The sequence below is a fragment of the Acomys minous genome, assembly GCF_964271855.1.
Source record: "Acomys minous genome assembly, contig: scaffold_27, whole genome shotgun sequence".
NCBI classification, from domain to species: Eukaryota; Metazoa; Chordata; class Mammalia; order Rodentia; family Muridae; genus Acomys; species Acomys minous.
This window is the reverse complement of record NW_028182178.1, coordinates 461,379-533,057: the sequence shown is the minus strand read 5'-3', so window position 1 is coordinate 533,057 and position 71,679 is coordinate 461,379.

Sequence of the window (71,679 nt, the reverse complement as noted above, 5' to 3'; positions counted from 1 at the left end):
CAAATGTCTCCTCAGTGTGTTCCCATTTCCTTAGAAACAGTGTATTTGCTGGGAGAAAAGTGCATTACTGTGCGCTTTCACCGTTCAGCAAATACATGTGTAGAAGCACAGCGCTAGCAGAAACGAACGTTTCTCGACGTTTTCTAACTCAGGGAACAAGTTGCACACTTCTGAGATGCATTTGGGCAACTTTGTCAGAAATGAGTTTTTTGCCTATAGAGACATGCCTATTTGCGCAGTAGTACAGATTCTGAGTATGTAACTGGGCTTGATGAAATCAGCATTTCTCTTGCTTCCCTGTGCGTAGGGAAGCTCAGTTTTAGTCACTGTAGCTCCCACAAGTGTCTCCTCAGTGTGTTCCCGTTCTCTTAGAAACAGTGTATTTGCTGGGAGAAAAGTGCATTACTGTGCGCTTTCACCGTTCAGCAAATACATGTGTAGAAGCACAGCGCTAGCAGATACGACCGTTTCTCGACGTTTTCTAACTCAGGGAACAAGTTGCACACTTCTGAGATGCATTTGGGCAACTTTGTCAGAAATGAGTTTTTTGCCTAAAGAGACATGCCTATTTGCGCAGTAGTACAGATTCTGAGTATGTAACTGGGCTTGATGAAATCAGCATTTCTCTTGCTTCCCTGTGCGTAGGGAAGCTCAGTTTTAGTCTCTGTAGCTCCCACACGTGTCTCCTCAGTGTGTTCCCATTTCCTTAGAAACAGTGTATTTGCTGGGAGAAAAGTGCATTACTGTGCGCTTTCACCGTTCAGCAAATACATGTGTAGAAGCACAGCGCTAGAAGAAATGAACGTTTCTCGACGTTTTCTAACTCAGGGAACAAGTTGCACACTTCTGAGATGCATTTGGGCAACTTTGTCAGAAATGAGATTTTTGCCTAAAGAGACATGCCTATTTGCGCAGTAGTACAGATTCTGAGTATGTAACTGGGCTTGATGAAATCAGCATTTCTCTTGCTTCCCTGTGCGTAGGGAAGCTCAGTTTTAGTCACTGTAGCTCCCACAAGTGTCTCCTCAGTGTGTTCCCGTTTCCTTAGAAACAGTGTATTTGCTTGGAGAAAAGTGCATTACTGTGCGCTTTCACCGTTCAGCAAATACATGTGTAGAAGCACAGCGCTAGAAGAAATGAACGTTTCTCGACGTTTTCTAACTCAGGGAACAAGTTGCACACTTCTGAGATGCATTTGGGCAACTTTGTCAGAAATGAGTTTTTTGCCTAAAGAGACATGCCTATTTGCGCAGTAGTACAGATTCTGAGTATGTAACTGGGCTTGATGAAATCAGCATTTCTCTTGCTTCCCGGTGCGTAGGGAAGCTCAGTTTTAGTCACAGTAGCTCCCACAAGTGTCTCCTCAGTGTGTTCCCATTTCCTTAGAAAAAGTGTATTTGCTGGGAGAAAAGTGCATTACTGTGCGCTTTCACCGTTCAGCAAATACATGTGTAGAAGCACAGCGCTAGCTGAAACGAACGTTTCTCAACGTTTTCTAATTCAGGGAACAAGTTGCACACTTCTGAGATGCATTTGGGCAACGTTGTCAGAAAGGAGTTTTTTCCCTCCAGACACATGCCTATTTGCGCAGTAGTACAGATTCTGAGTATGTAACTGGGCTTGATGAAATCAGCATTTCTCTTGCTTCCCTGTGCTTAGGGAAGATCAGTTTTAGTCACTGTAGCTCCCACAAGTGTCTCCTCAGTGTGTTCCCATTTCCTTAGAATCATTGTATTTGCTGGTAGAAAAGTGCATTACTGTGCGCTTTCACCGTTCAGCAAATACATGTGTAGAAGCACAGCGCTAGCAGAAATGAACGTTTCTCGACGTTTTCTAACTCAGGGAACAAGTTGCACACTTCTGAGATGCATTTGGGCAACTTTGTCAGAAATGAGATTTTTGCCTAAAGAGACATGCCTATTTGCGCAGTAGTACAGATTCTGAGTATGTAACTGGGCTTGATGAAATCAGGATTTCTCTTGCTTCCCTGTGCGTAGGGAAGCTCAGTTTTAGTCACTGTAGCTCCCACAAGTGTCTCCTCAGTGTGTTCCCGTTTCCTTAGAAACAGTGTATTTGCTTGGAGAAAAGTGCATTACTGTGCGCTTTCACCGTTCAGCAAATACATGTGTAGAAGCACAGCGCTAGAAGAAATGAACGTTTCTCGACGTTTTCTAACTCAGGGAACAAGTTGCACACTTCTGAGATGCATTTGGGCAACTTTGTCAGAAATGAGTTTTTTGCCTAAAGAGACATGCCTATTTGCGCAGTAGTACAGATTCTGAGTATGTAACTGGGCTTGATGAAATCAGCATTTCTCTTGCTTCCCGGTGCGTAGGGAAGCTCAGTTTTAGTCACAGTAGCTCCCACAAGTGTCTCCTCAGTGTGTTCCCATTTCCTTAGAAACAGTGTATTTGCTGGGAGAAAAGTGCATTACTGTGCGCTTTCACCGTTCAGCAAATACATGTGTAGAAGCACAGCGCTAGCTGAAACGAACGTTTCTCAACGTTTTCTAATTCAGGGAACAAGTTGCACACTTCTGAGATGCATTTGGGCAACTTTGTCAGAAAGGAGTTTTTTCCCTCCAGACACATGCCTATTTGCGCAGTAGTACAGATTCTGAGTATGTAATTGGGCTTGATGAAATCAGCATTTCTCTTGCTTCCCTGTGCTTAGGGAAGATCAGTTTTAGTCACTGTAGCTCCCACAAGTGTCTCCTCAGTGTGTTCCCATTTCCTTAGAATCATTGTATTTGCTGGTAGAAAAGTGCATTACTGTGCGCTTTCACCGTTCAGCAAATACATGTGTAGAAGCACAGCGCTAGCAGAAACGAACGTTTCTCGACGTTTTCTAACTCAGGGAACAAGTTGCACACTTCTGAGATGCATTTGGGCAACTTTGTCAGAAATGAGTTTTTTGCCTAAAGAGACATGCCTATTTGCGCAGTAGTACAGATTCTGAGTATGTAACTGGGCTTGATGAAATCAGCATTTCTCTTGCTTCCCTGTGCGTAGGGAAGCTCAGTTTTAGTCTCTGTAGCTCCCACAAGTGTCTCCTCAGTGTGTTCCCGTTTTCTTAGAAACAGTGTATTTGCTGGGAGAAAAGTGCATTACTGTGCGCTTTCACCGTTCAGCAAATACATGTGTAGAAGCACAGCGCTAGAAGAAATGAACGTTTCTCGACGTTTTCTAACTCAGGGAACAAGTTGCACACTTCTGAGATGCATTTGGGCAACTTTGTCAGAAATGAGATTTTTGCCTAAAGAGACATGCCTATTTGCGCAGTAGTACAGATTCTGAGTATGTAACTGGGCTTGATGAAATCAGGATTTCTCTTGCTTCCCTGTGCGTAGGGAAGCTCAGTTTTAGTCACTGTAGCTCCCACAAGTGTCTCCTCAGTGTGTTCCCGTTTCCTTAGAAACAGTGTATTTGCTTGGAGAAAAGTGCATTACTGTGCGCTTTCACCGTTCAGCAAATACATGTGTAGAAGCACAGCGCTAGAAGAAATGAACGTTTCTCGACGTTTTCTAACTCAGGGAACAAGTTGCACACTTCTGAGATGCATTTGGGCAACTTTGGCAGAAATGAGTTTTTTGCCTAAAGAGACATGCCTATTTGCGCAGTAGTACAGATTCTGAGTATGTAACTGGGCTTGATGAAATCAGCATTTCTCTTGCTTCCCGGTGCGTAGGGAAGCTCAGTTTTAGTCACAGTAGCTCCCACAAGTGTCTCCTCAGTGTGTTCCCATTTCCTTAGAAACAGTGTATTTGCTGGGAGAAAAGTGCATTACTGTGCGCTTTCACCGTTCAGCAAATACATGTGTAGAAGCACAGCGCTAGCTGAAACGAACGTTTCTCAACCTTTTCTAATTCAGGGAACAAGTTGCACACTTCTGAGATGCATTTGGGCAACGTTGTCAGAAAGGAGTTTTTTCCCTCCAGACACATGCCTATTTGCGCAGTAGTACAGATTCTGAGTATGTAACTGGGCTTGATGAAATCAGCATTTCTCTTGCTTCCCTGTGCTTAGGGAAGCTCAGTTTTAGTCTCTGTAGCTCCCACAAGTGTCTCCTCAGTGTGTTCCCATTTCCTTAGAAACAGTGTATTTGCTGGGAGAAAAGTGCATTACTGTGCGCTTTCACCGTTCAGCAAATACATGTGTAGAAGCACAGTGCTAGAAGAAATGAACGTTTCTCGACGTTTTCTAACTCAGGGAACAAGTTGCACACTTCTGAGATGCATTTGGGCAACTTTGTCAGAAATGAGTTTTTTGCCTAAAGAGACATGCCTATTTGCGCAGTAGTACAGATTCTGAGTATGTAACTGGGCTTGATGAAATCAGCATTTCTCTTGCTTCCCTGTGCGTAGGGAAGCTCAGTTTTAGTCACAGTAGCTCCCACAAGTGTCTCCTCAGTGTGTTCCCATTTCCTTAGAAACAGTGTATTTGCTGGGAGAAAAGTGCATTACTGTGCGCTTTCACCGTTCAGCAAATACATGTGTAGAAGCACAGCGCTAGCTGAAACGAACGTTTCTCAACGTTTTCTAACTCAGGGAACAAGTTGCACACTTCTGAGATGCATTTGGGCAACTTTGTCAGAAAGGAGTTTTTTGCCTAAAGAGACATGCCTATTTGCGCAGTAGTACAGATTCTGAGTATGTAACTGGGCTTGATGAAATCAGCATTTCTCTTGCTTCCCTGTGCGTAGGGAAGCTCAGTTTTAGTCACTGTAGCTCCCACAAGTGTCTCCTCAGTGTGTTCCCGTTTTCTTAGAAACAGTGTATTTGCTGGGAGAAAAGTGCATTACTGTGCGCTTTCACCGTTCAGCAAATACATGTGTAGAAGCACAGCGCTAGCAGATAGGACCGTTTCTCGATGTTTTCTAACTCAGGGAACAAGTTGCACACTTCTGAGATGCATTTGGGCAACTTTGTCAGAAATGAGTTTTTTGCCTAAAGAGACATGCCTATTTGCGCAGTAGTACAGATTCTGAGTATGTAACTGGGCTTGATGAAATCAGCATTTCTCTTGCTTCCCTGTGCGTAGGGAAGCTCAGTTTTAGTCACTGTAGCTCCCACAAGTGTCTCCTCAGTGTGTTCCCGTTTCCTTAGAAACAGTGTATTTGCTGGGAGAAAAGTGCATTACTGTGCGCTTTCACCGTTCAGCAAATACATGTGTAGAAGCACAGCGCTAGAAGAAATGAACGTTTCTCGACGTTTTCTAACTCAGGGAACAAGTTGCACACTTCTGAGATGCATTTGGGCAACTTTGTCAGAAATGAGTTTTTTGCCTACAGAGACATGCCTATTTGCGCAGTAGTACAGATTCTGAGTATGTAACTGGGCTTGATGAAATCAGCATTTCTCTTGCTTCCCTGTGCGTAGGGAAGCTCAGTTTAAGTCACAGTAGCTCCCACAAGTGTCTCCTCAGTGTGTTCCCATTTCCTTAGAAACAGTGTATTTGCTGGGAGAAAAGTGCATTACTGTGCGCTTTCACCGTTCAGCAAATACATGTGTAGAAGCACAGCGCTAGCTGAAACGAACGTTTCTCAACGTTTTCTAACTCAGGGAACAAGTTGCACACTTCTGAGATGCATTTGGGCAACGTTGTCAGAAAGGAGTTTTTTCCCTCCAGACACATGCCTATTTGCGCAGTAGTACGGATTCTGAGTATGTAACTGGGCTTGATGAAATCAGCATTTCTCCTGCTTCCCTGTCTGTAGGGAAGCTCAGTTTTAGTCACTGTAGCTCCCACAAGTGTCTCCTCAGTGTGTTCCCATTTCCTTAGAAACAGTGTATTTGCTGGGAGAAAAGTGCATTACTGTGCGCTTTCACCGTTCAGCAAATACATGTGTAGAAGCACAGCGCTAGCAGAAACGAACATTTCTCGACGTTTTCTAACTCAGGGAACAAGTTGCACACTTCTGAGATGCATTTGGGCAACTTTGTCAGAAATGAGTTTTTTGCTTAAAGAGACATGCCTATTTGCGCAGTAGTACAGATTCTGAGTATGTAACTGGGCTTGATGAAATCAGCATTTCTCTTGCTTCCCTGTGCGTAGGGAAACTCAGTTTTAGTCACTGTAGCTCCCACAAGTGTCTCCTCAGTGTGTTCCCATTTCCTTAGAAACAGTGTATTTGCTGGGAGAAAAGTGCATTACTGTGCGCTTTCACCGTTCAGCAAATACATGTGTAGAAGCACAGCGCTAGCTGAAACGAACGTTTCTCAACGTTTTCTAACTCAGGGAACAAGTTGCACACTTCTGAGATGCATTTGGGCAACGTTGTCAGAAAGGAGTTTTTTCCCTCCAGACACATGCCTATTTGCGCAGTAGTACAGATTCTGAGTATGTAACTGGGCTTGATGAAATCAGCATTTCTCTTGCTTCCCTGTGCGTAGGGAAGCTCAGTTTTAGTCACTGTAGCTCCCACAAGTGTCTCCTCAGTGTGTTCTCGTTTTCTTAGAAACAGTGTATTTGCTGGGAGAAAAGTGCATTACTGTGCGCTTTCACCGTTCAGCAAATACATGTGTAGAAGCACAGCGCTAGCAGATACGACCGTTTCTCGATGTTTTCTAACTCAGAGAACAAGTTGCACACTTCTGAGATGCATTTGGGCAACTTTGTCAGAAATGAGATTTTTGCCTAAAGAGACATGCCTATTTGCGCAGTAGTACAGATTCTGAGTATGTAACTGGGCTTGATGAAATCAGCATTTCTCTTGCTTCCCTGTGCGTAGGGAAGATCAGTTTTAGTCACTGTAGCTCCCACAAGTGTCTCCTCAGTGTGTTCCCGTTTCCTTAGAAACAGTGTATTTGCTTGGAGAAAAGTGCATTACTGTGCGCTTTCACCGTTCAGCAAATACATGTGTAGAAGCACAGCGCTAGAAGAAATGAACGTTTCTCGACGTTTTCTAACTCAGGGAACAAGTTGCACACTTCTGAGATGCATTTGGGCAACTTTGTCAGAAATGAGTTTTTTGCCTAAAGAGACATGCCTATTTGCGCAGTAGTACAGATTCTGAGTATGTAACTGGGCTTGATGAAATCAGCATTTCTCTTGCTTCCCTGTGCGTAGGGAAGCTCAGTTTAAGTCACAGTAGCTCCCACAAGTGTCTCCTCAGTGTGTTCCCATTTCCTTAGAAACAGTGTATTTGCTGGGAGAAAAGTGCATTACTGTGCGCTTTCACCGTTCAGCAAATACATGTGTAGAAGCACAGCGCTAGCTGAAACGAACGTTTCTCAACGTTTTCTAACTCAGGGAACAAGTTGCACACTTCTGAGATGCATTTGGGCAACGTTGTCAGAAAGGAGTTTTTTCCCTCCAGACACATGCCTATTTGCGCAGTAGTACAGATTCTGAGTATGTAACTGGGCTTGATGAAATCAGCATTTCTCTTGCTTCCCTGTGCGTAGGGAAGCTCAGTTTTAGTCACTGTAGCTCCCACAAGTGTCTCCTCAGTGTGTTCTCGTTTTCTTAGAAACAGTGTATTTGCTGGGAGAAAAGTGCATTACTGTGCGCTTTCACCGTTCAGCAAATACATGTGTAGAAGCACAGCGCTAGCAGATACGACCGTTTCTCGATGTTTTCTAACTCAGGGAACAAGTTGCACACTTCTGAGATGCATTTGGGCAACTTTGTCAGAAATGAGATTTTTGCCTAAAGAGACATGCCTATTTGCGCAGTAGTACAGATTCTGAGTATGTAACTGGGCTTGATGAAATCAGCATTTCTCTTGCTTCCCTGTGCGTAGGGAAGATCAGTTTTAGTCACTGTAGCTCCCACAAGTGTCTCCTCAGTGTGTTCCCGTTTCCTTAGAAACAGTGTATTTGCTTGGAGAAAAGTGCATTACTGTGCGCTTTCACCGTTCAGCAAATACATGTGTAGAAGCACAGCGCTAGAAGAAATGAACGTTTCTCGATGTTTTCTAACTCAGGGAACAAGTTGCACACTTCTGAGATGCATTTGGGCAACTTTGTCAGAAATGAGTTTTTTGCCTAAAGAGACATGCCTATTTGCGCAGTAGTACAGATTCTGAGTATGTAACTGGGCTTGATGAAATCAGCATTTCTCTTGCTTCCCTGTGCGTAGGGAAGCTCAGTTTTAGTCTCAGTAGCTCCCACAAGTGTCTCCTCAGTGTGTTCCCATTTCCTTAGAAACAGTGTATTTGCTGGGAGAAAAGTGCATTACTGTGCGCTTTCACCGTTCAGCAAATACATGTGTAGAAGCACAGCGCTAGCTGAAACGAACGTTTCTCAACGTTTTCTAACTCAGGGAACAAGTTGCACACTTCTGAGATGCATTTGGGCAACGTTGTCAGAAAGGAGTTTTTTCCCTCCAGACACATGCCTATTTGCGCAGTAGTACAGATTCTGAGTATGTAACTGGGCTTGATGAAATCAGCATTTCTCTTGCTTCCCTGTGCGTAGGGAAGATCAGTTTTAGTCACTGTAGCTCCCACAAGTGTCTCCTCAGTGTGTTCCCATTTCCTTAGAATCATTGTATTTGCTGGTAGAAAAGTGCATTACTGTGCGCTTTCACCGTTCAGCAAATACATGTGTAGAAGCACAGCGCTAGCAGAAACGAACGTTTCTCGACGTTTTCTAACTCAGGGAACAAGTTGCACACTTCTGAGATGCATTTGGGCAACTTTGTCAGAAATGAGTTTTTTGCCTAAAGAGACATGCCTATTTGCGCAGTAGTACAGATTCTGAGTATGTAACTGGGCTTGATGAAATCAGCATTTCTCTTGCTTCCCTGTGCGTAGGGAAGCTCAGTTTTAGTCTCTGTAGCTCCCACAAGTGTCTCCTCAGTGTGTTCCCATTTCCTTAGAAACAGTGTATTTGCTGGGAGAAAAGTGCATTACTGTGCGCTTTCACCGTTCAGCAAATACATGTGTAGAAGCACAGCGCTAGCAGAAACGAACGTTTCTCGACGTTTTCTAACTCAGGGAAGAAGTTGCACACTTCTGAGATGCATTTGGGCAACTTTGTCAGAAATGAGTTTTTTGCCTACAGAGACATGCCTATTTGCGCAGTAGTACAGATTCTGAGTATGTAACTGGGCTTGATGAAATCAGCATTTCTCTTGCTTCCCTGTGCATAGGGAAGCTCAGTTTTAGTCACAGTAGCTCCCACAAGTGTCTCCTCAGTGTGTTCCCATTTCCTTAGAAACATTGTATTTGCTGGGAGAAAAGTGTATTACTGTGCGCTTTCACCGTTCAGCAAATACATGTGTAGAAGCACAGCGCTAGCAGAAACGAACATTTCTCAACGTTTTCTAACTCAGGGAACAAGTTGCACACTTCTGAGATGCATTTGGGCAACGTTGTCAGAAATGAGTTTTTTCCCTCCAGACACATGCCTATTTGCGCAGTAGTACGGATTCTGAGTATGTAACTGGGCTTGATGAAATCAGCATTTCTCCTGCTTCCCTGTCCGTAGGGAAGCTAAGTTTTAGTCACTGTAGCTCCCACAAGTGTCTCCTCAGTGTGTTCCCATATCCTTAGAAACAGTGTATTTGCTGGGAGAAAAGTGCATGACTGTGCGCTTTCACCGATCAGCAAATACATGTGTAGAAGCACAGCGCTAGCAGATACGACCGTTTCTCGATGTTTTCTAACTCAGGGAACAAGTTGCACACTTCTGAGATGCATTTGGGCAACTTTGTCAGAAATGAGTTTTTTGCCTAAAGAGACATGCCTATTTGCGCAGTAGTACAGATTCTGAGTATGTAACTGGGCTTGATGAAATCAGCATTTCTCTTGCTTCCCTGTGCGTAGGCAAGCTCAGTTTTAGTCACTGTATTTCCCACAAGTGTCTCCTCAGTGTGTTCCCGTTTCCTTAGAAACAGTCTATTTGCTGGGAGAAAAGTGCATTACTGTGCGCTTTCACCGTTCAGCAAATACATGTGTAGAAGCACAGCGCTAGCAGAAACGAACGTTTCTCGACGTTTTCTAACTCAGGGAACAAGTTGCACACTTCTGAGATGCATTTGGGCAACTTTGTCAGAAATCAGTTTTTTGCCTAAAGAGACATGCCTTTTTGCACAGTAGTACAGATTCTGAGTATGTAACTGGGCTTGATGAAATCAGCATTTCTCTTGCTTCCCTGTGTGTAGGGAAGCTCAGTTTTAGTCACAGTAGCTCCCACAAGTGTCTCCTCAGTGTGTTCCCATTTCCTTAGAAACAGTGTATTTGCTGGGAGAAAAGTGCATTACTCTGCGCTTTCACCGTTCAGCAAATACATGTGTAGAAGCACAGCGCTAGCAGAAACGAACGTTTCTCGACGTTTTCTAACTCAGGGAACAAGTTGCACACTTCTGAGATGCATTTGGGCAACTTTGTCAGAAATGAGTTTTTTGCCTAAAGAGACATGCCTATTTGCGCAGTAGTACAGATTCTGAGTATGTAACTGGGCTTGGTGAAATCAGCATTTCTCTTGCTTCCCTGTGCGTAGGGAAGCTCAGTTTTAGTCTCTGTAGCTCCCACAAGTGTCTCCTCAGTGTGTTCCTGTTTCCTTAGAAACAGTGTATTTGCTGGGAGAAAAGTGCATTACTGTGCGCTTTCACCGTTCAGCAAATACATGTGTAGAAGCACAGCGCTAGCAGAAACGAACGTTTCTCGACGTTTTCTAACTCAGGGAACAAGTTGCACACTTCTGAGATGCATTTGGGCAACTTTGTCAGAAATGAGTTTTTTCCCAAGAGAGACATGCCTATTGGCGCGGTTGTACAGATTCTGAGTATGTAACTGGGCTTGATGAAATCAGCATTTCTCTTGCTTACTTGTGCGTAGGGAAGCTCAGTTTTAGTCACTGTAGCTCCCACAAGTGTCTCCTCAGTGTATTCCCATTTCCTTAGAAACAGTGTATTTGCTGGGAGAAAAGTGCATTACTGTGCACTTTCACCGTTCAGCAAATACATGTGTAGAAGCACAGCGCTAGCAGAAACGAACATTTCTCGACGTTTTCTAACTCAGGGAACAAGTTGCACACTTCTGAGATGCTTTTGGGCAACTTTGTCAGAAATGAGTTTTTTGCCTAAAGAGACATGCCTATTTGCGCAGTAGTACAGATTCTGAGTATGTAACTGGGCTTGATGAAATCAGCATTTCTCTTGCTTCCCTGTGCGTAGGGAAGCTCAGTTTTAGTCACTGTAGCTCCCACAAGTGTCTCCTCAGTGTGTTCCCGTTTCCTTAGAAACAGTGTATTTGCTGGGAGAAAAGTGCATTACTGTGCGCTTTCACCGTTCAGCAAATACATGTGTAGAAGCACAGCGCTAGCAGAAATGAACGTTTCTCGACGTTTTCTAACTCAGGGAAGAAGTTGCACACTTCTGAGATGCATTTGGGCAACTTTGTCAGAAATGAGTTTTTTGCCTACAGAGACATGCCTATTTGCGCAGTAGTACAGATTCTGAGTATGTAACTGGGCTTGATGAAATCAGCATTTCTCTTGCTTCCCTGTGCGTAGGGAAGCTCAGTTTTAGTCACAGTAGCTCCCACAAGTGTCTTTTCAGTGTGTTCCCATTTCCTTAGAAACAGTGTATTTGCTGGGAGAAAAGTGCATTACTGTGCGCTTTCACCGTTCAGCAAATACATGTGTAGAAGCACAGCGCTAGCAGAAACGAACATTTCTCAACGTTTTCTAACTCAGGGAACAAGTTGCACACTTCTGAGATGCATTTGGGCAACGTTGTCAGAAATGAGTTTTTTCCCTCCAGACACATGCCTATTTGCGCAGTAGTACGGATTCTGAGTATGTAACTGGGCTTGATGAAGTCAGCATTTCTCTTGCTTCCCTGTGCGTAGGGAAGCTCAGTTTTAGTCTCTGTAGCTCCCACAAGTGTCTCCTCAGTGTGTTCCCATTTCCTTAGAAACAGTGTATTTGCTGGGAGAAAAGTGCATTACTGTGCGCTTTCACCGTTCAGCAAATACATGTGTAGAAGCACAGCGCTAGCAGAAATGAACGTTTCTCGACGTTTTCTAACTCAGGGAACACGTTGCACACTTCTGAGATGCATTTGGGCAACTTTGTCAGAAATGAGTTTTTTGCCTAAAGAGACATGCCTATTTGCGCAGTAGTACAGATTCTGAGTATGTAACTGGGCTTGATGAAATCAGCATTTCTCTTGCTTCCATGTGCGTAGGGAAGCTCAGTTTTAGTCACTGTAGCTCCCACAAGTGTCTCCTCAGTGTGTTCCTGTTTCCTTAGAAACAGTGTATTTGCTGGGAGAAAAGTGCATTACTGTGCGCTTTCACCGTTCAGCAAATACATGTGTAGAAGCACAGCGCTAGCAGAAACGAACGTTTCTCGACGTTTTCTAACTCAGGGAACCAGTTGCACACTTCTGAGATGCATTTGGGCAACTTTGTCAGAAATGAGTTTTTTGCCTAAGGAGACATGCCTATTTGCGCAGTAGTACAGATTCTGAGTATGTAACTGGGCTTGATGAAATCAGCATTTCTCTTGCTTCCCTGTGCGTAGGGAAGCTCAGTTTTAGTCACAGTAGCTCCCACAAGTGTCTCCTCAGTGTGTTCCCATTTCCTTAGAAACAGTGTATTTGCTGGGAGAAAAGTGCATTACTGTGCGCTTTCACAGTTCAGCAAATACATGTGTAGAAGCACAACGCTAGCCGAAACTAACGTTTCTCGACGTTTTCTAACTCAGGGAACAAGTTGCACACTTCTGATATGCATTTGGGCAACTTTGTCAGAAATGAGTTTTTTGCCTAAAGAGACATGCCTATTTGCGCAGTAGTACAGATTCTGAGTATGTAACTGGGCTTGATGAAATCAGCATTTCTCTTGCTTCCCTGTGCGTAGGGAAGCTCAGTTTTAGTCCCAGTAGCTCCCACAAGTGTCTCCTCAGTGTGTTCCCATTTCCTTAGAAACAGTGTATTTGCTGGCAGAAAAGTGCATTACTGTGCGCTTTCACCGATCAGCAAATACATGTGTAGAAGCACAGCGCTAGCAGATACGACCATTTCTCGATGTTTTCTAACTCAGGGAACAAGTTGCACACTTCTGAGATGCATTTGGGCAACTTTGTCAGAAATGAGTTTTTTGCCTAAAGAGACATGCCTATTTGCGCAGTAGTACAGATTCTGAGTATGTAACTGGGCTTGATGAAATCAGCATTTCTCTTGCTTCCCTGTGCGTAGGGAAGCTCAGTTTTAGTCACTGTATTTCCCACAAGTGTCTCCTCAGTGTGTTCCCATTTCCTTAGAAACAGTCTATTTGCTGGGAGAAAAGTGCATTACTGTGCGCTTTCACCGTTCAGCAAATACATGTGTAGAAGCACAGCGCTAGCAGAAACGAACGTTTCTCGACGTTTTCTAACTCAGGGAACAAGTTGCACACTTCTGAGATGCATTTGGGCAACGTTGTCAGAAATGAGTTTTTTCCCTCCAGACACATGCTTATTTGCGCAGTAGTACAGATTCTGAGTATGTAACTGGGCTTGATGAAATCAGCATTTCTCTTGCTTCCCTGTGCGTAGGGAAGCTCAGTTTTAGTCTCTGTAGCTCCCACAAGTGTCTCCTCAGTGTGTTCCCATTTCCTTAGAAACAGTGTATTTGCTGGGAGAAAAGTGCATTACTGTGCGCTTTCACCGTTCAGCAAATACATGTGTAGAAGCACAGCGCTAGCAGAAACGAACGTTTCTCGACATTTTCTAACTCAGGGAACACGTTGCACACTTCTGAGATGCATTTGGGCAACTTTGTCAGAAATGAGTTTTTTGCTTAAAGAGACATGCCTATTTGCGCAGAAGTACAGATTCTGAGTATGTAACTTGGCGTGATGAAATCAGCATTTCTCTTGCTTCCCTGTGCGTAGGGAAGCTCAGTTTTAGTCACAGTAGCTCCCACAAGTGTCTCCTCAGTGTGTTCCCATTTCCTTAGAAACAGTGTATTTGCTGGGAGAAAAGTGCATTACTGTGCGCTTTCACCGTTCAGCAAATACATGTGTAGAAGCACAGCGCTAGCAGAAACGACCGTTTCTCGACGTTTTCTAACTCAGGGAACACGTTGCACACTTCTGAGATGCATTTGGGCAACTTTGTCAGAAATGAGTTTTTTCCCAAGAGAGACATGCCTATTGGCGCGGTAGTACAGATTCTGAGTATGTAACTGGGCTTGATGAAATCATCATTTCTCTTGCTTCCTTGTGCTTAGGGAAGCTCAGTTTTAGTCACTGTAGCTCCCACAAGTGTCTCCTCAGTGTGTTCCCATTTCCTTAGAAACAGTGTATTTGCTGGGAGAAAAGTGCATTACTGTGCGCTTTCACCGTTCAGCAAATACATGTGTAGAAGCACAGCGCTAGCAGAAACGAACATTTCTCGACGTTTTCTAACTCAGGGAACAAGTTGCACACTTCTGAGATGCATTTGGGCAACTTTGTCAGAAATGAGTTTTTTGCCTAAAGAGACATGCCTATTTGCGCAGTAGTACAGATTCTGAGTATGTAACTGGGCTTGATGAAATCAGCATTTCTCTTGCTTCCCTGTGCGTAGGGAAGCTCAGTTTTAGTCACAGTAGCTCCCACAAGTGTCTCCTCAGTGTGTTCCCATTTCCTTAGAAACAGTGTATTTGCTGGGATAAAAGTGCATTACTGTGTGCTTTCACGGTTCAGCAAATACATGTGTAGAAGCACAGCGCTAGCAGAAACGAACGTTTCTCGACGTTTTCTAACTCAGGGAACAAGTTGCACACTTCTGAGATGCATTTGGGCAACTTTGGCAGAAATGAGTTTTTTGCCTAAAGAGACATGCCTATTTGCGCAGTAGTACAGATTCTGAGTATGTAACTGGGCTTGATGAAATCAGCATTTCTCTTGCTTCCCGGTGCGTAGGGAAGCTCAGTTTTAGTCACAGTAGCTCCCACAAGTGTCTCCTCAGTGTGTTCCCATTTCCTTAGAAACAGTGTATTTGCTGGGAGAAAAGTGCATTACTGTGCGCTTTCACCGTTCAGCAAATACATGTGTAGAAGCACAGCGCTAGCTGAAACGAACGTTTCTCAACCTTTTCTAATTCAGGGAACAAGTTGCACACTTCTGAGATGCATTTGGGCAACGTTGTCAGAAAGGAGTTTTTTCCCTCCAGACACATGCCTATTTGCGCAGTAGTACAGATTCTGAGTATGTAACTGGGCTTGATGAAATCAGCATTTCTCTTGCTTCCCTGTGCTTAGGGAAGCTCAGTTTTAGTCTCTGTAGCTCCCACAAGTGTCTCCTCAGTGTGTTCCCATTTCCTTAGAAACAGTGTATTTGCTGGGAGAAAAGTGCATTACTGTGCGCTTTCACCGTTCAGCAAATACATGTGTAGAAGCACAGTGCTAGAAGAAATGAACGTTTCTCGACGTTTTCTAACTCAGGGAACAAGTTGCACACTTCTGAGATGCATTTGGGCAACTTTGTCAGAAATGAGTTTTTTGCCTAAAGAGACATGCCTATTTGCGCAGTAGTACAGATTCTGAGTATGTAACTGGGCTTGATGAAATCAGCATTTCTCTTGCTTCCCTGTGCGTAGGGAAGCTCAGTTTTAGTCACAGTAGCTCCCACAAGTGTCTCCTCAGTGTGTTCCCATTTCCTTAGAAACAGTGTATTTGCTGGGAGAAAAGTGCATTACTGTGCGCTTTCACCGTTCAGCAAATACATGTGTAGAAGCACAGCGCTAGCTGAAACGAACGTTTCTCAACGTTTTCTAACTCAGGGAACAAGTTGCACACTTCTGAGATGCATTTGGGCAACTTTGTCAGAAAGGAGTTTTTTGCCTAAAGAGACATGCCTATTTGCGCAGTAGTACAGATTCTGAGTATGTAACTGGGCTTGATGAAATCAGCATTTCTCTTGCTTCCCTGTGCGTAGGGAAGCTCAGTTTTAGTCACTGTAGCTCCCACAAGTGTCTCCTCAGTGTGTTCCCGTTTTCTTAGAAACAGTGTATTTGCTGGGAGAAAAGTGCATTACTGTGCGCTTTCACCGTTCAGCAAATACATGTGTAGAAGCACAGCGCTAGCAGATAGGACCGTTTCTCGATGTTTTCTAACTCAGGGAACAAGTTGCACACTTCTGAGATGCATTTGGGCAACTTTGTCAGAAATGAGTTTTTTGCCTAAAGAGACATGCCTATTTGCGCAGTAGTACAGATTCTGAGTATGTAACTGGGCTTGATGAAATCAGCATTTCTCTTGCTTCCCTGTGCGTAGGGAAGCTCAGTTTTAGTCACTGTAGCTCCCACAAGTGTCTCCTCAGTGTGTTCCCGTTTCCTTAGAAACAGTGTATTTGCTGGGAGAAAAGTGCATTACTGTGCGCTTTCACCGTTCAGCAAATACATGTGTAGAAGCACAGCGCTAGAAGAAATGAACGTTTCTCGACGTTTTCTAACTCAGGGAACAAGTTGCACACTTCTGAGATGCATTTGGGCAACTTTGTCAGAAATGAGTTTTTTGCCTACAGAGACATGCCTATTTGCGCAGTAGTACAGATTCTGAGTATGTAACTGGGCTTGATGAAATCAGCATTTCTCTTGCTTCCCTGTGCGTAGGGAAGCTCAGTTTAAGTCACAGTAGCTCCCACAAGTGTCTCCTCAGTGTGTTCCCATTTCCTTAGAAACAGTGTATTTGCTGGGAGAAAAGTGCATTACTGTGCGCTTTCACCGTTCAGCAAATACATGTGTAGAAGCACAGCGCTAGCTGAAACGAACGTTTCTCAACGTTTTCTAACTCAGGGAACAAGTTGCACACTTCTGAGATGCATTTGGGCAACGTTGTCAGAAAGGAGTTTTTTCCCTCCAGACACATGCCTATTTGCGCAGTAGTACGGATTCTGAGTATGTAACTGGGCTTGATGAAATCAGCATTTCTCCTGCTTCCCTGTCTGTAGGGAAGCTCAGTTTTAGTCACTGTAGCTCCCACAAGTGTCTCCTCAGTGTGTTCCCATTTCCTTAGAAACAGTGTATTTGCTGGGAGAAAAGTGCATTACTGTGCGCTTTCACCGTTCAGCAAATACATGTGTAGAAGCACAGCGCTAGCAGAAACGAACATTTCTCGACGTTTTCTAACTCAGGGAACAAGTTGCACACTTCTGAGATGCATTTGGGCAACTTTGTCAGAAATGAGTTTTTTGCTTAAAGAGACATGCCTATTTGCGCAGTAGTACAGATTCTGAGTATGTAACTGGGCTTGATGAAATCAGCATTTCTCTTGCTTCCCTGTGCGTAGGGAAACTCAGTTTTAGTCACTGTAGCTCCCACAAGTGTCTCCTCAGTGTGTTCCCATTTCCTTAGAAACAGTGTATTTGCTGGGAGAAAAGTGCATTACTGTGCGCTTTCACCGTTCAGCAAATACATGTGTAGAAGCACAGCGCTAGCTGAAACGAACGTTTCTCAACGTTTTCTAACTCAGGGAACAAGTTGCACACTTCTGAGATGCATTTGGGCAACGTTGTCAGAAAGGAGTTTTTTCCCTCCAGACACATGCCTATTTGCGCAGTAGTACAGATTCTGAGTATGTAACTGGGCTTGATGAAATCAGCATTTCTCTTGCTTCCCTGTGCGTAGGGAAGCTCAGTTTTAGTCACTGTAGCTCCCACAAGTGTCTCCTCAGTGTGTTCTCGTTTTCTTAGAAACAGTGTATTTGCTGGGAGAAAAGTGCATTACTGTGCGCTTTCACCGTTCAGCAAATACATGTGTAGAAGCACAGCGCTAGCAGATACGACCGTTTCTCGATGTTTTCTAACTCAGGGAACAAGTTGCACACTTCTGAGATGCATTTGGGCAACTTTGTCAGAAATGAGATTTTTGCCTAAAGAGACATGCCTATTTGCGCAGTAGTACAGATTCTGAGTATGTAACTGGGCTTGATGAAATCAGCATTTCTCTTGCTTCCCTGTGCGTAGGGAAGATCAGTTTTAGTCACTGTAGCTCCCACAAGTGTCTCCTCAGTGTGTTCCCGTTTCCTTAGAAACAGTGTATTTGCTTGGAGAAAAGTGCATTACTGTGCGCTTTCACCGTTCAGCAAATACATGTGTAGAAGCACAGCGCTAGAAGAAATGAACGTTTCTCGACGTTTTCTAACTCAGGGAACAAGTTGCACACTTCTGAGATGCATTTGGGCAACTTTGTCAGAAATGAGTTTTTTGCCTAAAGAGACATGCCTATTTGCGCAGTAGTACAGATTCTGAGTATGTAACTGGGCTTGATGAAATCAGCATTTCTCTTGCTTCCCTGTGCGTAGGGAAGCTCAGTTTAAGTCACAGTAGCTCCCACAAGTGTCTCCTCAGTGTGTTCCCATTTCCTTAGAAACAGTGTATTTGCTGGGAGAAAAGTGCATTACTGTGCGCTTTCACCGTTCAGCAAATACATGTGTAGAAGCACAGCGCTAGCTGAAACGAACGTTTCTCAACGTTTTCTAACTCAGGGAACAAGTTGCACACTTCTGAGATGCATTTGGGCAACGTTGTCAGAAAGGAGTTTTTTCCCTCCAGACACATGCCTATTTGCGCAGTAGTACAGATTCTGAGTATGTAACTGGGCTTGATGAAATCAGCATTTCTCTTGCTTCCCTGTGCGTAGGGAAGCTCAGTTTTAGTCACTGTAGCTCCCACAAGTGTCTCCTCAGTGTGTTCTCGTTTTCTTAGAAACAGTGTATTTGCTGGGAGAAAAGTGCATTACTGTGCGCTTTCACCGTTCAGCAAATACATGTGTAGAAGCACAGCGCTAGCAGATACGACCGTTTCTCGATGTTTTCTAACTCAGGGAACAAGTTGCACACTTCTGAGATGCATTTGGGCAACTTTGTCAGAAATGAGATTTTTGCCTAAAGAGACATGCCTATTTGCGCAGTAGTACAGATTCTGAGTATGTAACTGGGCTTGATGAAATCAGCATTTCTCTTGCTTCCCTGTGCGTAGGGAAGATCAGTTTTAGTCACTGTAGCTCCCACAAGTGTCTCCTCAGTGTGTTCCCGTTTCCTTAGAAACAGTGTATTTGCTTGGAGAAAAGTGCATTACTGTGCGCTTTCACCGTTCAGCAAATACATGTGTAGAAGCACAGCGCTAGAAGAAATGAACGTTTCTCGATGTTTTCTAACTCAGGGAACAAGTTGCACACTTCTGAGATGCATTTGGGCAACTTTGTCAGAAATGAGTTTTTTGCCTAAAGAGACATGCCTATTTGCGCAGTAGTACAGATTCTGAGTATGTAACTGGGCTTGATGAAATCAGCATTTCTCTTGCTTCCCTGTGCGTAGGGAAGCTCAGTTTTAGTCTCAGTAGCTCCCACAAGTGTCTCCTCAGTGTGTTCCCATTTCCTTAGAAACAGTGTATTTGCTGGGAGAAAAGTGCATTACTGTGCGCTTTCACCGTTCAGCAAATACATGTGTAGAAGCACAGCGCTAGCTGAAACGAACGTTTCTCAACGTTTTCTAACTCAGGGAACAAGTTGCACACTTCTGAGATGCATTTGGGCAACGTTGTCAGAAAGGAGTTTTTTCCCTCCAGACACATGCCTATTTGCGCAGTAGTACAGATTCTGAGTATGTAACTGGGCTTGATGAAATCAGCATTTCTCTTGCTTCCCTGTGCGTAGGGAAGATCAGTTTTAGTCACTGTAGCTCCCACAAGTGTCTCCTCAGTGTGTTCCCATTTCCTTAGAATCATTGTATTTGCTGGTAGAAAAGTGCATTACTGTGCGCTTTCACCGTTCAGCAAATACATGTGTAGAAGCACAGCGCTAGCAGAAACGAACGTTTCTCGACGTTTTCTAACTCAGGGAACAAGTTGCACACTTCTGAGATGCATTTGGGCAACTTTGTCAGAAATGAGTTTTTTGCCTAAAGAGACATGCCTATTTGCGCAGTAGTACAGATTCTGAGTATGTAACTGGGCTTGATGAAATCAGCATTTCTCTTGCTTCCCTGTGCGTAGGGAAGCTCAGTTTTAGTCTCTGTAGCTCCCACAAGTGTCTCCTCAGTGTGTTCCCATTTCCTTAGAAACAGTGTATTTGCTGGGAGAAAAGTGCATTACTGTGCGCTTTCACCGTTCAGCAAATACATGTGTAGAAGCACAGCGCTAGCAGAAACGAACGTTTCTCGACGTTTTCTAACTCAGGGAAGAAGTTGCACACTTCTGAGATGCATTTGGGCAACTTTGTCAGAAATGAGTTTTTTGCCTACAGAGACATGCCTATTTGCGCAGTAGTACAGATTCTGAGTATGTAACTGGGCTTGATGAAATCAGCATTTCTCTTGCTTCCCTGTGCATAGGGAAGCTCAGTTTTAGTCACAGTAGCTCCCACAAGTGTCTCCTCAGTGTGTTCCCATTTCCTTAGAAACATTGTATTTGCTGGGAGAAAAGTGTATTACTGTGCGCTTTCACCGTTCAGCAAATACATGTGTAGAAGCACAGCGCTAGCAGAAACGAACATTTCTCAACGTTTTCTAACTCAGGGAACAAGTTGCACACTTCTGAGATGCATTTGGGCAACGTTGTCAGAAATGAGTTTTTTCCCTCCAGACACATGCCTATTTGCGCAGTAGTACGGATTCTGAGTATGTAACTGGGCTTGATGAAATCAGCATTTCTCCTGCTTCCCTGTCCGTAGGGAAGCTAAGTTTTAGTCACTGTAGCTCCCACAAGTGTCTCCTCAGTGTGTTCCCATATCCTTAGAAACAGTGTATTTGCTGGGAGAAAAGTGCATGACTGTGCGCTTTCACCGATCAGCAAATACATGTGTAGAAGCACAGCGCTAGCAGATACGACCGTTTCTCGATGTTTTCTAACTCAGGGAACAAGTTGCACACTTCTGAGATGCATTTGGGCAACTTTGTCAGAAATGAGTTTTTTGCCTAAAGAGACATGCCTATTTGCGCAGTAGTACAGATTCTGAGTATGTAACTGGGCTTGATGAAATCAGCATTTCTCTTGCTTCCCTGTGCGTAGGCAAGCTCAGTTTTAGTCACTGTATTTCCCACAAGTGTCTCCTCAGTGTGTTCCCGTTTCCTTAGAAACAGTCTATTTGCTGGGAGAAAAGTGCATTACTGTGCGCTTTCACCGTTCAGCAAATACATGTGTAGAAGCACAGCGCTAGCAGAAACGAACGTTTCTCGACGTTTTCTAACTCAGGGAACAAGTTGCACACTTCTGAGATGCATTTGGGCAACTTTGTCAGAAATCAGTTTTTTGCCTAAAGAGACATGCCTTTTTGCACAGTAGTACAGATTCTGAGTATGTAACTGGGCTTGATGAAATCAGCATTTCTCTTGCTTCCCTGTGTGTAGGGAAGCTCAGTTTTAGTCACAGTAGCTCCCACAAGTGTCTCCTCAGTGTGTTCCCATTTCCTTAGAAACAGTGTATTTGCTGGGAGAAAAGTGCATTACTCTGCGCTTTCACCGTTCAGCAAATACATGTGTAGAAGCACAGCGCTAGCAGAAACGAACGTTTCTCGACGTTTTCTAACTCAGGGAACAAGTTGCACACTTCTGAGATGCATTTGGGCAACTTTGTCAGAAATGAGTTTTTTGCCTAAAGAGACATGCCTATTTGCGCAGTAGTACAGATTCTGAGTATGTAACTGGGCTTGGTGAAATCAGCATTTCTCTTGCTTCCCTGTGCGTAGGGAAGCTCAGTTTTAGTCTCTGTAGCTCCCACAAGTGTCTCCTCAGTGTGTTCCTGTTTCCTTAGAAACAGTGTATTTGCTGGGAGAAAAGTGCATTACTGTGCGCTTTCACCGTTCAGCAAATACATGTGTAGAAGCACAGCGCTAGCAGAAACGAACGTTTCTCGACGTTTTCTAACTCAGGGAACAAGTTGCACACTTCTGAGATGCATTTGGGCAACTTTGTCAGAAATGAGTTTTTTCCCAAGAGAGACATGCCTATTGGCGCGGTTGTACAGATTCTGAGTATGTAACTGGGCTTGATGAAATCAGCATTTCTCTTGCTTACTTGTGCGTAGGGAAGCTCAGTTTTAGTCACTGTAGCTCCCACAAGTGTCTCCTCAGTGTATTCCCATTTCCTTAGAAACAGTGTATTTGCTGGGAGAAAAGTGCATTACTGTGCACTTTCACCGTTCAGCAAATACATGTGTAGAAGCACAGCGCTAGCAGAAACGAACATTTCTCGACGTTTTCTAACTCAGGGAACAAGTTGCACACTTCTGAGATGCTTTTGGGCAACTTTGTCAGAAATGAGTTTTTTGCCTAAAGAGACATGCCTATTTGCGCAGTAGTACAGATTCTGAGTATGTAACTGGGCTTGATGAAATCAGCATTTCTCTTGCTTCCCTGTGCGTAGGGAAGCTCAGTTTTAGTCACTGTAGCTCCCACAAGTGTCTCCTCAGTGTGTTCCCGTTTCCTTAGAAACAGTGTATTTGCTGGGAGAAAAGTGCATTACTGTGCGCTTTCACCGTTCAGCAAATACATGTGTAGAAGCACAGCGCTAGCAGAAATGAACGTTTCTCGACGTTTTCTAACTCAGGGAAGAAGTTGCACACTTCTGAGATGCATTTGGGCAACTTTGTCAGAAATGAGTTTTTTGCCTACAGAGACATGCCTATTTGCGCAGTAGTACAGATTCTGAGTATGTAACTGGGCTTGATGAAATCAGCATTTCTCTTGCTTCCCTGTGCGTAGGGAAGCTCAGTTTTAGTCACAGTAGCTCCCACAAGTGTCTTTTCAGTGTGTTCCCATTTCCTTAGAAACAGTGTATTTGCTGGGAGAAAAGTGCATTACTGTGCGCTTTCACCGTTCAGCAAATACATGTGTAGAAGCACAGCGCTAGCAGAAACGAACATTTCTCAACGTTTTCTAACTCAGGGAACAAGTTGCACACTTCTGAGATGCATTTGGGCAACGTTGTCAGAAATGAGTTTTTTCCCTCCAGACACATGCCTATTTGCGCAGTAGTACGGATTCTGAGTATGTAACTGGGCTTGATGAAGTCAGCATTTCTCTTGCTTCCCTGTGCGTAGGGAAGCTCAGTTTTAGTCTCTGTAGCTCCCACAAGTGTCTCCTCAGTGTGTTCCCATTTCCTTAGAAACAGTGTATTTGCTGGGAGAAAAGTGCATTACTGTGCGCTTTCACCGTTCAGCAAATACATGTGTAGAAGCACAGCGCTAGCAGAAATGAACGTTTCTCGACGTTTTCTAACTCAGGGAACACGTTGCACACTTCTGAGATGCATTTGGGCAACTTTGTCAGAAATGAGTTTTTTGCCTAAAGAGACATGCCTATTTGCGCAGTAGTACAGATTCTGAGTATGTAACTGGGCTTGATGAAATCAGCATTTCTCTTGCTTCCATGTGCGTAGGGAAGCTCAGTTTTAGTCACTGTAGCTCCCACAAGTGTCTCCTCAGTGTGTTCCTGTTTCCTTAGAAACAGTGTATTTGCTGGGAGAAAAGTGCATTACTGTGCGCTTTCACCGTTCAGCAAATACATGTGTAGAAGCACAGCGCTAGCAGAAACGAACGTTTCTCGACGTTTTCTAACTCAGGGAACCAGTTGCACACTTCTGAGATGCATTTGGGCAACTTTGTCAGAAATGAGTTTTTTGCCTAAGGAGACATGCCTATTTGCGCAGTAGTACAGATTCTGAGTATGTAACTGGGCTTGATGAAATCAGCATTTCTCTTGCTTCCCTGTGCGTAGGGAAGCTCAGTTTTAGTCACAGTAGCTCCCACAAGTGTCTCCTCAGTGTGTTCCCATTTCCTTAGAAACAGTGTATTTGCTGGGAGAAAAGTGCATTACTGTGCGCTTTCACAGTTCAGCAAATACATGTGTAGAAGCACAACGCTAGCCGAAACTAACGTTTCTCGACGTTTTCTAACTCAGGGAACAAGTTGCACACTTCTGATATGCATTTGGGCAACTTTGTCAGAAATGAGTTTTTTGCCTAAAGAGACATGCCTATTTGCGCAGTAGTACAGATTCTGAGTATGTAACTGGGCTTGATGAAATCAGCATTTCTCTTGCTTCCCTGTGCGTAGGGAAGCTCAGTTTTAGTCCCAGTAGCTCCCACAAGTGTCTCCTCAGTGTGTTCCCATTTCCTTAGAAACAGTGTATTTGCTGGCAGAAAAGTGCATTACTGTGCGCTTTCACCGATCAGCAAATACATGTGTAGAAGCACAGCGCTAGCAGATACGACCATTTCTCGATGTTTTCTAACTCAGGGAACAAGTTGCACACTTCTGAGATGCATTTGGGCAACTTTGTCAGAAATGAGTTTTTTGCCTAAAGAGACATGCCTATTTGCGCAGTAGTACAGATTCTGAGTATGTAACTGGGCTTGATGAAATCAGCATTTCTCTTGCTTCCCTGTGCGTAGGGAAGCTCAGTTTTAGTCACTGTATTTCCCACAAGTGTCTCCTCAGTGTGTTCCCATTTCCTTAGAAACAGTCTATTTGCTGGGAGAAAAGTGCATTACTGTGCGCTTTCACCGTTCAGCAAATACATGTGTAGAAGCACAGCGCTAGCAGAAACGAACGTTTCTCGACGTTTTCTAACTCAGGGAACAAGTTGCACACTTCTGAGATGCATTTGGGCAACGTTGTCAGAAATGAGTTTTTTCCCTCCAGACACATGCTTATTTGCGCAGTAGTACAGATTCTGAGTATGTAACTGGGCTTGATGAAATCAGCATTTCTCTTGCTTCCCTGTGCGTAGGGAAGCTCAGTTTTAGTCTCTGTAGCTCCCACAAGTGTCTCCTCAGTGTGTTCCCATTTCCTTAGAAACAGTGTATTTGCTGGGAGAAAAGTGCATTACTGTGCGCTTTCACCGTTCAGCAAATACATGTGTAGAAGCACAGCGCTAGCAGAAACGAACGTTTCTCGACATTTTCTAACTCAGGGAACACGTTGCACACTTCTGAGATGCATTTGGGCAACTTTGTCAGAAATGAGTTTTTTGCCTAAAGAGACATGCCTATTTGCGCAGAAGTACAGATTCTGAGTATGTAACTTGGCGTGATGAAATCAGCATTTCTCTTGCTTCCCTGTGCGTAGGGAAGCTCAGTTTTAGTCACAGTAGCTCCCACAAGTGTCTCCTCAGTGTGTTCCCATTTCCTTAGAAACAGTGTATTTGCTGGGAGAAAAGTGCATTACTGTGCGCTTTCACCGTTCAGCAAATACATGTGTAGAAGCACAGCGCTAGCAGAAACGACCGTTTCTCGACGTTTTCTAACTCAGGGAACACGTTGCACACTTCTGAGATGCATTTGGGCAACTTTGTCAGAAATGAGTTTTTTCCCAAGAGAGACATGCCTATTGGCGCGGTAGTACAGATTCTGAGTATGTAACTGGGCTTGATGAAATCATCATTTCTCTTGCTTCCTTGTGCTTAGGGAAGCTCAGTTTTAGTCACTGTAGCTCCCACAAGTGTCTCCTCAGTGTGTTCCCATTTCCTTAGAAACAGTGTATTTGCTGGGAGAAAAGTGCATTACTGTGCGCTTTCACCGTTCAGCAAATACATGTGTAGAAGCACAGCGCTAGCAGAAACGAACATTTCTCGACGTTTTCTAACTCAGGGAACAAGTTGCACACTTCTGAGATGCATTTGGGCAACTTTGTCAGAAATGAGTTTTTTGCCTAAAGAGACATGCCTATTTGCGCAGTAGTACAGATTCTGAGTATGTAACTGGGCTTGATGAAATCAGCATTTCTCTTGCTTCCCTGTGCGTAGGGAAGCTCAGTTTTAGTCACAGTAGCTCCCACAAGTGTCTCCTCAGTGTGTTCCCATTTCCTTAGAAACAGTGTATTTGCTGGGATAAAAGTGCATTACTGTGTGCTTTCACGGTTCAGCAAATACATGTGTAGAAGCACAGCGCTAGCAGAAACGAACGTTTCTCGACGTTTTCTAACTCAGGGAACAAGTTGCACACTTCTGAGATGCATTTGGGCAACGTTGTCAGAAATGAGTTTTTTCCCTCCAGACACATGCCTATTTGCCCAGTAGTACAGATTCTGAGTATGTAACTGGGCTTGATGAAATCAGCATTTCTCTTGCTTCCCTGTGCGTAGGGAAGCTCAGTTTTAGTCTCTGTAGCTCCCACAAGTGTCTCCTCAGTGTGTTCCCATTTCCTTAGAAACAGTGTATTTGCTGGGAGAAAAGTGCATTACTGTGCGCTTTCACCGTTCAGCAAATACATGTGTAGAAGCACAGCGCTAGCAGAAACGAACGTTTCTCGACGTTTTCTAACTCAGGGAACAAGTTGCACACTTCTGAGATGCATTTGGGCAACTTTGTCAGAAATGAGTTTTTTGCCTAAGGAGACATGCCTATTTGCGCAGTAGTACAGATTCTGAGTATGTCCCTGGGCTTGATGAAATCAGCATTTCTCTTGCTTCCCTGTGCGTAGGGAAGCTCAGTTTTAGTCACAGTAGCTCCCACAAGTGTCTCCTCAGTGTGTTCCCATTTCCTTAGAAACAGTGTATTTGCTGGGAGAAAAGTGCATTACTGTGCGCTTTCACAGTTCAGCAAATACATGTGTAGAAGCACAACGCTAGCCGAAACTAACGTTTCTCGACGTTTTCTAACTCAGGGAACAAGTTGCACACTTCTGATATGCATTTGGGCAACTTTGTCAGAAATGAGTTTTTTGCCTACAGAGACATGCCTATTTGCGCAGTAGTACAGATTCTGAGTATGTAACTGGGCTTGATGAAATCAGCATTTCTCTTGCTTCCCTGTGCGTAGGGAAGCTCAGTTTTAGTCCCAGTAGCTCCCACAAGTGTCTCCTCAGTGTGTTCCCATTTCCTTAGAAACAGTGTATTTGCTGGGAGAAAAGTGCATTACTGTGCGCTTTCACCGTTCAGCAAATACATGTGTAGAAGCACAGCGCTAGCAGAAACTAACGTTTCTCGACGTTTTCTAACTCAGGGAACAAGTTGCACACTTCTGAGATGCATTTGGGCAACTTTGTCAGAAATGAGTTTTTTCCCTACAGAGTCATGCCTATTTGCGCAGTAGTACAGATTCTGAGTATGTAACTGGGTTTGATGAAATCAGCATTTCTCTTGCTTCCCTGTGTGTAGGGAAGCTCAGTTTTAGTCACAGTAGCTCCCACAAGTGTCTCCTCAGTGTGTTCCCATTTCCTTAGAAACAGTGTATTTGCTGGGAGAAAAGTGCATTACTGTGCGCTTTCACCGTTCAGCAAATACATGTGTAGAAGCACAGCGCTAGCAGACACGACCATTTCTCGACGTTTTCTAACTAAGGGAACAAGTTGCACACTTCTGAGATGCATTTGGGCTACTTTGTCAGAAATGAGTTTTTTGCCTAAAGAGACATGCCTATTTGTGCAGAAGTACAGATTCTGAGTATGTAACAGGGATTGATGAAATCAGCATTTCTCTTGCTTCCCTGTGCGTAGGGAAGCTCACTTTTAATCACAGTAGCTCCCACAAGTGTCTCCTCAGTGTGTTCCCATTTCCTTAGAAACAGTGTATTTGCTGGGAAAAAAGTGCATTACTGTGCGCTTTCACCGTTCAGCAAATACATGTGTAGAAGCACAGCGCTAGCAGAAACTAACGTTTCTCGACGTTTTCTAACTCAGGGAACAAGTTGCACACTTCTGAGATGCATTTGGGCAACTTTGTCAGAAATGAGTTTTTTCCCTACAGAGACATGCCTATTTGCGCAGTAGTACAGATTCTGAGTATGTAACTGGGCTTGATGAAATCAGCATTTCTCTTGCTTCCCTGTGTGTAGGGAAGCTCAGTTTTAGTCACTGTAGCTCCCACAAGTGTCTCCTCAGTGTGTTCCCATTTCCTTAGAAACAGTGTATTTGCTGGGAGAAAAGTGCATTACTGTGCGCTTTCACCGTTCAGCAAATACATGTGTAGAAGCACAGCGCTAGCAGAAACGAACATTTCTCGACCTTTTCTAACTCAGGTAACAAGTTGCACACTTCTGAGATGCATTTGGGCAACTTTGTCAGAAATGAGTTTTTTGCCTAAAGAGACATGCCTATTTGCCCAGTAGTACAGATTCTGAGTATGTAACTGGGCTTGATGAAATCAGCATTTCTCTTGCTTCCCTGTGCGTAGGGAAGCTCAGTTTTAGTTACAGTAGCTCCCACAAGTGTCTCCTCAGTGTGTTCCCATTTCCTTAGAAACAGTGTATTTGCTGGGAGAAAAGTGCATTACTGTACGCTTTCACCGTTCAGCAAATACATGTGTAGAAGCGCAGCGCTAGCAGAAACGAACATTTCTCGACCTTTTCTAACTCAGGTAACAAGTTGCACACTTCTGAGATGCATTTGGGCAACTTTGTCAGAAATGAGTTTTTTGCCTAAAGAGACATGCCTATTTGCCCAGTAGTACAGATTCTGAGTATGTAACTGGGCTTGATGAAATCAGCATTTCTCTTGCTTCCCTGTGCGTAGGGAAGCTCAGTTTTAGTCACAGTAGCTCCCACAAGTGTCTCCTCAGTGTGTTCCCATTTCCTTAGAAACAGTGTATTTGCTGGGAGAAAAGTGCATTACTGTACGCTTTCACCGTTCAGCAAATACATGTGTAGAAGCACAGCGCTAGCAGAAACGAAAATTTCTCGACGTTTTCTAACTCAGGGAACAAGTTGCACACTTCTGAGATGCATTTGGGCAACTTTGTCAGAAATGAGTTTTTTGCCTAAAGAGACATGCCTATTTGCGCAGTAGTACAGATTCTGAGTATGTAACTGGGCTTGATGAAATCAGCATTTCTCTTGCTTCCCTGTGCGTAGGGAAGCTCAGTTTTAGTCACAGTAGCTCCCACAAGTGTCTCCTCAGTGTGTTCCCATTTCCTTAGAAACAGTGTATTTGCTGGGAGAAAAGTGCATTACTGTGCGCTTTCACCGTTCAGCAAATACATGTGTAGAAGCACAGCGCTAGCAGAAACGAACATTTCTCGACGTTTTCTAACTCAGGGAACAAGTTGCACACTTCTGAGATGCATTTGGGCAACTTTGTCAGAAATGAGTTTTTTGCCTAAAGAGACATGCCTATTTGCGCAGTAGTACAGATTCTGAGTATGTAACTGGGCTTGATGAAATCAGCATTTCTCTTGCTTCCCTGTGCGTAGGGAAGCTCAGTTTTAGTCACAGTAGCTCCCACAAGTGTCTCCTCAGTGTGTTCCCATTTCCTTAGAAACAGTGTATTTGCTGGGATAAAAGTGCATTACTGTGTGCTTTCACGGTTCAGCAAATACATGTGTAGAAGCACAGCGCTAGCAGAAACGAACGTTTCTCGACGTTTTCTAACTCAGGGAACAAGTTGCACACTTCTGAGATGCATTTGGGCAACGTTGTCAGAAATGAGTTTTTTCCCTCCAGACACATGCCTATTTGCCCAGTAGTACAGATTCTGAGTATGTAACTGGGCTTGATGAAATCAGCATTTCTCTTGCTTCCCTGTGCGTAGGGAAGCTCAGTTTTAGTCTCTGTAGCTCCCACAAGTGTCTCCTCAGTGTGTTCCCATTTCCTTAGAAACAGTGTATTTGCTGGGAGAAAAGTGCATTACTGTGCGCTTTCACCGTTCAGCAAATACATGTGTAGAAGCACAGCGCTAGCAGAAACGAACGTTTCTCGACGTTTTCTAACTCAGGGAACAAGTTGCACACTTCTGAGATGCATTTGGGCAACTTTGTCAGAAATGAGTTTTTTGCCTAAGGAGACATGCCTATTTGCGCAGTAGTACAGATTCTGAGTATGTAACTGGGCTTGATGAAATCAGCATTTCTCTTGCTTCCCTGTGCGTAGGGAAGCTCAGTTTTAGTCACAGTAGCTCCCACAAGTGTCTCCTCAGTGTGTTCCCATTTCCTTAGAAACAGTGTATTTGCTGGGAGAAAAGTGCATTACTGTGCGCTTTCACAGTTCAGCAAATACATGTGTAGAAGCACAACGCTAGCCGAAACTAACGTTTCTCGACGTTTTCTAACTCAGGGAACAAGTTGCACACTTCTGATATGCATTTGGGCAACTTTGTCAGAAATGAGTTTTTTGCCTACAGAGACATGCCTATTTGCGCAGTAGTACAGATTCTGAGTATGTAACTGGGCTTGATGAAATCAGCATTTCTCTTGCTTCCCTGTGCGTAGGGAAGCTCAGTTTTAGTCCCAGTAGCTCCCACAAGTGTCTCCTCAGTGTGTTCCCATTTCCTTAGAAACAGTGTATTTGCTGGGAGAAAAGTGCATTACTGTGCGCTTTCACCGTTCAGCAAATACATGTGTAGAAGCACAGCGCTAGCAGAAACTAACGTTTCTCGACGTTTTCTAACTCAGGGAACAAGTTGCACACTTCTGAGATGCATTTGGGCAACTTTGTCAGAAATGAGTTTTTTCCCTACAGAGTCATGCCTATTTGCGCAGTAGTACAGATTCTGAGTATGTAACTGGGTTTGATGAAATCAGCATTTCTCTTGCTTCCCTGTGTGTAGGGAAGCTCAGTTTTAGTCACAGTAGCTCCCACAAGTGTCTCCTCAGTGTGTTCCCATTTCCTTAGAAACAGTGTATTTGCTGGGAGAAAAGTGCATTACTGTGCGCTTTCACCGTTCAGCAAATATATGTGTAGAAGCACAGCGCTAGCAGACACGACCATTTCTCGACGTTTTCTAACTAAGGGAACAAGTTGCACACTTCTGAGATGCATTTGGGCTACTTTGTCAGAAATGAGTTTTTTGCCTAAAGAGACATGCCTATTTGTGCAGAAGTACAGATTCTGAGTATGTAACAGGGATTGATGAAATCAGCATTTCTCTTGCTTCCCTGTGCGTAGAGAAGCTCACTTTTAATCACAGTAGCTCCCACAAGTGTCTCCTCAGTGTGTTCCCATTTCCTTAGAAACAGTGTATTTGCTGGGAAAAAAGTGCATTACTGTGCGCTTTCACCGTTCAGCAAATACATGTGTAGAAGCACAGCGCTAGCAGAAACTAACGTTTCTCGACGTTTTCTAACTCAGGGAACAAGTTGCACACTTCTGAGATGCATTTGGGCAACTTTGTCAGAAATGAGTTTTTTCCCTACAGAGACATGCCTATTTGCGCAGTAGTACAGATTCTGAGTATGTAACTGGGCTTGATGAAATCAGCATTTCTCTTGCTTCCCTGTGTGTAGGGAAGCTCAGTTTTAGTCACTGTAGCTCCCACAAGTGTCTCCTCAGTGTGTTCCCATTTCCTTAGAAACAGTGTATTTGCTGGGAGAAAAGTGCATTACTGTGCGCTTTCACCGTTCAGCAAATACATGTGTAGAAGCACAGCGCTAGCAGAAACGAACATTTCTCGACCTTTTCTAACTCAGGTAACAAGTTGCACACTTCTGAGATGCATTTCGGCAACTTTGTCAGAAATGAGTTTTTTGCCTAAAGAGACATGCCTATTTGCCCAGTAGTACAGATTCTGAGTATGTAACTGGGCTTGATGAAATCAGCATTTCTCTTGCTTCCCTGTGCGTAGGGAAGCTCAGTTTTAGTTACAGTAGCTCCCACAAGTGTCTCCTCAGTGTGTTCCCATTTCCTTAGAAACAGTGTATTTGCTGGGAGAAAAGTGCATTACTGTACGCTTTCACCGTTCAGCAAATACATGTGTAGAAGCGCAGCGCTAGCAGAAACGAACATTTCTCGACCTTTTCTAACTCAGGGAACAAGTTGCACACTTCTGAGATGCATTTGGGCAACTTTGTCAGAAATGAGTTTTTTGCCTAAAGAGACATGCCTATTTGCGCAGTAGTACAGATTCTGAGTATGTAACTGGGCTTGATGAAATCAGCATTTCTCTTGCTTCCCTGTGCGTAGGGAAGCTCAGTTTTAGTCACAGTAGCTCCCACAAGTGTCTCCTCAGTGTGTTCCCATTTCCTTAGAAACAGTGTATTTGCTGGGATAAAAGTGCATTACTGTGTGCTTTCACGGTTCAGCAAATACATGTGTAGAAGCACAGCGCTAGCAGAAACGAACGTTTCTCGACGTTTTCTAACTCAGGGAACAAGTTGCACACTTCTGAGATGCATTTGGGCAACGTTGTCAGAAATGAGTTTTTTCCCTCCAGACACATGCCTATTTGCCCAGTAGTACAGATTCTGAGTATGTAACTGGGCTTGATGAAATCAGCATTTCTCTTGCTTCCCTGTGCGTAGGGAAGCTCAGTTTTAGTCTCTGTAGCTCCCACAAGTGTCTCCTCAGTGTGTTCCCATTTCCTTAGAAACAGTGTATTTGCTGGGAGAAAAGTGCATTACTGTGCGCTTTCACCGTTCAGCAAATACATGTGTAGAAGCACAGCGCTAGCAGAAACGAACGTTTCTCGACGTTTTCTAACTCAGGGAACAAGTTGCACACTTCTGAGATGCATTTGGGCAACTTTGTCAGAAATGAGTTTTTTGCCTAAGGAGACATGCCTATTTGCGCAGTAGTACAGATTCTGAGTATGTAACTGGGCTTGATGAAATCAGCATTTCTCTTGCTTCCCTGTGCGTAGGGAAGCTCAGTTTTAGTCACAGTAGCTCCCACAAGTGTCTCCTCAGTGTGTTCCCATTTCCTTAGAAACAGTGTATTTGCTGGGAGAAAAGTGCATTACTGTGCGCTTTCACAGTTCAGCAAATACATGTGTAGAAGCACAACGCTAGCCGAAACTAACGTTTCTCGACGTTTTCTAACTCAGGGAACAAGTTGCACACTTCTGATATGCATTTGGGCAACTTTGTCAGAAATGAGTTTTTTGCCTACAGAGACATGCCTATTTGCGCAGTAGTACAGATTCTGAGTATGTAACTGGGCTTGATGAAATCAGCATTTCTCTTGCTTCCCTGTGCGTAGGGAAGCTCAGTTTTAGTCCCAGTAGCTCCCACAAGTGTCTCCTCAGTGTGTTCCCATTTCCTTAGAAACAGTGTATTTGCTGGGAGAAAAGTGCATTACTGTGCGCTTTCACCGTTCAGCAAATACATGTGTAGAAGCACAGCGCTAGCAGAAACTAACGTTTCTCGACGTTTTCTAACTCAGGGAACAAGTTGCACACTTCTGAGATGCATTTGGGCAACTTTGTCAGAAATGAGTTTTTTCCCTACAGAGTCATGCCTATTTGCGCAGTAGTACAGATTCTGAGTATGTAACTGGGTTTGATGAAATCAGCATTTCTCTTGCTTCCCTGTGTGTAGGGAAGCTCAGTTTTAGTCACAGTAGCTCCCACAAGTGTCTCCTCAGTGTGTTCCCATTTCCTTAGAAACAGTGTATTTGCTGGGAGAAAAGTGCATTACTGTGCGCTTTCACCGTTCAGCAAATATATGTGTAGAAGCACAGCGCTAGCAGACACGACCATTTCTCGACGTTTTCTAACTAAGGGAACAAGTTGCACACTTCTGAGATGCATTTGGGCTACTTTGTCAGAAATGAGTTTTTTGCCTAAAGAGACATGCCTATTTGTGCAGAAGTACAGATTCTGAGTATGTAACAGGGATTGATGAAATCAGCATTTCTCTTGCTTCCCTGTGCGTAGAGAAGCTCACTTTTAATCACAGTAGCTCCCACAAGTGTCTCCTCAGTGTGTTCCCATTTCCTTAGAAACAGTGTATTTGCTGGGAAAAAAGTGCATTACTGTGCGCTTTCACCGTTCAGCAAATACATGTGTAGAAGCACAGCGCTAGCAGAAACTAACGTTTCTCGACGTTTTCTAACTCAGGGAACAAGTTGCACACTTCTGAGATGCATTTGGGCAACTTTGTCAGAAATGAGTTTTTTCCCTACAGAGACATGCCTATTTGCGCAGTAGTACAGATTCTGAGTATGTAACTGGGCTTGATGAAATCAGCATTTCTCTTGCTTCCCTGTGTGTAGGGAAGCTCAGTTTTAGTCACTGTAGCTCCCACAAGTGTCTCCTCAGTGTGTTCCCATTTCCTTAGAAACAGTGTATTTGCTGGGAGAAAAGTGCATTACTGTGCGCTTTCACCGTTCAGCAAATACATGTGTAGAAGCACAGCGCTAGCAGAAACGAACATTTCTCGACCTTTTCTAACTCAGGTAACAAGTTGCACACTTCTGAGATGCATTTCGGCAACTTTGTCAGAAATGAGTTTTTTGCCTAAAGAGACATGCCTATTTGCCCAGTAGTACAGATTCTGAGTATGTAACTGGGCTTGATGAAATCAGCATTTCTCTTGCTTCCCTGTGCGTAGGGAAGCTCAGTTTTAGTTACAGTAGCTCCCACAAGTGTCTCCTCAGTGTGTTCCCATTTCCTTAGAAACAGTGTATTTGCTGGGAGAAAAGTGCATTACTGTACGCTTTCACCGTTCAGCAAATACATGTGTAGAAGCGCAGCGCTAGCAGAAACGAACATTTCTCGACCTTTTCTAACTCAGGTAACAAGTTGCACACTTCTGAGATGCATTTGGGCAACTTTGTCAGAAATGAGTTTTTTGCCTAAAGAGACATGCCTATTTGCCCAGTAGTACAGATTCTGAGTATGTAACTGGGCTTGATGAAATCAGCATTTCTCTTGCTTCCCTGTGCGTAGGGAAGCTCAGTTTTAGTCACAGTAGCTCCCACAAGTGTCTCCTCAGTGTGTTCCCATTTCCTTAGAAACAGTGTATTTGCTGGGAGAAAAGTGCATTACTGTGCGCTTTCACCGTTCAGCAAATACATGTGTAGAAGCACAGCGCTAGCAGAAACGAACATTTCTCGACGTTTTCTAACTCAGGGAACAAGTTGCACACTTCTGAGATGCATTTGGGCAACTTTGTCAGAAATGAGTTTTTTGCCTAAAGAGACATGCCTATTTGCGCAGTAGTACAGATTCTGAGTATGTAACTGGGCTTGATGAAATCAGCATTTCTCTTGCTTCCCTGTGCGTAGGGAAGCTTAGTTTTAGTCACAGTAGCTCCCTCAAGTGTCTCCTCAGTGTGTTCCCATTTCCTTAGAAACAGTGTATTTGCTGGGAGAAAAGTGCATTACTGTGCGCTTTCACCGTTCAACAAATACATGTGTAGAAGCACAGCGCTAGCAGAAACGAAAATTTCTCGACGTTTTCTAACTCAGGGAACAAGTTGCGCACTTCTGAGATGCATTTGGGCAACTTTGTCAGAAATGAGTTTTTTGCCTAAAGAGACATGCCTATTTGCGCAGTAGTACAGATTCTGAGTATGTAACTGGGCTTGATGAAATCAGCATTTCTCTTGCTTCCCTGTGCGTAGGGAAGCTCAGTTTTAGTCACAGTAGCTCCCACAAGTGTCTCCTCAGTGTGTTCCCATTTCCTTAGAAACAGTGTATTTGCTGGGAGAAAAGTGCATTACTGTGCGCTTTCACCGTTCAGCAAATACATGTGTAGAAGCACAGCGCTAGCAGAAACGAACATTTCTCGACCTTTTCTAACTCAGGTAACAAGTTGCACACTTCTGAGATGCATTTGGGCAACTTTGTCAGAAATGAGTTTTTTGCCTAAAGAGACATGCCTATTTGCGCAGTAGTACAGATTCTGAGTATGTAACTGGGCTTGATGAAATCAGCATTTCTCTTGCTTCCCTGTGCGTAGGGAAGCTCAGTTTTAGTTACAGTAGCTCCCACAAGTGTCTCCTCAGTGTGTTCCCATTTCCTTAGAAACAGTGTATTTGCTGGGAGAAAAGTGCATTACTGTACGCTTTCACCGTTCAGCAAATACATGTGTAGAAGCACAGTGCTAGCAGAAACGAAAATTTCTCGACGTTTTCTAACTCAGGGAACAAGTTGCACACTTCTGAGATGCATTTGGGCAACTTTGTCAGAAAGGAGTTTTTTGCCTAAAGAGACATGCCTATTTGCGCAGTAGTACAGATTCTGAGTATGTAACTGGGCTTGATGAAATCAGCATTTCTCTTGCTTCCCTGTGCGTAGGGAAGATCAGTTTTAGTCACTGTAGCTCCCACAAGTGTCTCCTCAGTGTGTTCCCATTTCCTTAGAAACAATGTATTTGCTGGGAGAAAAGTGCATTACTGTGCGCTTTCACCGTTCAGCAAATACATGTGTAGAAGCACAGCGCTAGCAGAAACGAACGTTTCTCGACCTTTTCTAACTCAGGGAACAAGTTGCACACTTCTGAGATGCATTTGGGCAACTTTGTCAGAAATGAGTTTTTTGCCTAAAGAGACATGCCTATTTGCGCAGTAGTACAGATTCTGAGTATGTAACTGGGCTTGATGAAATCAGCATTTCTCTTGCTTCCCTGTGCGTAGGGAAGCTCAGTTTTAGTCACAGTAGCTCCCACAAGTGTCTCCTCAGTGTGTTCCCATTTCCTTAGAAACAGTGTATTTGCTGGGAGAAAAGTGCATTACTGTGCGCTTTCACCGTTCAGCAAATACATGTGTAGAAGCACAGCGCTAGCAGAAACTAACGTTTCTCGACGTTTTCTAACTCAGGGAACAAGTTGCTCACTTCTGAGATGCATTTGGGCAACTTTGTCAGAAATGAGTTTTTTCCCTACAGAGACATGCCTATTTGCGCAGTAGTACAGATTCTGAGTATGTAACTGGGCTTGATGAAATCAGCATTTCTCTTGCTTCCCTGTGTGTAGGGAAGCTCAGTTTTAGTCCCAGTAGCTCCCACAAGTGTCTCCTCAGTGTGTTCCCATTTCCTTAGAAACAGTGTATTTGCTGGGAGAAAAGTGCATTACTGTGCGCTTTCACCGTTCAGCAAATACATGTGTAGAAGCACAGCGCTAGCAGAAACGAACATTTCTCGACCTTTTCTAACTCAGGTAACAAGTTGCACACTTCTGAGATGCATTTGGGCAACTTTGTCAGAAATGAGTTTTTTGCCTAAAGAGACATGCCTATTTGCCCAGTAGTACAGATTCTGAGTATGTAACTGGGCTTGATGAAATCAGCATTTCTCTTGCTTCACTGTGCGTAGGGAAGCTCAGTTTTAGTCACAGTAGCTCCCACAAGTGTCTCCTCAGTGTGTTCCCATTTCCTTAGAAACAGTGTATTTGCTGGGAGAAAAGTGCATTACTGTACGCTTTCACCGTTCAGCAAATACATGTGTAGAAGCACAGCGCTAGCAGAAACGAAAATTTCTCGACGTTTTCTAACTCAGGGAACAAGTTTCACACTTCTGAGATGCATTTCGGCAACTTTGTCAGAAATGAGTTTTTTGCCTAAAGAGACATGCCTATTTGCGCAGTAGTACAGATTCTGAGTATGTAACTGGGCTTGATGAAATCAGCATTTCTCTTGCTTCCCTGTGCGTAGGGAAGCTCAGTTTTAGTCACTGTAGCTCCCACAAGTGTCTCCTTAGTGTGTTCCCATTTCCTTAGAAACAATGTATTTGCTGGGAGAAGAGTGCATTACTGTGCGCTTTCACCGTTCAGCAAATACATGTGTAGAAGCACAGCGCTAGCAGAAACGAACGTTTCTCGACCTTTTCTAACTCAGGGAACAAGTTGCACACTTCTGAGATGCATTTGGGCAACTTTGTCAGAAATGAGTTTTTTGCCTAAAGAGACATGCCTATTTGCGCAGTAGTACAGATTCTGAGTATGTAACTGGGCTTGATGAAATCAGCATTTCTCTTGCTTCCCTGTGCGTAGGGAAGCTCAGTTTTAGTCACAGTAGCTCCCACAAGTGTCTCCTCAGTGTGTTCCCATTTCCTTAGAAACAGTGTATTTGCTGGGAAAAAAGTGCATTACTGTGCGCTTTCACCGTTCAGCAAATACATGTGTAGAAGCACAGCGCTAGCAGAAACGAAGATTTCTCGACGTTTTCTAACTCAGGGAACAAGTTTCACACTTCTGAGATGCATTTCGGCAACTTTGTCAGAAATGAGTTTTTTGCCTAAAGAGACATGCCTATTTGCGCAGTAGTACAGATTCTGAGTATGTAACTGGGCTTGATGAAATCAGCATTTCTCTTGCTTCCCTGTGCGTAGGGAAGCTCAGTTTTAGTCACTGTAGCTCCCACAAGTGTCTCCTTAGTGTGTTCCCATTTCCTTAGAAACAATGTATTTGCTGGGAGAAGAGTGCATTACTGTGCGCTTTCACCGTTCAGCAAATACATGTGTAGAAGCACAGCGCTAGCAGAAACGAACGTTTCTCGACCTTTTCTAACTCAGGGAACAAGTTGCACACTTCTGAGATGCATTTGGGCAACTTTGTCAGAAATGAGTTTTTTGCCTAAAGAGACATGCCTATTTGCGCAGTAGTACAGATTCTGAGTATGTAACTGGGCTTGATGAAATCAGCATTTCTCTTGCTTCCCTGTGCGTAGGGAAGCTCAGTTTTAGTCACAGTAGCTCCCACAAGTGTCTCCTCAGTGTGTTCCCATTTCCTTAGAAACAGTGTATTTGCTGGGAAAAAAGTGCATTACTGTGCGCTTTCACCGTTCAGCAAATACATGTGTAGAAGCACAGCGCTAGCAGAAACGAATGTTTCTCGACATTTTCTAACTCAGGGAACAAGTTGCACACTTCTGAGATGCATTTGGGCAACTTTGTCAGAAATGAGTTTTTTGCCTAAAGAGACATGCCTATTCGCGCAGTAGTACAGATTCTGAGTATGTAACTGGGCTTGATGAAATCAGCATTTCTCTTGCTTCACTGTGCGTAGGGAAGCTCAGTTTTAGTCACAGTAGCTCCCACAAGTGTCTCCTCAGTGTGTTCCCATTTCCTTAGAAACAGTGTATTTGCTGGGAGAAAAGTGCATTACTGTGCGCTTTCACCGTTCAGCAAATACATGTGTAGAAGCACAGCGCTAGCAGAAACGAACATTTCTCGACGTTTTCTAACTCAGGGAACAAGTTGCACACTTCTGAGATGCATTTGGGCAACTTTGTCAGAAATGAGTTTTTTGCCTAAAGAGACATGCCTATTTGCGCAGTAGTACAGATTCTGAGTATGTAACTGGGCTTGATGAAATCAGCATTTCTCTTGCTTCCCTGTGCGTAGGGAAGCTCAGTTTTAGTCACAGTAGCTCCCACAAGTGTCTCCTCAGTGTGTTCCCATTTCCTTAGAAACAGTGTATTTGCTGGGATAAAAGTGCATTACTGTGTGCTTTCACGGTTCAGCAAATACATGTGTAGAAGCACAGCGCTAGCAGAAACGAACGTTTCTCGACGTTTTCTAACTCAGGGAACAAGTTGCACACTTCTGAGATGCATTTGGGCAACGTTGTCAGAAATGAGTTTTTTCCCTCCAGACACATGCCTATTTGCCCAGTAGTACAGATTCTGAGTATGTAACTGGGCTTGATGAAATCAGCATTTCTCTTGCTTCCCTGTGCGTAGGGAAGCTCAGTTTTAGTCTCTGTAGCTCCCACAAGTGTCTCCTCAGTGTGTTCCCATTTCCTTAGAAACAGTGTATTTGCTGGGAGAAAAGTGCATTACTGTGCGCTTTCACCGTTCAGCAAATACATGTGTAGAAGCACAGCGCTAGCAGAAACGAACGTTTCTCGACGTTTTCTAACTCAGGGAACAAGTTGCACACTTCTGAGATGCATTTGGGCAACTTTGTCAGAAATGAGTTTTTTGCCTAAGGAGACATGCCTATTTGCGCAGTAGTACAGATTCTGAGTATGTCCCTGGGCTTGATGAAATCAGCATTTCTCTTGCTTCCCTGTGCGTAGGGAAGCTCAGTTTTAGTCACAGTAGCTCCCACAAGTGTCTCCTCAGTGTGTTCCCATTTCCTTAGAAACAGTGTATTTGCTGGGAGAAAAGTGCATTACTGTGCGCTTTCACAGTTCAGCAAATACATGTGTAGAAGCACAACGCTAGCCGAAACTAACGTTTCTCGACGTTTTCTAACTCAGGGAACAAGTTGCACACTTCTGATATGCATTTGGGCAACTTTGTCAGAAATGAGTTTTTTGCCTACAGAGACATGCCTATTTGCGCAGTAGTACAGATTCTGAGTATGTAACTGGGCTTGATGAAATCAGCATTTCTCTTGCTTCCCTGTGCGTAGGGAAGCTCAGTTTTAGTCCCAGTAGCTCCCACAAGTGTCTCCTCAGTGTGTTCCCATTTCCTTAGAAACAGTGTATTTGCTGGGAGAAAAGTGCATTACTGTGCGCTTTCACCGTTCAGCAAATACATGTGTAGAAGCACAGCGCTAGCAGAAACTAACGTTTCTCGACGTTTTCTAACTCAGGGAACAAGTTGCACACTTCTGAGATGCATTTGGGCAACTTTGTCAGAAATGAGTTTTTTCCCTACAGAGTCATGCCTATTTGCGCAGTAGTACAGATTCTGAGTATGTAACTGGGTTTGATGAAATCAGCATTTCTCTTGCTTCCCTGTGTGTAGGGAAGCTCAGTTTTAGTCACAGTAGCTCCCACAAGTGTCTCCTCAGTGTGTTCCCATTTCCTTAGAAACAGTGTATTTGCTGGGAGAAAAGTGCATTACTGTGCGCTTTCACCGTTCAGCAAATACATGTGTAGAAGCACAGCGCTAGCAGACACGACCATTTCTCGACGTTTTCTAACTAAGGGAACAAGTTGCACACTTCTGAGATGCATTTGGGCTACTTTGTCAGAAATGAGTTTTTTGCCTAAAGAGACATGCCTATTTGTGCAGAAGTACAGATTCTGAGTATGTAACAGGGATTGATGAAATCAGCATTTCTCTTGCTTCCCTGTGCGTAGGGAAGCTCACTTTTAATCACAGTAGCTCCCACAAGTGTCTCCTCAGTGTGTTCCCATTTCCTTAGAAACAGTGTATTTGCTGGGAAAAAAGTGCATTACTGTGCGCTTTCACCGTTCAGCAAATACATGTGTAGAAGCACAGCGCTAGCAGAAACTAACGTTTCTCGACGTTTTCTAACTCAGGGAACAAGTTGCACACTTCTGAGATGCATTTGGGCAACTTTGTCAGAAATGAGTTTTTTCCCTACAGAGACATGCCTATTTGCGCAGTAGTACAGATTCTGAGTATGTAACTGGGCTTGATGAAATCAGCATTTCTCTTGCTTCCCTGTGTGTAGGGAAGCTCAGTTTTAGTCACTGTAGCTCCCACAAGTGTCTCCTCAGTGTGTTCCCATTTCCTTAGAAACAGTGTATTTGCTGGGAGAAAAGTGCATTACTGTGCGCTTTCACCGTTCAGCAAATACATGTGTAGAAGCACAGCGCTAGCAGAAACGAACATTTCTCGACCTTTTCTAACTCAGGTAACAAGTTGCACACTTCTGAGATGCATTTGGGCAACTTTGTCAGAAATGAGTTTTTTGCCTAAAGAGACATGCCTATTTGCCCAGTAGTACAGATTCTGAGTATGTAACTGGGCTTGATGAAATCAGCATTTCTCTTGCTTCCCTGTGCGTAGGGAAGCTCAGTTTTAGTTACAGTAGCTCCCACAAGTGTCTCCTCAGTGTGTTCCCATTTCCTTAGAAACAGTGTATTTGCTGGGAGAAAAGTGCATTACTGTACGCTTTCACCGTTCAGCAAATACATGTGTAGAAGCGCAGCGCTAGCAGAAACGAACATTTCTCGACCTTTTCTAACTCAGGTAACAAGTTGCACACTTCTGAGATGCATTTGGGCAACTTTGTCAGAAATGAGTTTTTTGCCTAAAGAGACATGCCTATTTGCCCAGTAGTACAGATTCTGAGTATGTAACTGGGCTTGATGAAATCAGCATTTCTCTTGCTTCCCTGTGCGTAGGGAAGCTCAGTTTTAGTCACAGTAGCTCCCACAAGTGTCTCCTCAGTGTGTTCCCATTTCCTTAGAAACAGTGTATTTGCTGGGAGAAAAGTGCATTACTGTACGCTTTCACCGTTCAGCAAATACATGTGTAGAAGCACAGCGCTAGCAGAAACGAAAATTTCTCGACGTTTTCTAACTCAGGGAACAAGTTGCACACTTCTGAGATGCATTTGGGCAACTTTGTCAGAAATGAGTTTTTTGCCTAAAGAGACATGCCTATTTGCGCAGTAGTACAGATTCTGAGTATGTAACTGGGCTTGATGAAATCAGCATTTCTCTTGCTTCCCTGTGCGTAGGGAAGCTCAGTTTTAGTCACAGTAGCTCCCACAAGTGTCTCCTCAGTGTGTTCCCATTTCCTTAGAAACAGTGTATTTGCTGGGAGAAAAGTGCATTACTGTGCGCTTTCACCGTTCAGCAAATACATGTGTAGAAGCACAGCGCTAGCAGAAACGAACATTTCTCGACGTTTTCTAACTCAGGGAACAAGTTGCACACTTCTGAGATGCATTTGGGCAACTTTGTCAGAAATGAGTTTTTTGCCTAAAGAGACATGCCTATTTGCGCAGTAGTACAGATTCTGAGTATGTAACTGGGCTTGATGAAATCAGCATTTCTCTTGCTTCCCTGTGCGTAGGGAAGCTCAGTTTTAGTCACAGTAGCTCCCACAAGTGTCTCCTCAGTGTGTTCCCATTTCCTTAGAAACAGTGTATTTGCTGGGATAAAAGTGCATTACTGTGTGCTTTCACGGTTCAGCAAATACATGTGTAGAAGCACAGCGCTAGCAGAAACGAACGTTTCTCGACGTTTTCTAACTCAGGGAACAAGTTGCACACTTCTGAGATGCATTTGGGCAACGTTGTCAGAAATGAGTTTTTTCCCTCCAGACACATGCCTATTTGCCCAGTAGTACAGATTCTGAGTATGTAACTGGGCTTGATGAAATCAGCATTTCTCTTGCTTCCCTGTGCGTAGGGAAGCTCAGTTTTAGTCTCTGTAGCTCCCACAAGTGTCTCCTCAGTGTGTTCCCATTTCCTTAGAAACAGTGTATTTGCTGGGAGAAAAGTGCATTACTGTGCGCTTTCACCGTTCAGCAAATACATGTGTAGAAGCACAGCGCTAGCAGAAACGAACGTTTCTCGACGTTTTCTAACTCAGGGAACAAGTTGCACACTTCTGAGATGCATTTGGGCAACTTTGTCAGAAATGAGTTTTTTGCCTAAGGAGACATGCCTATTTGCGCAGTAGTACAGATTCTGAGTATGTAACTGGGCTTGATGAAATCAGCATTTCTCTTGCTTCCCTGTGCGTAGGGAAGCTCAGTTTTAGTCACAGTAGCTCCCACAAGTGTCTCCTCAGTGTGTTCCCATTTCCTTAGAAACAGTGTATTTGCTGGGAGAAAAGTGCATTACTGTGCGCTTTCACAGTTCAGCAAATACATGTGTAGAAGCACAACGCTAGCCGAAACTAACGTTTCTCGACGTTTTCTAACTCAGGGAACAAGTTGCACACTTCTGATATGCATTTGGGCAACTTTGTCAGAAATGAGTTTTTTGCCTACAGAGACATGCCTATTTGCGCAGTAGTACAGATTCTGAGTATGTAACTGGGCTTGATGAAATCAGCATTTCTCTTGCTTCCCTGTGCGTAGGGAAGCTCAGTTTTAGTCCCAGTAGCTCCCACAAGTGTCTCCTCAGTGTGTTCCCATTTCCTTAGAAACAGTGTATTTGCTGGGAGAAAAGTGCATTACTGTGCGCTTTCACCGTTCAGCAAATACATGTGTAGAAGCACAGCGCTAGCAGAAACTAACGTTTCTCGACGTTTTCTAACTCAGGGAACAAGTTGCACACTTCTGAGATGCATTTGGGCAACTTTGTCAGAAATGAGTTTTTTCCCTACAGAGTCATGCCTATTTGCGCAGTAGTACAGATTCTGAGTATGTAACTGGGTTTGATGAAATCAGCATTTCTCTTGCTTCCCTGTGTGTAGGGAAGCTCAGTTTTAGTCACAGTAGCTCCCACAAGTGTCTCCTCAGTGTGTTCCCATTTCCTTAGAAACAGTGTATTTGCTGGGAGAAAAGTGCATTACTGTGCGCTTTCACCGTTCAGCAAATATATGTGTAGAAGCACAGCGCTAGCAGACACGACCATTTCTCGACGTTTTCTAACTAAGGGAACAAGTTGCACACTTCTGAGATGCATTTGGGCTACTTTGTCAGAAATGAGTTTTTTGCCTAAAGAGACATGCCTATTTGTGCAGAAGTACAGATTCTGAGTATGTAACAGGGATTGATGAAATCAGCATTTCTCTTGCTTCCCTGTGCGTAGAGAAGCTCACTTTTAATCACAGTAGCTCCCACAAGTGTCTCCTCAGTGTGTTCCCATTTCCTTAGAAACAGTGTATTTGCTGGGAAAAAAGTGCATTACTGTGCGCTTTCACCGTTCAGCAAATACATGTGTAGAAGCACAGCGCTAGCAGAAACTAACGTTTCTCGACGTTTTCTAACTCAGGGAACAAGTTGCACACTTCTGAGATGCATTTGGGCAACTTTGTCAGAAATGAGTTTTTTCCCTACAGAGACATGCCTATTTGCGCAGTAGTACAGATTCTGAGTATGTAACTGGGCTTGATGAAATCAGCATTTCTCTTGCTTCCCTGTGTGTAGGGAAGCTCAGTTTTAGTCACTGTAGCTCCCACAAGTGTCTCCTCAGTGTGTTCCCATTTCCTTAGAAACAGTGTATTTGCTGGGAGAAAAGTGCATTACTGTGCGCTTTCACCGTTCAGCAAATACATGTGTAGAAGCACAGCGCTAGCAGAAACGAACATTTCTCGACCTTTTCTAACTCAGGTAACAAGTTGCACACTTCTGAGATGCATTTCGGCAACTTTGTCAGAAATGAGTTTTTTGCCTAAAGAGACATGCCTATTTGCCCAGTAGTACAGATTCTGAGTATGTAACTGGGCTTGATGAAATCAGCATTTCTCTTGCTTCCCTGTGCGTAGGGAAGCTCAGTTTTAGTTACAGTAGCTCCCACAAGTGTCTCCTCAGTGTGTTCCCATTTCCTTAGAAACAGTGTATTTGCTGGGAGAAAAGTGCATTACTGTACGCTTTCACCGTTCAGCAAATACATGTGTAGAAGCGCAGCGCTAGCAGAAACGAACATTTCTCGACCTTTTCTAACTCAGGGAACAAGTTGCACACTTCTGAGATGCATTTGGGCAACTTTGTCAGAAATGAGTTTTTTGCCTAAAGAGACATGCCTATTTGCGCAGTAGTACAGATTCTGAGTATGTAACTGGGCTTGATGAAATCAGCATTTCTCTTGCTTCCCTGTGCGTAGGGAAGCTCAGTTTTAGTCACAGTAGCTCCCACAAGTGTCTCCTCAGTGTGTTCCCATTTCCTTAGAAACAGTGTATTTGCTGGGATAAAAGTGCATTACTGTGTGCTTTCACGGTTCAGCAAATACATGTGTAGAAGCACAGCGCTAGCAGAAACGAACGTTTCTCGACGTTTTCTAACTCAGGGAACAAGTTGCACACTTCTGAGATGCATTTGGGCAACGTTGTCAGAAATGAGTTTTTTCCCTCCAGACACATGCCTATTTGCCCAGTAGTACAGATTCTGAGTATGTAACTGGGCTTGATGAAATCAGCATTTCTCTTGCTTCCCTGTGCGTAGGGAAGCTCAGTTTTAGTCTCTGTAGCTCCCACAAGTGTCTCCTCAGTGTGTTCCCATTTCCTTAGAAACAGTGTATTTGCTGGGAGAAAAGTGCATTACTGTGCGCTTTCACCGTTCAGCAAATACATGTGTAGAAGCACAGCGCTAGCAGAAACGAACGTTTCTCGACGTTTTCTAACTCAGGGAACAAGTTGCACACTTCTGAGATGCATTTGGGCAACTTTGTCAGAAATGAGTTTTTTGCCTAAGGAGACATGCCTATTTGCGCAGTAGTACAGATTCTGAGTATGTAACTGGGCTTGATGAAATCAGCATTTCTCTTGCTTCCCTGTGCGTAGGGAAGCTCAGTTTTAGTCACAGTAGCTCCCACAAGTGTCTCCTCAGTGTGTTCCCATTTCCTTAGAAACAGTGTATTTGCTGGGAGAAAAGTGCATTACTGTGCGCTTTCACAGTTCAGCAAATACATGTGTAGAAGCACAACGCTAGCCGAAACTAACGTTTCTCGACGTTTTCTAACTCAGGGAACAAGTTGCACACTTCTGATATGCATTTGGGCAACTTTGTCAGAAATGAGTTTTTTGCCTACAGAGACATGCCTATTTGCGCAGTAGTACAGATTCTGAGTATGTAACTGGGCTTGATGAAATCAGCATTTCTCTTGCTTCCCTGTGCGTAGGGAAGCTCAGTTTTAGTCCCAGTAGCTCCCACAAGTGTCTCCTCAGTGTGTTCCCATTTCCTTAGAAACAGTGTATTTGCTGGGAGAAAAGTGCATTACTGTGCGCTTTCACCGTTCAGCAAATACATGTGTAGAAGCACAGCGCTAGCAGAAACTAACGTTTCTCGACGTTTTCTAACTCAGGGAACAAGTTGCACACTTCTGAGATGCATTTGGGCAACTTTGTCAGAAATGAGTTTTTTCCCTACAGAGTCATGCCTATTTGCGCAGTAGTACAGATTCTGAGTATGTAACTGGGTTTGATGAAATCAGCATTTCTCTTGCTTCCCTGTGTGTAGGGAAGCTCAGTTTTAGTCACAGTAGCTCCCACAAGTGTCTCCTCAGTGTGTTCCCATTTCCTTAGAAACAGTGTATTTGCTGGGAGAAAAGTGCATTACTGTGCGCTTTCACCGTTCAGCAAATATATGTGTAGAAGCACAGCGCTAGCAGACACGACCATTTCTCGACGTTTTCTAACTAAGGGAACAAGTTGCACACTTCTGAGATGCATTTGGGCTACTTTGTCAGAAATGAGTTTTTTGCCTAAAGAGACATGCCTATTTGTGCAGAAGTACAGATTCTGAGTATGTAACAGGGATTGATGAAATCAGCATTTCTCTTGCTTCCCTGTGCGTAGAGAAGCTCACTTTTAATCACAGTAGCTCCCACAAGTGTCTCCTCAGTGTGTTCCCATTTCCTTAGAAACAGTGTATTTGCTGGGAAAAAAGTGCATTACTGTGCGCTTTCACCGTTCAGCAAATACATGTGTAGAAGCACAGCGCTAGCAGAAACTAACGTTTCTCGACGTTTTCTAACTCAGGGAACAAGTTGCACACTTCTGAGATGCATTTGGGCAACTTTGTCAGAAATGAGTTTTTTCCCTACAGAGACATGCCTATTTGCGCAGTAGTACAGATTCTGAGTATGTAACTGGGCTTGATGAAATCAGCATTTCTCTTGCTTCCCTGTGTGTAGGGAAGCTCAGTTTTAGTCACTGTAGCTCCCACAAGTGTCTCCTCAGTGTGTTCCCATTTCCTTAGAAACAGTGTATTTGCTGGGAGAAAAGTGCATTACTGTGCGCTTTCACCGTTCAGCAAATACATGTGTAGAAGCACAGCGCTAGCAGAAACGAACATTTCTCGACCTTTTCTAACTCAGGTAACAAGTTGCACACTTCTGAGATGCATTTCGGCAACTTTGTCAGAAATGAGTTTTTTGCCTAAAGAGACATGCCTATTTGCCCAGTAGTACAGATTCTGAGTATGTAACTGGGCTTGATGAAATCAGCATTTCTCTTGCTTCCCTGTGCGTAGGGAAGCTCAGTTTTAGTTACAGTAGCTCCCACAAGTGTCTCCTCAGTGTGTTCCCATTTCCTTAGAAACAGTGTATTTGCTGGGAGAAAAGTGCATTACTGTACGCTTTCACCGTTCAGCAAATACATGTGTAGAAGCGCAGCGCTAGCAGAAACGAACATTTCTCGACCTTTTCTAACTCAGGTAACAAGTTGCACACTTCTGAGATGCATTTGGGCAACTTTGTCAGAAATGAGTTTTTTGCCTAAAGAGACATGCCTATTTGCCCAGTAGTACAGATTCTGAGTATGTAACTGGGCTTGATGAAATCAGCATTTCTCTTGCTTCCCTGTGCGTAGGGAAGCTCAGTTTTAGTCACAGTAGCTCCCACAAGTGTCTCCTCAGTGTGTTCCCATTTCCTTAGAAACAGTGTATTTGCTGGGAGAAAAGTGCATTACTGTGCGCTTTCACCGTTCAGCAAATACATGTGTAGAAGCACAGCGCTAGCAGAAACGAACATTTCTCGACGTTTTCTAACTCAGGGAACAAGTTGCACACTTCTGAGATGCATTTGGGCAACTTTGTCAGAAATGAGTTTTTTGCCTAAAGAGACATGCCTATTTGCGCAGTAGTACAGATTCTGAGTATGTAACTGGGCTTGATGAAATCAGCATTTCTCTTGCTTCCCTGTGCGTAGGGAAGCTTAGTTTTAGTCACAGTAGCTCCCTCAAGTGTCTCCTCAGTGTGTTCCCATTTCCTTAGAAACAGTGTATTTGCTGGGAGAAAAGTGCATTACTGTGCGCTTTCACCGTTCAACAAATACATGTGTAGAAGCACAGCGCTAGCAGAAACGAAAATTTCTCGACGTTTTCTAACTCAGGGAACAAGTTGCGCACTTCTGAGATGCATTTGGGCAACTTTGTCAGAAATGAGTTTTTTGCCTAAAGAGACATGCCTATTTGCGCAGTAGTACAGATTCTGAGTATGTAACTGGGCTTGATGAAATCAGCATTTCTCTTGCTTCCCTGTGCGTAGGGAAGCTCAGTTTTAGTCACAGTAGCTCCCACAAGTGTCTCCTCAGTGTGTTCCCATTTCCTTAGAAACAGTGTATTTGCTGGGAGAAAAGTGCATTACTGTGCGCTTTCACCGTTCAGCAAATACATGTGTAGAAGCACAGCGCTAGCAGAAACGAACATTTCTCGACCTTTTCTAACTCAGGTAACAAGTTGCACACTTCTGAGATGCATTTGGGCAACTTTGTCAGAAATGAGTTTTTTGCCTAAAGAGACATGCCTATTTGCGCAGTAGTACAGATTCTGAGTATGTAACTGGGCTTGATGAAATCAGCATTTCTCTTGCTTCCCTGTGCGTAGGGAAGCTCAGTTTTAGTTACAGTAGCTCCCACAAGTGTCTCCTCAGTGTGTTCCCATTTCCTTAGAAACAGTGTATTTGCTGGGAGAAAAGTGCATTACTGTACGCTTTCACCGTTCAGCAAATACATGTGTAGAAGCACAGTGCTAGCAGAAACGAAAATTTCTCGACGTTTTCTAACTCAGGGAACAAGTTGCACACTTCTGAGATGCATTTGGGCAACTTTGTCAGAAAGGAGTTTTTTGCCTAAAGAGACATGCCTATTTGCGCAGTAGTACAGATTCTGAGTATGTAACTGGGCTTGATGAAATCAGCATTTCTCTTGCTTCCCTGTGCGTAGGGAAGATCAGTTTTAGTCACTGTAGCTCCCACAAGTGTCTCCTCAGTGTGTTCCCATTTCCTTAGAAACAATGTATTTGCTGGGAGAAAAGTGCATTACTGTGCGCTTTCACCGTTCAGCAAATACATGTGTAGAAGCACAGCGCTAGCAGAAACGAACGTTTCTCGACCTTTTCTAACTCAGGGAACAAGTTGCACACTTCTGAGATGCATTTGGGCAACTTTGTCAGAAATGAGTTTTTTGCCTAAAGAGACATGCCTATTTGCGCAGTAGTACAGATTCTGAGTATGTAACTGGGCTTGATGAAATCAGCATTTCTCTTGCTTCCCTGTGCGTAGGGAAGCTCAGTTTTAGTCACAGTAGCTCCCACAAGTGTCTCCTCAGTGTGTTCCCATTTCCTTAGAAACAGTGTATTTGCTGGGAGAAAAGTGCATTACTGTGCGCTTTCACCGTTCAGCAAATACATGTGTAGAAGCACAGCGCTAGCAGAAACTAACGTTTCTCGACGTTTTCTAACTCAGGGAACAAGTTGCTCACTTCTGAGATGCATTTGGGCAACTTTGTCAGAAATGAGTTTTTTCCCTACAGAGACATGCCTATTTGCGCAGTAGTACAGATTCTGAGTATGTAACTGGGCTTGATGAAATCAGCATTTCTCTTGCTTCCCTGTGTGTAGGGAAGCTCAGTTTTAGTCCCAGTAGCTCCCACAAGTGTCTCCTCAGTGTGTTCCCATTTCCTTAGAAACAGTGTATTTGCTGGGAGAAAAGTGCATTACTGTGCGCTTTCACCGTTCAGCAAATACATGTGTAGAAGCACAGCGCTAGCAGAAACGAACATTTCTCGACCTTTTCTAACTCAGGTAACAAGTTGCACACTTCTGAGATGCATTTGGGCAACTTTGTCAGAAATGAGTTTTTTGCCTAAAGAGACATGCCTATTTGCCCAGTAGTACAGATTCTGAGTATGTAACTGGGCTTGATGAAATCAGCATTTCTCTTGCTTCACTGTGCGTAGGGAAGCTCAGTTTTAGTCACAGTAGCTCCCACAAGTGTCTCCTCAGTGTGTTCCCATTTCCTTAGAAACAGTGTATTTGCTGGGAGAAAAGTGCATTACTGTACGCTTTCACCGTTCAGCAAATACATGTGTAGAAGCACAGCGCTAGCAGAAACGAAAATTTCTCGACGTTTTCTAACTCAGGGAACAAGTTTCACACTTCTGAGATGCATTTCGGCAACTTTGTCAGAAATGAGTTTTTTGCCTAAAGAGACATGCCTATTTGCGCAGTAGTACAGATTCTGAGTATGTAACTGGGCTTGATGAAATCAGCATTTCTCTTGCTTCCCTGTGCGTAGGGAAGCTCAGTTTTAGTCACTGTAGCTCCCACAAGTGTCTCCTTAGTGTGTTCCCATTTCCTTAGAAACAATGTATTTGCTGGGAGAAGAGTGCATTACTGTGCGCTTTCACCGTTCAGCAAATACATGTGTAGAAGCACAGCGCTAGCAGAAACGAACGTTTCTCGACCTTTTCTAACTCAGGGAACAAGTTGCACACTTCTGAGATGCATTTGGGCAACTTTGTCAGAAATGAGTTTTTTGCCTAAAGAGACATGCCTATTTGCGCAGTAGTACAGATTCTGAGTATGTAACTGGGCTTGATGAAATCAGCATTTCTCTTGCTTCCCTGTGCGTAGGGAAGCTCAGTTTTAGTCACAGTAGCTCCCACAAGTGTCTCCTCAGTGTGTTCCCATTTCCTTAGAAACAGTGTATTTGCTGGGAAAAAAGTGCATTACTGTGCGCTTTCACCGTTCAGCAAATACATGTGTAGAAGCACAGCGCTAGCAGAAACGAAGATTTCTCGACGTTTTCTAACTCAGGGAACAAGTTTCACACTTCTGAGATGCATTTCGGCAACTTTGTCAGAAATGAGTTTTTTGCCTAAAGAGACATGCCTATTTGCGCAGTAGTACAGATTCTGAGTATGTAACTGGGCTTGATGAAATCAGCATTTCTCTTGCTTCCCTGTGCGTAGGGAAGCTCAGTTTTAGTCACTGTAGCTCCCACAAGTGTCTCCTTAGTGTGTTCCCATTTCCTTAGAAACAATGTATTTGCTGGGAGAAGAGTGCATTACTGTGCGCTTTCACCGTTCAGCAAATACATGTGTAGAAGCACAGCGCTAGCAGAAACGAACGTTTCTCGACCTTTTCTAACTCAGGGAACAAGTTGCACACTTCTGAGATGCATTTGGGCAACTTTGTCAGAAATGAGTTTTTTGCCTAAAGAGACATGCCTATTTGCGCAGTAGTACAGATTCTGAGTATGTAACTGGGCTTGATGAAATCAGCATTTCTCTTGCTTCCCTGTGCGTAGGGAAGCTCAGTTTTAGTCACAGTAGCTCCCACAAGTGTCTCCTCAGTGTGTTCCCATTTCCTTAGAAACAGTGTATTTGCTGGGAAAAAAGTGCATTACTGTGCGCTTTCACCGTTCAGCAAATACATGTGTAGAAGCACAGCGCTAGCAGAAACGAATGTTTCTCGACATTTTCTAACTCAGGGAACAAGTTGCACACTTCTGAGATGCATTTGGGCAACTTTGTCAGAAATGAGTTTTTTGCCTAAAGAGACATGCCTATTCGCGCAGTAGTACAGATTCTGAGTATGTAACTGGGCTTGATGAAATCAGCATTTCTCTTGCTTCACTGTGCGTAGGGAAGCTCAGTTTTAGTCACAGTAGCTCCCACAAGTGTCTCCTCAGTGTGTTCCCATTTCCTTAGAAACAGTGTATTTGCTGGGAGAAAAGTGCATTACTGTACGCTTTCACCGTTCAGCAAATACATGTGTAGAAGCACAGCGCTAGCAGAAACGAAAATTTCTCGACGTTTTCTAACTCAGGGAACAAGTTGCACACTTCTGAGATGCATTTGGGCAACTTTGTCAGAAATGAGTTTTTTGCCTAAAGAGACATGCCTATTTGCGCAGTAGTACAGATTCTGAGTATGTAACTGGGCTTGATGAAATCAGCATTTCTCTTGCTTCCCTGTGCGTAGGGAAGCTCAGTTTTAGTCACAGTAGCTCCCACAAGTGTCTCCTCAGTGTGTTCCCATTTCCTTAGAAACAGTGTATTTGCTGGGAGAAAAGTGCATTACTGTGCGCTTTCACCGTTCAGCAAATACATGTGTAGAAGCACAGCGCTAGCAGAAACGAACATTTCTCGACCTTTTCTAACTCAGGGAACAAGTTGCACACTTCTGAGATGCATTTGGGCAACTTTGTCAGAAATGAGTTTTTTGCCTAAAGAGACATGCCTATTTGCGCAGTAGTACAGATTCTGAGTATGTAACTGGGCTTGATGAAATCAGCATTTCTCTTGCTTCCCTGTGCGTAGGGAAGCTCAGTTTTAGTCACAGTAGCTCCCACAAGTGTCTCCTCAGTGTGTTCCCATTTCCTTAGAAACAGTGTATTTGCTGGGAGAAAAGTGCATTACTGTACGCTTTCACCGTTCAGCAAATACATGTGTAGAAGCACAGCGCTAGCAGAAACGAAAATTTCTCGACGTTTTCTAACTCAGGGAACAAGTTGCACACTTCTGAGATGCATTTGGGCAACTTTGTCAGAAATGAGTTTTTTGCCTAAAGAGACATGCCTTTTTGCGCAGTAGTACAGATTCTGAGTATGTAACTGGGCTTGATGAAATCAGCATTTCTCTTGCTTCCCTGTGCGTAGGGAAGCTCAGTTTTAGTCACAGTAGCTCCCACAAGTGTCTCCTCAGTGTGTTCCCATTTCCTTAGAAACAGTGTATTTGCTGGGAGAAAAGTGCATTACTGTGCGCTTTCACCGTTCAGCAAATACATGTGTAGAAGCACAGCGCTAGCAGAAACGAACATTTCTCGACGTTTTCTAACTCAGGGAACAAGTTGCACACTTCTGAGATGCATTTGGGCAACTTTGTCAGAAATGAGTTTTTTGCCTAAAGAGACATGCCTATTTGCGCAGTAGTACAGATTCTGAGTATGTAACTGGGCTTGATGAAATCAGCATTTCTCTTGCTTCCCTGTGCGTAGGGAAGCTTAGTTTTAGTCACAGTAGCTCCCACAAGTGTCTCCTCAGTGTGTTCCCATTTCCTTAGAAACAGTGTATTTGCTGGGAGAAAAGTGCATTACTGTGCGCTTTCACCGTTCAACAAATACATGTGTAGAAGCACAGCGCTAGCAGAAACGAAAATTTCTCGACGTTTTCTAACTCAGGGAACAAGTTGCGCACTTCTGAGATGCATTTGGGCAACTTTGTCAGAAATGAGTTTTTTGCCTAAAGAGACATGCCTATTTGCGCAGTAGTACAGATTCTGAGTATGTAACTGGGCTTGATGAAATCAGCATTTCTCTTGCTTCCCTGTGCGTAGGGAAGCTCAGTTTTAGTCACAGTAGCTCCCACAAGTGTCTCCTCAGTGTGTTCCCATTTCCTTAGAAACAGTGTATTTGCTGGGAGAAAAGTGCATTACTGTGCGCTTTCACCGTTCAGCAAATACATGTGTAGAAGCACAGCGCTAGCAGAAACTAACGTTTCTCGACGTTTTCTAACTCAGGGAACAAGTTGCTCACTTCTGAGATGCATTTGGGCAACTTTGTCAGAAATGAGTTTTTTCCCTACAGAGACATGCCTATTTGCGCAGTAGTACAGATTCTGAGTATGTAACTGGGCTTGATGAAATCAGCATTTCTCTTGCTTCCCTGTGTGTAGGGAAGCTCAGTTTTAGTCACAGTAGCTCCCACAAGTGTCTCCTCAGTGTGTTCCCATTTCCTTAGAAACAGTGTATTTGCTGGGAGAAAAGTGCATTACTGTGCGCTTTCACCGTTCAGCAAATACATGTGTAGAAGCACAGCGCTAGCAGACACGACCATTTCTCGACGTTTTCTAACTAAGGGAACAAGTTGCACACTTCTGAGATGCATTTGGGCTACTTTGTCAGAAATGAGTTTTTTGCCTAAAGAGACATGCCTATTTGTGCAGAAGTACAGATTCTGAGTATGTAACAGGGATTGATGAAATCAGCATTTCTCTTGCTTCCCTGTGCGTAGGGAAGCTCACTTTTAATCACAGTAGCTCCCACAAGTGTCTCCTCAGTGTGTTCCCATTTCCTTAGAAACAGTGTATTTGCTGGGAAAAAAGTGCATTACTGTGCGCTTTCACCGTTCAGCAAATACATGTGTAGAAGCACAGCGCTAGCAGAAACAAATGTTTCTCGACATTTTCTAACTCAGGGAACAAGTTGCACACTTCTGAGATGCATTTGGGCAACTTTGTCAGAAATGAGTTTTTTGCCTAAAGAGACATGCCTATTCGCGCAGTAGTACAGATTCTGAGTATGTAACTGGGCTTGATGAAATCAGCATTTCTCTTGCTTCCCTGTGCGTAGGGAAGCTCAGTTTTAGTCACAGTAGCTCCCACAAGTGTCTCCTCAGTGTGTTCCCATTTCCTTAGAAACAGTGTATTTGCTGGGAGAAAAGTGCATTACTGTGCGCTTTCACCGTTCAGCAAATATATGTGTAGAAGCACAGCGCTAGCAGAAACTAACGTTTCTCGACGTTTTCTAACTCAGGGAACAAGTTGCTCACTTCTGAGATGCATTTGGGCAACTTTGTCAGAAATGAGTTTTTTCCCTACAGAGACATGCCTATTTGCGCAGTAGTACAGATTCTGAGTATGTAACTGGGCTTGATGAAATCAGCATTCCTCTTGCTTCCCTGTGTGTAGGGAAGCTCAGTTTTAGTCACAGTAGCTCCCACAAGTGTCTCCTCAGTGTGTTCCCATTTCCTTAGAAACAGTGTATTTGCTGGGAGAAAAGTGCATTACTGTGCGCTTTCACCGTTCAGCAAATACATGTGTAGAAGCACAGCGCTAGCAGAAACGAACATTTCTCGACCTTTTCTAACTCAGGTAACAAGTTGCACACTTCTGAGATGCATTTGGGCAACTTTGTCAGAAATGAGTTTTTTGCCTAAAGAGACATGCCTATTTGCGCAGTAGTACAGATTCTGAGTATGTAACTGGGCTTGATGAAATCAGCATTTCTCTTGCTTCCCTGTGCGTAGGGAAGCTCAGTTTTAGTCACAGTAGCTCCCACAAGTGTCTCCTCAGTGTGTTCCCATTTCCTTAGAAACAGTGTATTTGCTGGGAGAAAAGTGCATTACTGTACGCTTTCACCGTTCAGCAAATACATGTGTAGAAGCACAGCGCTAGCAGAAACGAAAATTTCTCGACGTTTTCTAACTCAGGGAACAAGTTGCACACTTCTGAGATGCATTTGGGCAACTTTGTCAGAAATGATTTTTTTGCCTAAAGAGACATGCCTATTTGCGCAGTAGTACAGATTCTGAGTATGTAACTGGGCTTGATGAAATCAGCATTTCTCTTGCTTCCCAGTGCGTAGGGAAGATCAGTTTTAGTCACTGTAGCTCCCACAAGTGTCTCCTCAGTGTGTTCCCATTTCCTTAGAAACAATGTATTTGATGGGAGAAGAGTGCATTACTGTGCGCTTTCACCGTTCAGCAAATACATGTGTAGAAGCACAGCGCTAGCAGAAACGAACGTTTCTCGACCTTTTCTAACTCAGGGAACAAGTTGCACACTTCTGAGATGCATTTGGGCAACTTTGTCAGAAATGAGTTTTTTGCCTAAAGAGACATGCCTATTTGCGCAGTAGTACAGATTCTGAGTATGTAACTGGGCTTGATGAAATCAGCATTTCTCTTGCTTCCCTGTGCGTAGGGAAGCTCAGTTTTAGTCACAGTAGCTCCCACAAGTGTCTCCTCAGTGTGTTCCCATTTCCTTAGAAACAGTGTATTTGCTGGGAGAAAAGTGCATTACTGTGCGCTTTCACCGTTCAGCAAATACATGTGTAGAAGCACAGCGCTAGCAGAAACTAACGTTTCTCGACGTTTTCTAACTCAGGGAACAAGTTGCTCACTTCTGAGATGCATTTGGGCAACTTTGTCAGAAATGAGTTTTTTCCCTACAGAGACATGCCTATTTGCGCAGTAGTACAGATTCTGAGTATGTAACTGGGCTTGATGAAATCAGCATTTCTCTTGCTTCCCTGTGTGTAGGGAAGCTCAGTTTTAGTCACAGTAGCTCCCACAAGTGTCTCCTCAGTGTGTTCCCATTTCCTTAGAAACAGTGTATTTGCTGGGAGAAAAGTGCATTACTGTGCGCTTTCACCGTTCAGCAAATACATTTGTAGAAGCACAGCGCTAGCAGAAACGAACATTTCTCGACCTTTTCTAACTCAGGTAACAAGTTGCACACTTCTGAGATGCATTTGGGCAACTTTGTCAGAAATGAGTTTTTTGCCTAAAGAGACATGCCTATTTGCCCAGTAGTACAGATTCTGAGTATGTAACTGGGCTTGATGAAATCAGCATTTCTCTTGCTTCCCTGTGCGTAGGGAAGCTCAGTTTTAGTCACAGTAGCTCCCACAAGTGTCTCCTCAGTGTGTTCCCATTTCCTTAGAAACAGTGTATTTGCTGGGAGAAAAGTGCATTACTGTGCGCTTTCACCGTTCAGCAAATACATGTGTAGAAGCACAGCGCTAGCAGAAACTAACGTTTCTCGACGTTTTCTAACTCAGGGAACAAGTTGCTCACTTCTGAGATGCATTTGGGCAACTTTGTCATAAATGAGTTTTTTCCCTACAGAGACATGCCTATTTGCGCAGTAGTACAGATTCTGAGTATGTAACTGGGCTTGATGAAATCAGCATTTCTCTTGCTTCCCTGTGTGTAGGGAAGCTCAGTTTTAGTCACAGTAGCTCCCACAAGTGTCTCCTCAGTGTGTTCCCATTTCCTTAGAAACAGTGTATTTGCTGGGAGAAAAGTGCATTACTGTGCGCTTTCACCGTTCAGCAAATACATTTGTAGAAGCACAGCGCTAGCAGAAACGAAAATTTCTCGACGTTTTCTAACTCAGGGAACAAGTTGCACACTTCTGAGATGCATTTGGGCAACTTTGTCAGAAATGATTTTTTTGCCTAAAGAGACATGCCTATTTGCGCAGTAGTACAGATTCTGAGTATGTAACTGGGCTTGATGAAATCAGCATTTCTCTTGCTTCCCAGTGCGTAGGGAAGATCAGTTTTAGTCACTGTAGCTCCCACAAGTGTCTCCTCAGTGTGTTCCCATTTCCTTAGAAACAATGTATTTGATGGGAGAAGAGTGCATTACTGTGCGCTTTCACCGTTCAGCAAATACATGTGTAGAAGCACAGCGCTAGCAGAAACGAACGTTTCTCGACCTTTTCTAACTCAGGGAACAAGTTGCACACTTCTGAGATGCATTTGGGCAACTTTGTCAGAAATGAGTTTTTTGCCTAAAGAGACATGCCTATTTGCGCAGTAGTACAGATTCTGAGTATGTAACTGGGCTTGATGAAATCAGCATTTCTCTTGCTTCCCTGTGCGTAGGGAAGCTCAGTTTTAGTCACAGTAGCTCCCACAAGTGTCTCCTCAGTGTGTTCCCATTTCCTTAGAAACAGTGTATTTGCTGGGAGAAAAGTGCATTACTGTGCGCTTTCACCGTTCAGCAAATACATGTGTAGAAGCACAGCGCTAGCAGAAACTAACGTTTCTCGACGTTTTCTAACTCAGGGAACAAGTTGCTCACTTCTGAGATGCATTTGGGCAACTTTGTCATAAATGAGTTTTTTCCCTACAGAGACATGCCTATTTGCGCAGTAGTACAGATTCTGAGTATGTAACTGGGCTTGATGAAATCAGCATTTCTCTTGCTTCCCTGTGTGTAGGGAAGCTCAGTTTTAGTCACAGTAGCTCCCACAAGTGTCTCCTCAGTGTGTTCCCATTTCCTTAGAAACAGTGTATTTGCTGGGAGAAAAGTGCATTACTGTGCGCTTTCACCGTTCAGCAAATACATTTGTAGAAGCACAGCGCTAGCAGAAACGAACATTTCTCGACCTTTTCTAACTCAGGTAACAAGTTGCACACTTCTGAGATGCATTTGGGCAACTTTGTCAGAAATGAGTTTTTTGCCTAAAGAGACATGCCTATTTGCCCAGTAGTACAGATTCTGAGTATGTAACTGGGCTTGATGAAATCAGCATTTCTCTTGCTTCCCTGTGCGTAGGGAAGCTCAGTTTTAGTCACAGTAGCTCCCACAAGTGTCTCCTCAGTGTGTTCCCATTTCCTTAGAAACAGTGTATTTGCTGGGAGAAAAGTGCATTACTGTGCGCTTTCACCGTTCAGCAAATACATGTGTAGAAGCACAGCGCTAGCAGAAACTAACGTTTCTCGACGTTTTCTAACTCAGGGAACAAGTTGCTCACTTCTGAGATGCATTTGGGCAACTTTGTCATAAATGAGTTTTTTCCCTACAGAGACATGCCTATTTGCGCAGTAGTACAGATTCTGAGTATGTAACTGGGCTTGATGAAATCAGCATTTCTCTTGCTTCCCTGTGTGTAGGGAAGCTCAGTTTTAGTCACAGTAGCTCCCACAAGTGTCTCCTCAGTGTGTTCCCATTTCCTTAGAAAGAGTGTATTTGCTGGGAGAAAAGTGCATTACTGTGCGCTTTCACCGTTCAGCAAATACATGTGTAGAAGCACAGCGCTAGCAGACACGACCATTTCTCGACGTTTTCTAACTAAGGGAACAAGTTGCACACTTCTGAGATGCATTTGGGCTACTTTGTCAGAAATGAGTTTTTTGCCTAAAGAGACATGCCTATTTGTGCAGAAGTACAGATTCTGAGTATGTAACAGGGATTGATGAAATCAGCATTTCTCTTGCTTCCCTGTGCGTAGGGAAGCTCACTTTTAATCACAGTAGCTCCCACAAGTGTCTCCTCAGTGTGTTCCCATTTCCTTAGAAACAGTGTATTTGCTGGGAGAAAAGTGCATTACTGTGCGCTTTCACCGTTCAGCAAATACATGTGTGGAAGCACAGCGCTAGCAGAAACGAATGTTTCTCGACTTTTTCTAACTCAGGGAACAAGTTGCACACTTCTGAGATGCATTTGGGCAACTTTGTCAGAAATGAGTTTTTTGCCTAAAGAGACATGTCTATTCGCGCAGTAGTACAGATTCTGAGTATGTAACTGGGCTTGATGAAATCAGCATTTCTCTTGCTTCCCTGTGCGTAGGGAAGCTCAGTTTTAGTCACAGTAGCTCCCACAAGTGTCTCCTCAGTGTGTTCCCATTTCCTTAGAAACAGTGTATTTGCTGGGAGAAAAGTGCATTACTGTGCGCTTTCACCGTTCAGCAAATGCATATGTAGAAGCACAGCGCTAGCAGAAACGAACGTTTCTCGTCGTTTTCTAACTCAGGGAACAAGTTGCACACTTCTCAGATGCATTGGGGCAACTTTGTCAGAAATGAGTTTTTTGCCTAAAGAGACATGCCTATTTGCGCAGTAGTACAGATTCTGAGTATGTAACTGGGCTTGATGAAATCAGCATTTCTCTTGCTTCCCTGTGCGTAGGGAAGCTCAGTTTTAGTCACAGTAGCTCCCACAAGTGTCTCCTCAGTGTGTTCCCATTTCCTTAGAAACAGTGTATTTGCTGGGAGAAAAGTGCATTACTGTGCGCTTTCACCGTTCAGCAAATACATGTGTAGAAGCACAGCGCTAGCAGAAACTAACGTTTCTCGACGTTTTCTAACTCAGGGAACAAGTTGCTCACTTCTGAGATGCATTTGGGCAACTTTGTCAAAAATGAGTTTTTTCCCTACAGAGACATGCCTATTTGTGCAGTAGTACAGATTCTGAGTATGTAACTGGGCTTGATGAAATCAGCATTTCTCTTGCTTCCCTGTGTGTAGGGAAGCTCAGTTTTAGTCACAGTAGCTCCCACAAGTGTCTCCTCAGTGTGTTCCCATTTCCTTAGAAACAGTGTATTTGCTGGGAGAAAAGTGCATTACTGTGCGCTTTCACCGTTCAGCAAATACATGTGTAGAAGCACAGCGCTAGCAGAAACGAACATTTCTCGACCTTTTCTAACTCAGGTAACAAGTTGCACACTTCTGAGATGCATTTGGGCAACTTTGTCAGAAATGAGTTTTTTGCCTAAAGAGACATGCCTATTTGCCCAGTAGTACAGATTCTGAGTATGTAACTGGGCTTGATGAAATCAGCATTTCTCTTGCTTCCCTGTGCGTAGGGAAGCTCAGTTTTAGTCACAGTAGCTCCCACAAGTGTCTCCTCAGTGTGTTCCCATTTCCTTAGAAACAGTGTATTTGCTGGGAGAAAAGTGCATTACTGTACGCTTTCACCGTTCAGCAAATACATGTGTAGAAGCACAGCGCTAGCAGAAACGAAAATTTCTCGACGTTTTCTAACTCAGGGAACAAGTTGCACACTTCTGAGATGCATTTGGGCAACTTTGTCAGAAATGAGTTTTTTGCCTAAAGAGACATGCCTATTTGCGCAGTAGTACAGATTCTGAGTATGTAACTGGGCTTGATGAAATCAGCATTTCTCTTGCTTCCCAGTGCGTAGGGAAGATCAGTTTTAGTCACTGTAGCTCCCACAAGTGTCTCCTCAGTGTGTTCCCATTTCCTTAGAAACAATGTATTTGCTGGGAGAAGAGTGCATTACTGTGCGCTTTCACCGTTCAGCAAATACATGTGTAGAAGCACAGCGCTAGCACAAACGAACGTTTCTCGACCTTTTCTAACTCAGGGAACAAGTTGCACACTTCTGAGATGCATTTGGGCAACTTTGTCAGAAATGAGTTTTTTGCCTAAAGAGACATGCCTATTTGCGCAGTAGTACAGATTCTGAGTATGTAACTGGGCTTGATGAAATCAGCATTTCTCTTGCTTCCCTGTGCGTAGGGAAGCTCAGTTTTAGTCACAGTAGCTCCCACAAGTGTCTCCTCAGTGTGTTCCCATTTCCTTAGAAACAGTGTATTTGCTGGGAGAAAAGTGCATTACTGTACGCTTTCACCGTTCAGCAAATACATGTGTAGAAGCACAGCGCTAGCAAAAACGAAAATTTCTCGACGTTTTCTAACTCAGGGAACAAGTTGCACACTTCTGAGATGCATTTGGGCAACTTTGTCAGAAATGAGTTTTTTGCCTAAAGAGACATGCCTATTTGCGCAGTAGTACAGATTCTGAGTATGTAACTGGGCTTGATGAAATCAGCATTTCTCTTGCTTCCCTATGCGTAGGGAAGATCAGTTTTAGTCACTGTAGCTCCCACAAGTGTCTCCTCAGTGTGTTCCCATTTCCTTAGAAACAATGTATTTGCTGGGAGAAAAGTGCATTACTGTGCGCTTTCACCGTTCAGCAAATACATGTGTAGAAGCACAGCGCTAGCAGAAACGAACGTTTCTCGACCTTTTCTAACTCAGGGAACAAGTTGCACACTTCTGAGATGCATTTGGGCAACTTTGTCAGAAATGAGTTTTTTGCCTAAAGAGACATGCCTATTTGCGCAGTAGTACAGATTCTGAGTATGTAACTGGGCTTGATGAAATCAGCATTTCTCTTGCTTCCCTGTGCGTAGGGAAGCTCAGTTTTAGTCACAGTAGCTCCCACAAGTGTCTCCTCAGTGTGTTCCCATTTCCTTAGAAACAGTGTATTTGCTGGGAGAAAAGTGCATTACTGTGCGCTTTCACCGTTCAGCAAATACATGTGTAGAAGCACAGCGCTAGCAGAAACTAACGTTTCTCGACGTTTTCTAACTCAGGGAACAAGTTGCTCACTTCTGAGATGCATTTGGGCAACTTTGTCAGAAATGAGTTTTTTCCCTACAGAGACATGCCTATTTGTGCAGTAGTACAGATTCTGAGTATGTAACTGGGCTTGATGAAATCAGCATTTCTCTTGCTTCCCTGTGTGTAGGGAAGCTCAGTTTTAGTCACAGTAGCTCCCACAAGTGTCTCCTCAGTGTGTTCCCATTTCCTTAGAAACAGTGTATTTGCTGGGAGAAAAGTGCATTACTGTGCGCTTTCACCGTTCAGCAAATACATGTGTAGAAGCACAGCGCTAGCAGAAACGAACATTTCTCGACCTTTTCTAACTCAGGTAACAAGTTGCACACTTCTGAGATGCATTTGGGCAACTTTGTCAGAAATGAGTTTTTTGCCTAAAGAGACATGCCTATTTGCCCAGTAGTACAGATTCTGAGTATGTAACTGGGCTTGATGAAATCAGCATTTCTCTTGCTTCCCTGTGCGTAGGGAAGCTCAGTTTTAGTCACAGTAGCTCCCACAAGTGTCTCCTCAGTGTGTTCCCATTTCCTTAGAAACAGTGTATTTGCTGGGAGAAAAGTGCATTACTGTACGCTTTCACCGTTCAGCAAATACATGTGTAGAAGCACAGCGCTAGCAGAAACGAAAATTTCTCGACGTTTTCTAACTCAGGGAACAAGTTGCACACTTCTGAGATGCATTTGGGCAACTTTGTCAGAAATGAGTTTTTTGCCTAAAGAGACATGCCTATTTGCGCAGTAGTACAGATTCTGTGTATGTAACTGGGCTTGATGAAATCAGCATTTCTCTTGCTTCCCAGTGCGTAGGGAAGATCAGTTTTAGTCACTGTAGCTCCCACAAGTGTCTCCTCAGTGTGTTCCCATTTCCTTAGAAACAATGTATTTGCTGGGAGAAGAGTGCATTACTGTGCGCTTTCACCGTTCAGCAAATACATGTGTAGAAGCACAGCGCTAGCAGAAACGAACGTTTCTCGACCTTTTCTAACTCAGGGAACAAGTTGCACACTTCTGAGATGCATTTGGGCAACTTTGTCAGAAATGAGTTTTTTGCCTAAAGAGACATGCCTATTTGCGCAGTAGTACAGATTCTGAGTATGTAACTGGGCTTGATGAAATCAGCATTTCTCTTGCTTCCCTGTGCGTAGGGAAGCTCAGTTTTAGTCACAGTAGCTCCCACAAGTGTCTCCTCAGTGTGTTCCCATTTCCTTAGAAACAGTGTATTTGCTGGGAGAAAAGTGCATTACTGTGCGCTTTCACCGTTCAGCAAATACATGTGTAGAAGCACAGCGCTAGCAGAAACTAACGTTTCTCGACGTTTTCTAACTCAGGGAACAAGTTGCTCACTTCTGAGATGCATTTGGGCAACTTTGTCAGAAATGAGTTTTTTCCCTACAGAGACATGCCTATTTGCGCAGTAGTACAGATTCTGAGTATGTAACTGGGCTTGATGAAATCAGCATTTCTCTTGCTTCCCTGTGTGTAGGGAAGCTCAGTTTTAGTCACAGTAGCTCCCACAAGTGTCTCCTCAGTGTGTTCCCATTTCCTTAGAAACAGTGTATTTGCTGGGAGAAAAGTGCATTACTGTGCGCTTTCACCGTTCAGCAAATACATGTGTAGAAGCACAGCGCTAGCAGAAACGAACATTTCTCGACCTTTTCTAACTCAGGTAACAAGTTGCACACTTCTGAGATGCATTTGGGCAACTTTGTCAGAAATGAGTTTTTTGCCTAAAGAGACATGCCTATTTGCCCAGTAGTACAGATTCTGAGTATGTAACTGGGCTTGATGAAATCAGCATTTCTCTTGCTTCCCTGTGCGTAGGGAAGCTCAGTTTTAGTCACAGTAGCTCCCACAAGTGTCTCCTCAGTGTGTTCCCATTTCCTTAGAAACAGTGTATTTGCTGGGAGAAAAGTGCATTACTGTACGCTTTCACCGTTCAGCAAATACATGTGTAGAAGCACAGCGCTAGCAAAAACGAAAATTTCTCGACGTTTTCTAACTCAGGGAACAAGTTGCACACTTCTGAGATGCATTTGGGCAACTTTGTCAGAAATGAGTTTTTTGCCTAAAGAGACATGCCTATTTGCGCAGTAGTACAGATTCTGAGTATGTAACTGGGCTTGATGAAATCAGCATTTCTCTTGCTTCCCTGTGTGTAGGGAAGCTCAGTTTTAGTCACAGTAGCTCCCACAAGTGTCTCCTCAGTGTGTTCCCATTTCCTTAGAAACAGTGTATTTGCTGGGAGAAAAGTGCATTACTGTGCGCTTTCACCGTTCAGCAAATGCATATGTAGAAGGACAGCGCTAGCAGAAACGAACGTTTCTCGACGTTTTCTAACTCAGGGAACAAGTTGCACACTTCTCAGATGCATTGGGGCAACTTTGTCAGAAATGAGTTTTTTGCCTAAAGAGACATGCCTATTTGCGCAGTAGTACAGATTCTGAGTATGTAACTGGGCTTGATGAAATCAGCATTTCTCTTGCTTCCCTGTGCGTAGGCAAGCTCAGTTTTAGTCACAGTAGCTCCCACAAGTGTCTCCTCAGTGTGTTCCCATTTCCTTAGAAACAGTGTATTTGCTGGGAGAAAAGTGCATTACTGTGCGCTTTCACCGTTCAGCAAATACATGTGTAGAAGCACAGCGCTAGCAGACACGACCATTTCTCGACGTTTTCTAACTAAGGGAACAAGTTGCACACTTCTGAGATGCATTTGGGCTTCTTTGTCAGAAATGAGTTTTTTGCCTAAAGAGACATGCCTATTTGTGCAGAAGTACAGATTCTGAGTATGTAAAAGGGATTGATGAAATCAGCATTTCTCTTGCTTCCCTGTGCGTAGGGAAGCTCAGTTTTAGTCACAGTAGCTCCCACAAGTGTCTCCTCAGTGTGTTCCCATTTCCTTAGAAACAGTGTATTTGCTGGGAGAAAAGTGCATTACTGTGCACTTTCACCGTTCAGCACATACATGTGTAGAAGCACAGCGCTAGGAGAAACAAACGTTTCTCGACGTTTTCTAACTCAGTGAACAAGTTGCACACTTCTGAGATGCATTTGGGCAACTTTGTCAGAAATGAGTTTTTTGCCTAAAGAGACATGCCTATTTGCGCAGTAGTACAGATTCTGAGTATGTAACTGGGCTTGATGAAATCAGCATTTCTCTTGCTTCCCTGTGCGTAGGGAAGCTCAGTTTTAGTCACAGTAGCTCCCACAAGTGTCTCCTCAGTGTGTTCCCATTTCCTTAGAAACAGTGTATTTGCTGGGAGAAAAGTGCATTACTGTGCGCTTTCACCGTTCAGCAAATACATGTGTAGAAGCACAGCACTAGCAGAAACGAACATTTCTCGACGTTTTCTAACTCAGGGAACAAGTTGCACACTTCTGAGATGCATTTGGGCAACTTTGTCAGAAATGAGTTTTTTGCCTAAAGAGACATGCCTATTTGCGCAGTAGTACAGATTCTGATTATGTAACTGGGCTTGATGAAATCAGCATTTCTCTTGCTTCCCTGTGCGTAGGGAAGCTCAGTTTTAGTCACAGTAGCTCCCACAAGTGTCTCCTCAGTGTGTTCCCATTTCCTTAGAAACAATGTATTTGCTGGGAGAAAAGTGCATTACTGTGTGCTTTCACCGTTCAGCAAATACATGTGTAGAAGCACAGCGCTAGCAGAAACGAACGTTTCTCGACCTTTTCTAACTCAGGGAACAAGTTGCACACTTCTGAGATGCATTTGGGCAACTTTGTCAGAAATGAGTTTTTTGCCTAAAGAGACATGCCTATTTGCCCAGTAGTACAGATTCTGAGTATGTAACTGGGCTTGATGAAATCAGCATTTCTCTTGCTTCCCTGTGCGTAGGGAAGCTCAGTTTTAGTCACAGTAGCTCCCACAAGTGTCTCCTCAGTGTGTTCCCATTTCCTTAGAAACAGTGTATTTGCTGGGAGAAAAGTGCATTACTGTGCGCTTTCACCGTTCAGCAAATACATGTGTAGAAGCACAGCGCTAGCAGAAACTAACGTTTCTCGACGTTTTCTAACTTAGGGAACAAGTTGCACACTTCTGAGATGCATTTGGGCAACTTTGTCAGATGAGTTTTTTCCCTACAGAGACATGCCTATTTGCGCAGTAGTACAGATTCTGAGTATGTAACTGGGCTTGATGAAATCAGCATTTCTCTTGCTTCCCTGTGTGTAGGGAAGCTCAGTTTTAGTCACTGTAGCTCCCACAAGTGTCTCCTCAGTGTGTTCCCATTTCCTTAGAAACAGTGTATTTGCTGGGAGAAAAGTGCATTACTGTGCGCTTTCACCGTTCAGCAAATACATGTGTAGAAGCACAGCGCTAGCAGAAACGAACGTTTCTCGACCTTTTCTAACTCAGGTAACAAGTTGCACACTTCTGAGATGCATTTGGGCAACTTTGTCAGAAATGAGTTTTTTGCCTAAAGAGACATGCCTATTTGCCCAGTAGTACAGATTCTGAGTATGTAACTGGGCTTGATGAAATCAGCATTTCTCTTGCTTCCCTGTGCGTAGGGAAGCTCAGTTTTAGTCACAGTAGCTCCCACAAGTGTCTCCTCAGTGTGTTCCCATTTCCTTAGAAACAGTGTATTTGCTGGGAGAAAAGTGCATTACTGTGCGCTTTCACCGTTCAGCAAATACATGTGTAGAAGCACAGCGCTATCAGAAACGAACGTTTCTCGACCTTTTCTAACTCAGGGAACAAGTTGCACACTTCTGAGATGCATTTGGGCAACTTTGTCAGAAATGAGTTTTTTGCCTAAAGAGACATGCCTATTTGCCCAGTAGTACAGATTCTGAGTATGTAACTGGGCTTGATGAAATCAGCATTTCTCTTGCTTCCCTGTGCGTAGGGAAGCTCAGTTTTAGTCACAGTAGCTCCCACAAGTGTCTCCTCAGTGTGTTCCCATTTCCTTAGAAACAGTGTATTTGCTGGGAGAAATGTGCATTACTGTGTGCATTCACCGTTCAGCAAATACATGTGTAGAAGCACAGCGCTAGCAGAAACTAACGTTTCTCGACGTTTTCTAACTCAGGGAACAAGTTGCACACTTCTGAGATGCATTTGGGCAACTTTGTCAGAAATGAGTTTTTTCCCTACAGAGACATGCCTATTTGCGCAGTAGTACAGATTCTGAGTATGTAACTGGGCTTGATGAAATCAGCATTTCTCTTGCTTCCCTGTGTGTAGGGAAGCTCAGTTTTAGTCACTGTAGCTCCCACAAGTGTCTCCTCAGTGTGTTCCCATTTCCTTAGAAACAGTGTATTTGCTGGGAGAAAAGTGCATTACTGTGTGCTTTCACCGTTCAGCAAATACATGTGTAGAAGCACAGCGCTAGCAGAAACGAACATTTCTCGACGTTTTTTAAATCAGGGAACAAGTTGCACACTTCTGAGATGCATTTGGGCAACTTTGTCAGAAATGAGTTTTTGCCTAAAGAGACATGCCTATTTGCGCAGTAGTACAGATTCTGAGTATGTAACTGGGCTTGATGATATCAGCATTTCTCTTGCTTCCCTGTGCGTAGTGAAGCTCAGTTTTAGTCACAGTAGCTCCCACAAGTGTCTCCTCAGTGTGTTCCCATTTCCTTAGAAACAGTGTATTTGCTGGGAGAAAAGTGCATTACTGTACGCTTTCACCGTTCAGCAAATACATGTGTAGAAGCACAGCGCTAGCATAAACAAACGTTTCTCGACGTTTTCTAACTCAGGGAACAAGTTGCACACGTCTGAGATGCATTTGGGCAACTTTGTCAGAAATGAGTTTTTTGCCTAAAGAGACATGCCTATTTGCGCAGTAGTACAGATTCTGAGTATGTAACTGGGCTTGATGAAATCAGCATTTCTCTTGCTTCCCTGTGCGTAGGGAAGCTCAGTTTTAGTCACTGTAGCTCCCACAAGTGTCGCCTCAGTGTGTTCCCATTTCCTTAGAAACAGTGTACTTGCTGGGAGAAAAGTGCATTACTGTGCGCTTTCACCGTTCAGCAAATACATGTGTAGAAGCACAGCGCTAGCATAAACAAACGTTTCTCGACGTTTTCTAACTCAGGGAACAAGTTGCACACGTCTGAGATGCATTTGGGCAACTTTGTCAGAAATGAGTTTTTTGCCTAAAGAGACATGCCTATTTGCGCAGTAGTACAGATTCTGAGTATGTAACTGGGCTTGATGAAATCAGCATTTCTCTTGCTTCCCTGTGCGTAGGGAAGCTCAGTTTTAGTCACTGTAGCTCCCACAAGTGTCTCCTCAGTGTGTTCCCATTTCCTTAGAAACAGTGTATTTGCTGGGAGAAAAGTGCATTACTGTGCGCTTTCACCGTTCAGCAAATACATGTGTAGAAGCACAGCGCTAGCAGAAACGAACATTTCTCGACCTTTTTTAACTCAGGTAACAAGTTGCACACTTCTGAGATGCATTTGGGCAACTTTGTCAGAAATGAGTTTTTTGCCTAAAGAGACATGCCTATTTGCGCAGTAGTACAGATTCTGAGTATGTAACTGGGCTTGATGAAATCAGCATTTCTCTTGCTTCCCTGTGCATAGGGAAGCTCAGTTTTAGTCACAGTAGCTCCCACAAGTGTCTCCTCAGTGTTTTCCCATTTCCTTAGAAACAGTGTATTTCCTGGGAGAAAAGTGCATTACTGTACGCTTTCACCGTTCAGCAAATACATGTGTAGAAGCACAGCGCTAGCAGAAACAAACGTTTCTCGACGTTTTCTAACTCAAGGATCAAGTTGCACACTTCTGAGATGCATTTGGGCAACTTTGTCAGAAATGAGTTTTTTGCCTAAAGAGACATGCCTATTTGCGCAGTAGTACAGATTCTGAGTATGTAACTGGGATTGATGAAATCAGCATTTCTCTTGCTTCCCTGTGCGTAGGGAAGATCAGTTTTAGTCACTGTAGCTCCCACAAGTGTCTCCTCAGTGTGTTCCCATTTCCTTAGAAACAGTGTATTTGCTGGGAGAAAAGTGCATTACTGTGCGCTTTCACCGTTCAGCAAATACATGTGTAGAAGCACAGCGCTAGCAGAAACTAACGTTTCTCGACGTTTTCTAACTCAGGGAACAAGTTGCACACTTCTGAGATGCATTTGGGCAACTTTGTCAGAAATGAGTTTTTTGCCTAAAGAGACATGCCTATTTGCGCAGTAGTACAGATTCTGAGTATGTAACTTGGCTTGATGAAATCAGCATTTCTCTTGCTTCCCTGTGCGTAGGCAAGCTCAGTTTTAGTCACAGTAGCTCCCACAAGTGTCTCCTCAGTGTGTTCCCATTTCCTTAGAAACAGTGTATTTGCTGGGAGAAAAGTGCATTACTGTGCGCTTTCACCGTTCAGCAAATACATGTGTAGAAGCACAGCGCTAGCAGATATGACCGTTTCTCGACGTTTTCTAACTAAGGGAACAAGTTGCACACTTCTGAGATGCATTTGAGCTACTTTGTCAGAAATGAGTTTTTTGCCTAAAGAGACATGCCTATTTGCGCAGTAGTACAGATTCTGAGTATGTAACAGGGCTTGATGAAATCAGCATTTCTCTTGCTTCCCTGTGCATAGGGAAGGTCAGTTTTAGTCCCAGTAGCTCCCACAAGTGTCTCCTCAGTGTGTTCCCATTTCCTTAGAAACAGTGTATTTGCTGGGAGAAAACTGCATTACTGTGCGCTTTCACCGTTCAGCACATACATGTGTACAAGCACAGCGCTAGCAGAAACAAACGTTTCTCGACGTTTTCTAACTCAGGGAACAAGTTGCACACTTCTCAGATGCATTTGGGCAACTTTGTCAGAAATGAGTTTTTTGCCTAAAGAGACATGCCTATTTGCGCAGTAGTACAGATTCTGAGTATGTAACTGGGCTTGATGAAATCAGCATTTCTCTTGCTTCCCTGTGCGTAGGGAAGCTCAGTTTTAGTCACAGTAGCTCCCACAAGTGTCTCCTCAGTGTGTTCCCATTTCCTTAGAAACAGTGTATTTGCTGGGAGAAAAGTGCATTACTGTGCGCTTTCACCGTTCAGCAAATACATGTGTAGAAGCACAGCGCTAGCAGAAACGAACGTTTCTCGACGTTTTCTAACTCAGGGAACAAGTTGCACACTTCTGAGATGCATTTGGGCAACTTTGTCAGAAATGAGTTTTTTGCCTAAAGAGACATGCCTATTTGCGCAGTAGTACAGATTCTGAGTATGTAACTGGGCTTGATGAAAGCAGCATTTCTCTTGCTTCCCTGTGCGTAGGGAAGCTCAGTTTTAGTCACAGTAGCTCCCACAAGTGTCTCCTCAGTGTGTTCCCATTTCCTTAGAAACAGTGTATTTGCTGGGAGAAAAGTGCATTACTGTACGCTTTCACCGTTCAGCAAATACATGTGTAGAAGCAGAGCGCTAGCATAAACAAACGTTTCTCGACGTTTTCTAACTCAGGGAACAAGTTGCACACTTCTGAGATGCATTTGGGCAACTTTGTCAGAAATGAGTTTTTTCCCTACAGAGACATGCCTATTTGCGCAGTAGTACAGATTCTGAGTATGTAACTGGGCTTGATGAAATCAGCATTTCTCTTGCTTCCCTGTGTGTAGGGAAGCTCAGTTTTAGTCACAGTAGCTCCCACAAGTGTCTCCTCAGTGTGTTCCCATTTCCTTAGAAACAGTGTATTTGCTGGGAGAAAAGTGCATTACTGTGTGCTTTCACCGTTCAGCAAATACATGTGTAGAAGCACAGCGCTAGCAGAAACGAACATTTCTCGACGTTTTTTAAATCAGGGAACAAGTTGCACACTTCTGAGATGCATTTGGGCAACTTTGTCAGAAATGAGTTTTTGCCTAAAGAGACATGCCTATTTGCGCAGTAGTACAGATTCTGAGTATGTAACTGGGCTTGATGAAATCAGCATTTCTCTTGCTTCCCTGTGCGTAGGGAAGCTCAGTTTTAGTCACAGTAGCTCCCACAAGTGTCTCCTCAGTGTGTTCCCATTTCCTTAGAAACAGTGTATTTGCTGGGAGAAAAGTGCATTACTGTACGCTTTCACCGTTCAGCAAATACATGTGTAGAAGCACAGCGCTAGCATAAACAAACGTTTCTTGACGTTTTCTAACTCAGGGAACAAGTTGCACACGTCTGAGATGCATTTGGGCAACTTTGTCAGAAATGAGTTTTTTGCCTAAAGAGACATGCCTATTTGCGCAGTAGTACAGATTCTGAGTATGTAACTGGGCTTGATGAAATCAGCATTTCTCTTGCTTCCCTGTGCGTAGGGAAGCTCAGTTTTAGTCACTGTAGCTCCCACAAGTGTCTCCTCAGTGTGTTCCCATTTCCTTAGAAACAGTGTATTTGCTGGGAGAAAAGTGCATTACTGTGCGCTTTCACCGTTCAGCAAATACATGTGTAGAAGCACAGCGCTAGCATAAACAAACGTTTCTCGACGTTTTCTAACTCAGGGAACAAGTTGCACACGTCTGAGATGCATTTGGGCAACTTTGTCAGAAATGAGTTTTTTGCCTAAAGAGACATGCCTATTTGCGCAGTAGTACAGATTCTGAGTATGTAACTGGGCTTGATGAAATCAGCATTTCTCTTGCTTCCCTGTGCGTAGGGAAGCTCAGTTTTAGTCACTGTAGCTCCCACAAGTGTCTCCTCAGTGTGTTCCCATTTCCTTAGAAACAGTGTATTTGCTGGGAGAAAAGTGCATTACTGTGCGCTTTCACCGTTCAGCAAATACATGTGTAGAAGCACAGCGCTAGCAGAAACGAACATTTCTCGACCTTTTCTAACTCAGGTAACAAGTTGCACACTTCTGAGATGCATTTGGGCAACTTTGTCAGAAATGAGTTTTTTGCCTAAAGAGACATGCCTATTTGCGCAGTAGTACAGATTCTGAGTATGTAACTGGGCTTGATGAAATCAGCATTTCTCTTGCTTCCCTGTGCGTAGGGAAGCTCAGTTTTAGTCACAGTAGCTCCCACAAGTGTCTCCTCAGTGTGTTCCCATT